General features: G+C 41.1%; 4 protein-coding genes across 5 annotated transcripts in view; 2 read left to right on the top strand and 2 right to left on the bottom strand.

The window, feature by feature from the left end:
- htr4 (5-hydroxytryptamine receptor 4) overlaps positions 1-1,548 on the top strand; it is a 113,591-nt gene extending 112,043 nt beyond the window's left edge. Inside the window, exon 7 of the mRNA XM_069169475.1 lies at positions 1-1,548. This exon is cut by the window's left edge and continues 4,192 nt beyond it. The gene's annotated coding sequence lies outside the window, so the exon portion shown is untranslated.
- A 19,267-nt stretch (positions 1,549-20,815) lies between these two features.
- Positions 20,816-26,589, bottom strand: slc26a2 (solute carrier family 26 member 2). The gene is made up of 5 exons (XM_069169452.1): positions 26,542-26,589; positions 24,983-25,613; positions 24,599-24,889; positions 23,745-24,193; positions 20,816-22,483 (listed from the first exon to the last, which is right to left on the bottom strand). Exons 2-5 carry the CDS (start codon positions 25,586-25,588, stop codon positions 21,676-21,678), a joined length of 2,154 nt encoding a protein of 717 aa, XP_069025553.1. The 5' UTR covers positions 25,589-25,613; positions 26,542-26,589; the 3' UTR covers positions 20,816-21,675.
- Positions 26,590-28,868: 2,279 nt separating this feature from the next.
- pde6a (phosphodiesterase 6A, cGMP-specific, rod, alpha) lies at positions 28,869-56,033 on the top strand. The gene is made up of 24 exons (XM_069169444.1): positions 28,869-28,943; positions 30,079-30,418; positions 31,039-31,180; positions 34,442-34,594; positions 35,308-35,397; positions 35,535-35,675; positions 36,509-36,583; positions 36,965-37,029; positions 37,675-37,741; positions 40,191-40,238; positions 42,104-42,253; positions 43,067-43,210; positions 44,039-44,104; positions 44,402-44,548; positions 45,474-45,581; positions 46,130-46,239; positions 47,481-47,568; positions 47,888-47,988; positions 48,552-48,659; positions 48,791-48,854; positions 52,276-52,350; positions 54,401-54,484; positions 54,613-54,781; positions 55,057-56,033. The coding sequence occupies exons 2-24, from the start codon at positions 30,090-30,092 to the stop codon at positions 55,098-55,100; spliced, it is 2,568 nt and encodes an 855-aa protein (XP_069025545.1). The 5' UTR covers positions 28,869-28,943; positions 30,079-30,089; the 3' UTR covers positions 55,101-56,033.
- A 6,652-nt stretch (positions 56,034-62,685) lies between these two features.
- ppargc1b (peroxisome proliferator-activated receptor gamma, coactivator 1 beta) overlaps positions 62,686-71,691 on the bottom strand; it is an 85,436-nt gene continuing 76,430 nt past the window's right edge. For both annotated transcript variants that reach the window (XM_069169411.1, XM_069169413.1), the window contains exons 8-12: positions 71,278-71,691; positions 70,725-70,782; positions 70,344-70,462; positions 69,331-69,458; positions 62,686-68,872 (exon numbers count right to left, since the gene is read on the bottom strand). The exon at positions 71,278-71,691 is cut by the window's right edge and continues 226 nt beyond it. In XM_069169411.1, coding sequence (XP_069025512.1) covers positions 68,781-68,872; positions 69,331-69,458; positions 70,344-70,462; positions 70,725-70,782; positions 71,278-71,691 — 811 coding nt within the window. In that variant the 3' untranslated portion in view covers positions 62,686-68,780. The remainder of the gene's footprint in view (positions 68,873-69,330; positions 69,459-70,343; positions 70,463-70,724; positions 70,783-71,277) is intronic.

Below are 71,691 nucleotides of genomic sequence, written 5' to 3'. Positions count from 1 at the left end.
TTGTGCACCGAGAAAAACACGCAACCGCAGGAGTTCTTCTGTGACTGCAGCCGTAGGATCGAATGTCCGAGCACCCAGCGGGACTGAAACGAACCTTCTTTCTCTGGAGGTTGTTGGGAGTTATTTTGGGATGTGTAGGAAACCACAACCTAAAGAGAAAAATGGAAGAGTCACTTAACAGAGAATGTGGGAGGCTCATTTCAAACTGGTAAATGTATTTAAGAGATAACTGTAATTTGGCTGATATGTCACAGCTGCAACTTGAAGTTTAGCTCATGTTGTCGTGCAGAAAAAGCCTTGATAGCAAAACAAAAAGCAAAAGGAAAAACTTCCCATTCTCTTTAACAACCACCAATAAAAAAAAAAAAAAAGGCAATGAACTAATCGGATAAAAAAAAAGAAAAAAAAAAAAAAAGGTGAAAACGTTTTGTTGTCCCTCCAAAACTACTGATGTGATTTTGGAAAGCCTGTCGGATAAAATCAAAACCTCTGGATAGTTGAGAGAAAGATGGAAAGCAGCTGCCACTAACACAAACAAACATATAGCATTTAAATCCTTTGCCAACCTCCGGACAGCTTCACCTTTGCAGAAATGAAGTGTTTCTGCGTGAAGCTGACGGAGATGCAGAACAGAAGATAATTAAGGCATTTAATGGTTGAAAGTTCAGTCTTTTCCTCTTTTCCTTCAGCAGAATCTGTAGCCTTTAAAGCCTCTAGCCTCCTAAACATCCCATAATATGTACCTTGACTTCATTTCCATTTTTCTTTTCTTTTATTCCTGCATTTAATGGTTCCGTATTTTTCCAAAAAAACTCCAGTAAGAGTTTTTCCATCATAATATACATATTTTTTTTACATGTAGGAGAGGTTTTTTTTTCAAATGCTGGATTATATACTTCATGTAACCTCACAGGTAATTCTTTGGTTCTGAAGTTCTCAGCGCAGCCTCTTTGCCTTTTTTGTTTGCAAAATGAAAATGCCCCTGAATATATTCTTGACGTCTTACCTGCCTTCTTAAACGTCCGTTGCAGAATTTCCCAGACGCAGCTACTGTCAAAGTCCTACAACACCATTTTTTTTAATTTTTTGGGCCATAAATATAAAATAAATGTGGTAAATTGTCCGGCTGGTACCTTCTGATTGAGACGATGTTGCTTGGATTTAAGGGATGAATATTGTTAGTCATACAAATGTGTTGCATAAAGTAGGATTTCTACAATAGCTGCTACTCATGAAACTTCCTGAGTTTTATTCTCTGTCACTCCTGCTCCGTATCTGTAAACCCTTTTTTAATTTATTTCTTTATTATTTTTTGCAGCTTACGGCATGAATGTGTATATAAAGAGAAAACAAAACTCCCACAAACTGTCCAAAGGAGACAAAAAAAAAACAACTTTTATAAAAACCCTTCAGTATTTATTTTGACAGAACAAAATGGGTATTTTCATGTATTAAAAGAACATAAAAAGCTTCTCTTTCAGGGAGCTGGAAATGTGTACGACTTTTTTCTGTTGCTATGTGACAGTTCTGATAAAGGCTAATTAAAGATTAAAGAGATGTTGATAAATCCTGGTGTTGGCTTCCTTTTTGACTTTGATAACGGCCGGGCGTCGGTTAGCCCGCTGATTAAAACTTCATCAAAGCGCTTACTTTCCTCGAACAAGCGAAGCCGAGCTCTCCCTTCAACTCGGTTTCCTCTTTTGTATGTGAAGCATTGATTACATGGAGGCACGCAGGAAGATGAAGTCGGCAGTTCAGGAAGAAAAACCCACGTCGAGATAAAGCACTTAAAGGACTTCATCTTAACGGAGATACTTTGACAAGGATGAATAAAAGAAGGAGCGTCACCAACCATCTCAGCTTTCTCCGAAAGGAAAGTCTCAATCATGACAATTTTTGGATTCACGATTTCAGCCACAACACTTTCCCTAAAATGTTTCACAATAAAAGCCTTGTTAAGAAATTAGGGGTTTCTGTCTTTTGAAATGCTAGTAGGGCTTTTAATTTGAAACAGATATAGGAAGGGTTGGAGTTTGTACTGAAACATAATGCAGTACTTTAACAGGGCCAACAGAAGCGGATCAAAAAGAGAGTTGACGTCGTAAATCTCTCTTGAGATGGTTGGATCTTCAAGCACCCAAAAAATGTAAACAAATTTCAACTGGATTAGGATAACTGTGGACATAATATTTCTTCACTTGCATGAACTGATTAGATGTTGGGGGTCAAAGGTTAAGGTCACTGTGACCTTGACATTCATCGCATTCTTCTCGTCGTGATTTCTCAGGAGCACCTTGAAGGGTTTTTCTTCAAATTTGGCACAAATGTTCACTTGGACCCAAAGATAGACTGATCAGATTTTGGTGGTCAACAGTCATTGAGACCTCACAAATCACGTTGTGGCAAGATTTCATACACTATGTATGACAACATTTGATATTAGAATATTAGACACAGTGTCTAATTGGATAAAATGATTAATTGATTGGATTGTATATACATAAGATCAAAGGTCAACTTCACCGGGACAAAACTCTTCCAGGCATTATTCTTCTTTGAAGCAACATCCATATTTGAAGTATCATCTGCTGTCATGGCAACAATTTTGTGTTCAATCAGAATCAGATTTATTGGCCAGTGTCCTCTAAAGTCTTAATTGTCCACAGTCTAGACAGACTCGGATGTAAACAGCAGCTTGACTGGTTGGTGGAGGCAGACAGACTTGGCAGCACTGTGGCTAGAAGGTTAAGGACCCAGTGGAAAAGTCCTTCAATGTAATCGGGTTCATCCTTTTCAGAATGTAATTGTGCAGCGGAGAGGATAAGGAAATAGGATTTTTTTTAATTTTAATGATATTTTTTAATCTATAATTCAAGCCAAAACCCTTTAATAACAGATCCGGACGGGTAAACAGGGAGTTAAAGTATCATAATGCATCACTGCCAAAATATTTAATTATTAAAAACTTCCTTTTAAAACTTTAATTCTGTTTGATCATCATCTCTGGCACCGATAAAAAAGAAAAGCTACAGAGTTTTGAAATATGCAAATATTCTTTGTCCCAATCTCACAACGTTCAGTTCAGTCTCCAGTCATGAAGAAGATTCAGTCAAATGCAAATTAGCTTCCGATCCTATAGTCTATATATGTCTTCATGCCGTTTCCCCCAAAACTCTTACTGTGGCACATACACAGTGTCCAAACTGCAAGTAAGTAGTTCTCTTCTTTTCAAATCTTAGCAAAACACCAGTTTGGAGTCTTTTCCCCGTTATGATACACAAGTAGTGTGCAGCACTACGGACTACTGATACTACTACTGGACTACTATTAAATATGACCGTCTATGTTATGTAATGAATCATATCTGTGTCACCTTTCATCGTCTCTCTTAAAAACAGTTTTTGACAGGTAATTTTTTTTTTTTTTTTTTTTTTTTTTTTTTTTTTTAAGTCAAAGTCCTTCTTGGCAGCATGTTAATGGAAACATATGATCCATAACTCACTTTTATGATTCAACTGTCTTCTTTCAGTGTTTCATCATTAATACTGATGAGGTTTGCACGTTTAAAATCAAAACAGATACTCTAAATTGATATTTTCCCTCTTGAGGCTTCTCGGAGCTGCTGTAAACACGTAGCCGACAGCTTTGTGAATTGAAAGCTTCCTGTTTGTCATTGACAGATGATGTGAGGCTTTAAACTGCAGCGGCGAGGAGCGAGAAACTGGGAAATCAAAAACAAATGGTCGACGTGTTCAAAATGTTTAAACATACACATTCTCATAGGGAGACGTGTGTGTGTGTACATGTACTGTTGAACGTGCATGTAAACATACGCACACACACTAATAATGAATAATGAATCACACTAGAATAATAACGACGTGTATATTACTCCCTCGTAGTTCTAACTTCAGCTTCAGTTTGACGGATCGGAGTTGAGCTTCGCTTTGCTTGTGTCAGCATGTTTTGGATCCAGCTCGGCCCGACTCTCTCCATCTCCACACGTCGTAATTTCTGCACAGCGTCGATAGAGACGGTCAGACCTGATAAATATCCTCGGAGAAACACACAAATCAACTTTTGTTGTTGTTAAACACGGCACAGAGGGCTCATGTTGAGGTTATCCCAGACATATGACGACAGATATAAAGTACATAACTGAAGATTTTTTAACCTTCTTATGAATCAAATATGATTATGGATTCTTTCGTCGCAGTGAACTTGAGTTTTGTTTAATTTTTTTTTACTTTTAATGTCAGTGGAAACCCGGCTTTATATTCAGCACACATCCCAGCAAACGGTTAATCTACACAGTATTGATTGTAACTGATGAAGAGATTAGAAGCCAGAATTTTGGCCTCGACCTCTGATGTGATGGAATCAATTAAGTCATTTATTTTTTTAAATGCATTTGCAGAATAACCTCAGGACATTGAAAGTGTCCACTCTGCAGTTTTTCACTCCTCTCCATCAGGTGGCGGTTGCAGTGGGTCCCCTTAAATAAAAGTTGCACAACAGTTGCACAACGGTTCTTAAAAGAATCCACAACTGATTAAAAAAAAATAGCAAAAACTGGACAAAAAAGATAAACATGCAATTCAAAATTTGGAAGTTTTAGTAGTGTGCATTGTTTCTCTTATGATGTGAAAAATCTCTTTCCACTATATTTTGTATTTAGCTTAAAAGAATGTGCAATTAAGTCAATCTCTGCCTTATCAAAATTCAGCATATACAAATGATATCAAAAAAGAAAACAATGCACTTCCAAGCCCAAATGCACAAACAAAAAGAAAATGAAGCCAGCCCTTTATTTAAACTGATGAATGTGATAAATGTAGGAAGATGACTGGGGGATTTCAGAGTCTGCTGCTCTCTAAGACATCTAAGATTTATAATATCATAATATGCAAGTACTTTACCACACTGTGATAAAAAATATGTTGGACATTGTCTGTTTCTTCCACCAAAAATCTGCAATACTTAACGTTTCAATTTGAAAATAGTCGGCAGTAATGAAATAAAACATTATTTTTTAAAAACTGATAGATTGATTTATTGATTTCATACGGTTGCTTTTTGTTTCTCAAAAATTCTAATTCTATTTTTTTTTTCTTAATATGTCTTTATTCCAGGGTTAAAAAAAAAAGTTTAAAGGGAAAGGGAAGTGAAAAGGGAAGAGTCATAGACCAAGAAAAGAAAAGAAGAGAAGAAATAGACAAGATGGGAACACAGAGGTTGCGAAGTTCCCAGAGCAGCCAGAGCACATTAATAAGTCAATTCAATTAGGAAGAGAAAATCCTCCCTGACGAGAGCTTAATGCGGTTACACGTTGAGGACAGCTCTCCGACCGTTGCCTGTCTGTGGGAGCGACAAGCTGCCAAGGAAACAGACATATGATGGCACAGGAGCCCCAAACTGAAGCTGAGCCACTGCAATCATCTCTCACAATGATTCCACATGTTGAGCATGAAAACTTACATTTGTAATATTGGGACTAAATCTTGTACAAAATGAGATCCTCACCCATAAATTCCTAAAAGCTTGATGTTTGTTTGCCCCTTAACTGACCCAGTATCACGACAAAGCGTGAAATAGACACGCCCGACCACTTCAGCAAAACGTGAGATAGCCACGCTTTGGGCTGTTAAAGCGTGACAGTTGCACGTTTTGTAACCGTGATCTTGTGACCAAGGTCCCTCAGCAGATGTTTTGAGGCTGAGTACAAAGGACTTTTTTGGGGTGGTATAAGGAGGACGAAGAGGTTTTGAATCCAGGACATCACAATGTAACTTTCATGCATAGACAGCCCGAAGCGTGGCTATCTCACGTTTTGCTGTAGTGTACGGGCGTGACTATTTCACGCTTTGCCGCGATTACCGGGTTACCTCAACTACAAAGCACATTTCCTTCCAAATCCAACCTATCGGAATTATTTTCACGTCCAAAGCATGTTTTCATATTCTAACGTTATACATAATGATGGACACATAATGATGGATGTCTGTAATACAGTTTGGCATGTTCAGCCACTTTCTTCAACCTCCTGCTGCAGTTTGCTGCATCGTGAAAATCACTTTTTAAAACTTGAATTATCTTGCTATCCATCAATCTTGCTTTCATGTAATTACATGAATTACAAACTTAATGCCGCTGCTGACTGATCTAGCTGAGAAATCATAATTGTAAAATGGACAGCAGATTTCTTGCTTCATCAAACATCCCAAACTCTCAAAAACAGCTTTGCGTGATGAAGCTGACAGCCTTAATGCGTTTTTGAACACCGTACATACACATACATCCATTACAACCTGTCGGCGCTTTGTTTCTACCTCTGTAATGTCTCCACAGGGAGTCTAATGACCTTTAACACAGTGACGGTCCGGATCAAGAGTTTAGACAATATCCTCCTCCAGGGAACGAGCCGGCGGAGCAGAAGAGGGAGAGAGGAAAGAAAGGCAGTTCAAGAAATGTTTTTTTTTTTTTTAACAAAGTATAAATTTCCTTCTAATTCTTTTTTTATTCGTTCAAACTATATTTTAGTTTCCTGAGGTTAAAGACCTTACAGTATCGCAGAGAGAAACCCTACAATTCTCACTTAAGAAATCAATTGGCGACAGTGGGGAGGAAAAATAACCAACAGGAAGAAACCTCCGACTGAACCGGACTCGGAGACGAGTGTCTGTCTGTCTTCGACCGGTCGGCCGAGACGACACACGATCAGACCGATCGAGTATAAACGGGACTAAATGATTATCTCTTCTGTCTGGGCCAGATATGACTGCTTATTCAACAAGATGAAATCAATTACACATGAAAATGTGATATTCATTCCCCAATTTATTCAGCTGCAATGAAGCGCAGGCGGCTGCACCGCGGATGTCCAATCTTCGGGGATTCATTAGACTTGCGGATGATTTGTCTGATTAGATTTTGTCTGAGAGGCGAAATGAAAATCTGAATTCATAACGTTGAGCGAGGAGTGCTGAGGTGGATTGTAGGTTTTGGACGAGTCAGTATGTGAAAAAAAAACAACACAGTTTGTTGTTTCTAGATCTTACAGGTTGGTTTGGTGCTATGTTTTGACTTCTAAGTGGGAAAGTTGGGAGTGACTATGTAAACTTGAATAAAAACCGGGTTTCCAGACTCAGTGAAGAAAACTGAAGCTGTGAACAGTCGTCTGGGAGAGGCCGGCTTCATCCGGCCAGTTTCAGCCCCCTCGTTTAAAGCACTCCAGCCCCCGTAGTGTAACATGTGGGCTAACAGCACAGGCACTCTAGCGTCACAGTCTCATCTAATCCATCAGACAGGCTGACAATGGGCCATTATTCTTTCATCTACGCCACCGTTTAATTTTCCAGCCCACCACATTAAATAGATTTTCATTCGCAATGTGTCCATTTGCAGCCCTCATGGTAATAGTTCAGGTTGGAGGAGGCAGGGAAAAGATTTATAATAGATATTAAAGAGTATAAAAACAAAGAAACAAGAGAATCCCTCTATTGTCTGAGATTTAAGGTCTGCGGGCTGAGATTTACACATGAGGGAAAATGAGGGAAAAGGAACTTTTTGACGTGTTGACAGCTCGAATATATATAAAAGAAATGGAAGAATACATTCACACATTTTTGTGACATTTCCTTTGCGTAAAGGTTCTCGAAGCTTCACAGTGAGTTGAAGGACATCAGGTCCAAGAACACAACGACTGTAGTTTGTTACCTCCGTGACGTCCAAAATGTAACGACGGTACAGAAAACTCACTGAAACACATTTTCCAAATGTTGTTTTTTTTAACACTAGCTGTTGCTCTTTTTTTTTTGACCAGCGAGTGTCAACAAAAGCTCCAGATCTCAACCCATCATTAGTAAAGTGTAAACTGTTGTCTATTTTTGTGTAAAAACTATTTCTCAGAGAAGTTTTTTAGAGAATACACCAAAAAAAATATCTTCATATGACAATTATTTATGTACTTTCATTCTCAGTTATACCTTTTATTACTTTATTTTTTTATTTTAAATATGACGATTGGGTTTTGTAGTTCACACTCTAAGCCGGTAGGTGGCGGTAGTACGCCTGAAATTCGCCAAATGCCAACGTGCCTGTTTTAAAAACAAATGAAGAAGAAGAGGAGGACAGGAAGTCACGAGGTTTTGCTTTAAGAATGTTTGACTGGTGATTGAAATGAATGTTTCACTGGTTCATGTTGGTTTAAAACACCTGCATGACAACATAAAACAGAAACGAGTGAGAAACTTAACAAACTATAGAATTTAGTAAAACTAAAAAAAAAAAAAGTAAGTTTCTGCCATTCAACAAAGAATTAATGTTCACTTTCATTTGAATTTTGATAACAATTAAAATGATCTACATGATTTGCAATCATTTCAGAGCTGAACATTTGCATTTTGCCTTTTGTACTCTGTTGATAACTAATTATTTCTATCAATCATTTTATCAATGTAACTTGAATTTCAAACCTCTTTCTCTCTGCAGGACTTCCAAAGTAAATGATTCTGTCTGGACTGCAGACGAAGATGAAACACAAGATTGTTCAAGGAAGGTTTTACAGCCACTCGCCTCGCTGAGACTTCATCAACTCCCGGTATGTTTTCCCAATTTTTTTTTTTTTTTTTATCACTACAGGACAGAAAAGGCAGATTTTATTCCCGTTACGCGAAACTCACACTGAGTGGACCAACATGTGACCGTAGTGTACGAACAATATTTGAAAATACTCTTGACAATATTTAAAAAGTTTAAAGTCTTGTGTTAAGTTCCATTAAATAACCTATGTTGTGATATAAATAAAGTTGAAGTGAATTGAATATCTGTTTGATATACATAATGTATGTATGATACCCTTCAGCATTTAATGGGAGTACATGCTTGCGCTTTATGTATGTTCACATGTACATGTGCATGTGTGTTTCTGCACGAGTGTGTAGCAGAATCAAAGTGAATATTTGGACCACAGCTTCTCAACAAAAAAAAAACAAACCAGAAGAAGAAGCCTTGTGAGCACCAGATAAACATTCATAGGATCAATAAAGCCACGAAGTGGAACGTGAAAGTTGATGGTAAATTATCACGCCGTCAGGTAAGCGTCTTCGGGGATCGATACGCGCTCGGTGCAGCCGGCGGTTCCGACAAACGGACTCATTGAAAATACATGAACTCTCCAAATCGTCTCCGCCGCCGTCGTCACTGTCCATTAAAGAGACGCCGCGGCGTTTTGAGTTTACAGAAACTCTCCCAGGGCAAAATAAAAATGCACCTCGCAGGAGTTGAGCGACGACACTGTATCTTACAAATCCAGCAAAATCACCCCGAACATAAAGCTGTGAATTCACAATAAACACGGAAGAAATAACTCCAAAAAAAGTAATAATAATATGAGGTAGATGTAAGTATATTGTAGAATGTTTAGACGAGAACGGTTGAAGACCTGCACGCTGTCACATCGTTAGAGATATAACAGTATGAAGAAATATTTATTCATTTCATCAAATAAAATAGGATTAATAAAACAGGCCGGGAGTTTATAGCTCAGCTGGTTGGAAAAGGAGCAGTTTACAGTTTGCACAGCTTTTCATAATGTTGAGTTCATCAGCTGGGATTCAGTTTCGTATCTTTCAAAGACTTCGTTTCTTCTTTTAATAATTTTGAATCTAAAATGTTTATTATTGAGGTTTCTATTTGATGATGGCGTGTTTATACATCCTCTCCACAGATTATACTTTTCAGAAAGACGGTGACAGTCTGACGTATAAAAGTGAGAGAAAGTGAGAGGAGGAAACCTGAAGAAATGAAAAAACTCAAGAGGAGAGAATCAGAACGAGTTAATTGAAACGTGACGACGAACAAGGCGAAGAAAAAGCATTTAATCCTCCACGAGACGTTAAAACGCGTTATTGTTTTCTTCATTTTTTCGGGACTCGTTTCTTCCCGTCGCCCCTCAAAACCACAGTGGAAAAGTTTGTTGAATGGTTCAAATTGTCTAATTACAAACGACCCGGGGCTCGTAAACACGACTAACTCGGGACTCTCAGAGCAGTTTGTTTACCGCGTTGGAGTTTCTGGTTACCTGACATCTCGCCAAATTAGAGGTTTTGGCAGTTTGTGCCCGAGTCTAAACAAATTCTGATTTCCGTCTCTCTGGCGTTTTGTTCATCCAGTTAACATATTAAAAAAGATTAAATAAAAATCAGTTCAGGAAATCCTGCTCAGATGTGAAGCATCTGAATGTCCGCGTCAGCGTTTTGAATCGTTGAGGAGACGTCACGCACTTTGGCGACGAAACGCTGGCTGAGCAGGAAGTCAAATTAACCGTCTGCACAAAAAACAAAAATCAAAAGTGAGACGAGTACTGTCACTGCTGCGTACGCCTAGATTGTGTATTTTAAAAGAAGAAAAGTCAAAGTGAGAGCAAAGCAATCTCGTTTTGGAAGAGAAGTCACATCTTGTTACTTTCTAAATGAAATCAGACGACTGTGACGGTTCAGTATTTTTATTGATTTGTCAGTTTGGATTTTGTCCCTTTAAACTTGCTTTGATAAGCGGGTTGGATATGTTTCTAGTTCCTGCTCCTTTGATTTGCTGTTGATAAAATGTTCAAAACATTGATGACATTATTTTTCCCGTCACAAATGAAAGGAACAGCAGTGGAAAAAAAAACAGTCACAACTCCACTGGAATGAGATCTGATGTATAATTGTCGGATGTTTGAGAAAAGCGAGCGATTTGTTGACTTCGACCAGATTTTGTCCAGACTTTGAGGTGAAGTTTGGTTTAATGTCGGGATCAGATGAGCCACAATTTGCTTGCCGTTACTCCTGACGCCTTGTTTTCTTGTCAGATTGTGTTATTTTTGGGCCGATATCTTTTCGTGTGACTGTCTACGCATGAGAAGCAGTCTGAGCTCACATCAGACCCGTCAGCCGTGTCTTGCTTTGCTCCTGGTTGAACGCAGTTGTTGTTTTTATTTTGAATCGATGCAGCTCTCTTGCAACAGGTTGATTGTGTGCTCGGGATCTCGCGTCTCACGTGACACCTGTGAAGGACTGGAACTGCTGCCGCCGAGCTGGTCTCAAAAAGACGTGTCTGTTTGATTGACAGGCCTGCGGTGCAGTCAGATTACAGCTATCCGCGGGCGGGACGTAGTATCGGCAGGTTTCCAGTCAGATCCACCGCTGGCTCCTCCCCCGGCTCGTCCAAATATGGTCACTTCCTGCTGGTGACGGACAGAATCCAAACTCGAGGCTTCGGCTATTTGAGTTTAAATGATGCATGTGTAATTATTTCAACACCTTCCTGTTATAACTTTTCAACTTTATATATGATATTTTTTGTTTTGTCTTATTGTTTCTGCCAAAGGAAAAGTATTTCGCTTACTTTCGTTCGTTTCGCTGAGGCTTTCTGCGGTTGAGGACTTGACAGTTGCTGCACAACACTACTTGACCACACTGTGTTTTTGTGTGTGTGTGTGTGTGTGTGTGTGTGTGTGTGTGTGTGTGTGTGTGTGTGTGTGTGTGTGTGTGTCTTTCCCCTCCTGGCAGAGGTATAATGGCTCTGTGGCATATATGTTTGACAGTGGGGGGGGAATAATGGGACATCCCAGCTGGGTGTTTGGGGGTAAATGTCTTCGTGTTGACGTTCCAGGTAATTGCTGTGTGCAGCTGTCATTGTTTCCGTCGGCCGCCTTGTCGTTCCTGCCGACAGGAGAAGACGTCTGCTGCCTCCCTTATTGTAAAGAAATGTGTTGGTGTGCTTTTCTGTGGCCTGACAGAATATGTGCTCATGATACTTTCTCCACTGGCTGCCTATGACCACTCATCAAATTCAAAATCTGTGTGCCTGTAGTGGTTTTTAGCTCCTGTCAACCTCGCCTTTAAAAAAAAAAAAAAAAAAAAAAATGTATTGCTGTTTCAATAGAAGAATATAAAAGTAATTAACCTCTGAACAGATAGTTTATTTATTTATTCCTGAGTTATTCTGATCAGCACCTGTTCAACTGCTTTTGTGACCTTGACTGTTCTCCTTCTTTTTTTTTTTTTTTTTACTATTCATTCATGTTTTACTTTCTAGTTTGTATGTTGAATTCAGTTTTGATTTTGAACACATCTGATACCAGCTCTGACATAATGATGGAGTGGGAACGTTATAGATTCAGACTGTGGAGCAAAAAAGATGGCAAAACTCTCAGGTCATCCTAAAGGCTTCCTCCTTAAGTGAAGTTCTGTCTATAATGGATGGGCTTTCACAACTCTTAGCAGATAAAAAAAGAAAAAGAAAAAGGGAAGTGCTCAGAAGTTTAGATTCATGCTGCTCCTCTGGCGTGAAAGCTATTCATCATTTTGAAGATGAAAATGAAATGGGACATCGCTGAAATGTTTACCGCCATGCTGAGACAGCAGAAAACCCGACGAAGGGGAGGAGAGAGAAACGGAAACACAAAAAAAAATATGGATCATTTCACTTTTTCAGCTTCTGCTAAAATATTTAAGGACCTTTTACTACTTTTCTCATTTCCGCTCTAAACTATTTATCGTTTTAAAGTTAAAAAGAGTTTTCTGGAGCAGCAGTTTTAATTGCGGCAACTTTTCCTGAGTTTTAAGAAATGAAAATATTGATTTCCGTTGCTTTTCTTGGTAAACGAGCTAGGGTTGTCGAGCTGACCAGCTTCTTTCTTCTTCATCTTTCTCTTGCTTGTCGGTTTTCTTTCTACCACCGTCCCTTTCTATCTACACATAAACGAAGAGGTGACGACACCACTGCTCTCTCATTACCTCTTATCTTCCTCCTCTCTTTCCTATTACCATTTGGTTCGAATAGCTATTACTAAGAGCAGCTTTTTTATTACGGCAAAACAGATTAACTTTCATGCACAAGAGAGCCGACACACAGTCAGCTCACCGTGGAAAACGTATCTATAGAAAACGCTGTGATGGCTCAGGAGACGTGACGCATGTTTTTTTAATGACCAGAATCATCAGAGAGTTTCTGTGGTGGGTCTTTCAAACCAAAAAATTCACTGCACTGCACAATGTTGTAACTCTATTCCCCATTAATGACCCAGTGTATGTAAAAAACAACAACAACGGGCATGATATATATATTATACCACTTGTGAAAGTGGGAGATGTTGTACAAAATAACCTCAACCATAATTTAAACTTGTCGATGGCAGTTAAAGTAAAATATATTTACGAGCAGAGCAGCCAGAGCCTCCTGGTTGTAGGCGACAAACTACGACTTTCATAGTAAAAAAAACAGATGAGTCACATCTCCATGGATACGGGAGGGACTTAAGAATCACTTTTAATGAACCAACGGGGCACGTCGTGTTTGCTGATCCTGTGCGCACAGTGAATAAAGTGAAGCCTCTTGAGCTCGACCCACCGGCATCGAGCGAGAGCCCAGCCCACACACACACACACACACACACACGCACACACACACACACACACACACACACACACACACACACACACACGCACACACACACACACACACACACACACACACACACACACACAGTTCACCACCAGAGGCTCTGATCACATATCAGCCAAATAATAATTGTCAGTTGGGCGGTGTGTGTGTGTGTGTGTGTGCGTGTGCGTGTGTGTGTGTGTGTGTTACACTTGTACGTGAGTGTAAGTGTGTCTGTATGTGCCCTCTGCCTCCTCCACACCATCTGCTGAGCAGCAGTGTCCCTTCCAGCTCCCCGTAGGCCACTTTAGCAAAGTCCGGTCAGGACTCGCCAATGACGCCGTGCAGAACGGACACTTCTCGGGTCGCTAGTGACTCGCTGGGAGATTTGTCTTCACTCATAAGTCTCGCCGTATGAATAATAGTGTGTTTGGCACATGAAGAGATACGAGGACTGTTTAACAGTCCTTCAGTTACAGCGCGTGGCTGTAGGATCTTTCGGTCGATAGTGGATAATAAAAGTTGAGCAAGTTTTACTCTTTTGTGCTGGATGTCAGGGAGATTAATGTCACTAATATTAATTATTATTATGGTGCTTCCTTTCTTTTCCCTCTGCTTTGTTTTACCTTCTATAATAATGTGGTGATGCCCTGTTTTTTTTTTTTTTTATTATTATTATTAATTTGGTTGAAGCATTTTAGGGTGACAAGTAATAAGAAGGTTTTGTGAGTCCAAAAGTTGTTTATCACTTTACTTTAGTTTTTCAGTCATCATAGATGAAACTCTCACGCAGAAGTGGGCAGGCAGGACATTTGGCTAACATGCTGCATTTATCTGCCATAGTCGTAGTAGTTTGTGAGTTTGTGACAGTTGTTGCCTCTTCCGTTTTACAACTTCTCCTTCGGTGAACCTTCGTAGCTCAAATTCTTAAAATATCGATAATAATCTCTTCAGGAAACAGCTGACGTCTTGAGATGCCCCTTTTTTTGCAGAATATTCTAAAACTGCATCTGCTTGAAAATATCAAGCTCTGATTACTTAATCTAATTTCCATCAGATGCATTCAGCTAAGGAATGATAATCAGCTGCTTTTCTACCCCTTTATAATACAGCAGAGGAGAATGTTGATTGCCAAGCCGACAGTATTGATCCACTTGAAGAATCAATATGTCTCCTGAGAAGCAGTTCCCTCTGTAACTGTAGATAATCCACGAATTTCCCCGAGAGCGTTTTTTTATTTTTGATTGAGACTACTTTATACCAAATTAGTAGTTCACAGTGCGATATGTGGATTATTCAGTCACAAGGACTTTTTCTGAGAAGACAGAAGACGACACAAGCTGCAGAATCATTTCATGAAAGTTTCATCACTAGTGGGATGGTGGCATTATATAATGCTTTTATTTTTTTCATCTTTATTCGCATATAGCTCCTGTAATGTATAATCTGTCTTTCCTTCTGGTGACTGAGCAGAAGCAGTGACTTTATTTCTACAACAGAAAAATAAAAATTTTAACCTGCTATTAATTAAATACTAAATAAGATATGAAAAATTGTGCTCCACGTGCTTTTTTTTATTCATCGTTACGTCACCGAATGCGGCTCATCGCTATCGACGCTGCAGCTGATCTGTCAGCCACATCTGACAAATAAATTGGATTTGAGAAAGAAAAGTTCTGCTGATCCCAGAGAGTGGAGATGACACTCTTTTATACAGGAAGCATAACGTGCCAGCTGAGTTCCTCTGCTGAACCTCAGTGAAATATAGAAACGTCCCTTCACAGTACATTGGGAACTAGACAACTTGAAACAATATCTCAGCAGACGACTCCATCTAAAAGCTTTTCTGTCCAGCTCTCTCCCTCCCTCCCTCCCTCTCTGCCTCCCTCCCTCCCTCCCTCGCTCCCTGCCTCCCTCCCTCCCTGCCTCCCTCCCTCGCTCCCTCCCTCGCTCCCTCGCTCCCTCCCTCCCTCCCTCCCTGCCTCCCTGCCTCCCTCGCTCCCTCCCTCCCTCCCTGCCTCCCTAGCTCCCTCCCTCCCTCCCTCCCTCGCTCCCTCCCTGCCTCCCTCCCTCGCTCCCTCCCTCCCTCCCTCACTCCCTCCCTCGCTCGCTCCCTCCCTCCCTCCCTCGCTCCCTCCCTCCCTGCCTCCCTCTCTGAGCCTCAGCAAGCAAAGCAAACAAAGAAAATGGAAGCGGTGTAAAGTTGTTGAATTCATGACTTGAAGCAGTTTTCATCCACAAAGTAAATAACAACAAATTGGAAATGTGCTCAGAAAGACAGAAGCGAGCAGGGTTTCATCCTGTTGACCAGACACCTGCTTCAGTTTCCTGTTGTTGGTAACGCTTCGTCTTCACTGTGACCTTCCTGAATTGCATTAAACCGACAGGCACCTAAAAACAGTGCGAACATTTTTTTTTTCCAAATCAAGACATTTTTCTGATTTATTTTTTTAAAGCAGTAGTTTGGATCACATTAGAATAGTTTCCGCTTCCCGTCCGCAGCCAGAAACACTCGTCTCTATTTTCAGTAGTTTCTCTTCCACGCGGGTTCGAGGAGGAAGGTCGGCTTGGGGATTGCCGACCACACACACACACACACACACACACACACACACACACACACACCTACCTTCCCCTGCTACGGGAGTTTTTCGTCGTGAACCAATCAACACAGGTGCCACTCCACTGTAAATGTAATTTGCGAGAAGCAACAAGCCGTGAAAGAGACTATAATCATCTCTGCTTTCTTCACCTCTGCAGACGACTGGGTCCCTTCCCCTCTCAGACAGACTTATTTTTTTTGGGGGGGGGGGGCGGGGGGGGGTTTACCTAATTAAGCTTTCAGGATGCTGCAGACAGAAGGCACTCAGCTAGAATTGACTCCAGAAAGTCTGCAGTTTATCCTCAACAAAACAAGATATTTCATTTATCGGGTGTTTTATTTTACACCCAGAGCTGCAAATCATGTGGCATCGTTTCTGTAGACCAGATAGGTTAGGTTAGGTTAGGTTAGGTTAGGTAGTTACTTTATTAATCCCCGAGGGGACATTTTTTCGCTACAGCAGCATACAGAAGCAATAAGATAATAATAGAACAATAGAAAAGCAATAAAATAGCAGTACAAAATATAAATATAAAATGCACAGTATATACAGTACAGTATATATCTATATATATTATATACAAACAACCAAGAAACACAGACGACAGTGTTATTGTTATGTGATGGATTTTGCCAGAGGTGAGTTATTGTACAGTCTTATTGCAGTAGAAAGAGCCTCATCTCTACTCTTAAATTGCTCTGTTTGCAGTATGACCCCCCCCCCCCCCTTTTTTTCTTTGGCCACGACCTTGACTAGACCTGAACTGATATCAGAGGAAGTCAGACTGCTGAATTCTGGTTTCTGGTAAATCCAGTTTATTTTTGAACAGCAGCTTAGTTTCATTTTTCTGTCAAATCAAAGTGCAAAAGATTTTAACTGATGGGACCTCCTGAGGGTTTGTACAAATTGGTTTAAAATAAGGTTCAGAGGAAAAGAAATCATATCAAAAACAAGATGGGGGGGGGGGAAGACATTTTAAAGTTGTAAATGACATCCACGTGTAAGATCATGTGGGACTGGTAGGAGATGTATTCTTTTCCAAAGCCACAAGTATTTAATTTTGAATGCTTTGTCAGAAAGTATTTATCTAAATTAAAATCAAACCTCATCCCAGTTTCAGAAAATGCCGCTTTATTCTTCCCCAACTTCTCCCCAGCTTCTTAGTCAACACTGCCCCCTGCTGGCAGAATGAAGTCACTGGCTTTTGTGGTGCACAGTGCAGAATATATACCAACACCAACCTAAACAAGTGTGAACATCCTGTGAACATGGTTGTTTGTAACACACATACAAAAAATACATATATTTATTTATGACACATTTGTTTCCGTCACTTATGTTAAATCACACTTTAAAATTGTGTATAAATAAAGTGCACATACAGCAAAGTATTTCAAAGCTCCCTTCTGAGATATATGAAAGGATAAAAAAATCAATTGTCTGCACAGATAGAATTAAATAGACACTCTTTTAACACGTGAAAACATAAATTCTTGCACACATTGATGTAAAAAAGTTCAAATACAACACTGTTGTTGTGAAAAATGGATGAGGTTAAAAAAAAAAAAAAAAAGGGGGAAGGAGATGAGAGCATCTCTTATCTCCTCCTCCAGTCAACAAAGACCCAGACTGGTTATCGACTGAAGCATCAGTACAGACGGGGCAGCCAGGGATCCTCATTCACCTTGAAACACACATCAATACTCTGTTTCCTTTGGCCGGCCGGGGGCCACTCTTCTCTGGGTGAAATGACAAAAACAATCAAAGAATACAAGAATAAAGACTAAACTTTAAATCAGTTGTAAAGTTTTTTTGACATTCGTCTGTAGAAGTAAAAGGTTTGAAGTTGAGAAAATATCACGTTCTGTTATTTATCTCCAAAGGTTAAAGGTCAGAGTTTAGATTTTTATTAGATTTCCACAAACTACTACTAAAGTACATTTTAAAAACCACGTTTTACCCTTCTTTATTTATTTATTTATTTTTAATATAATAAAGGATGCAGAATTTACAGACCAGGTTGGCTCATTATTTGACGAAAGAAAAGTTACAAAAGTCTCTTATTTTGTCTGGTTAATTTCTTGTTTGGAAAGTCTTTTTTCTTCAGACTCACGTATCGACTGGACCCTCAAAGGTCCTCGTTCACCTTGAAATGTGCTTCGGCTTTTATCTGCAATCTGTGTGTCTGTTGCTCTTTGTAATTTGTCTTGCTGGAAAAGTTTTAATGAGAGCCCAAATTTAACAAATGCAGTTCAGATTAAGCCTCTCGTGTCACTTTCAGGAAAGTCGACCTGCTGTTGCTAACATAGTTGCATAGCGACATTATTTGTAGTCCTCATTTATAAATGTTTAAAACGGAAAGTTCCTCGTGGTAAAAAACTAGTTTGTTTTGCAATTTCATTTAATTTGCTCTGTAACAAACAACATTATTGAGCTGCTAGTTTAATTACCTGACTTTTAAAACTTAATGAAAAAGACTAAACTTCGATCCGCCTGTCTGTTTTTTTTTTTCAATGAGAAGCTTTGTATGATCAAACTGTTTATATTGGAAACTAAAAACTTTAAGAAAAGGACAAATTATCAAAATAATTAAACATCACCAAAACAGAAACGCAAGAGTCGATCTTTGAATAGTTTTTCCATTTTATTAGTAAGGAACTCAAGTTTTATATTCATAATAGACGATGAAAGGACACCTGAACCGTTTCTAGGTAAACAAAGGTGATTTAAAAGGTGACGTAACCTCCCATTTATTGGACATTTTCTTAACATTTAGATAAAAAAAAACAACAGGATTTATTTCCCTGAAAGGACGTCAATGCATCGAGATAAGCAGTCAAGAGTTTGATCTGTGTTTTGTTTTTTTCTATGTTTGCTGTATTATGGATCTGTATAAAAAAAAACAGCTATAAAAATATATACCATAAATTTCAACACAGAACAGACTCCCATCCCATTAGTTTCAATTCATGTTTCATCTTCAGGTTTAAGTTTCAGAAACTAGTCGATTTATTTACTCTGTAAATACTCGACAAATCAAAAGCTTTACAGCTCAAATATACTTCAAACTGGGTTTTTACCTTAAATAAACACAATCGTTGGGATATATCGGCATTAAGAGCACAAAAATGACCTTAAAGCAACGATTTCAACAGCTTCATGTATGAATTTGTCGAGTTCAAACCCTCGGTTCATCTCGTACAAAAACCCCGGCATGAAATTCAACTTTACAGTCACATTTTCTTTGGGATGGGCTGTGCGGGTTTTTCCAGTTATGTCAGCATTTCTCTGGATTGTAGGAGCGGTTATTAAGGCGGGTTTGGTTCAAACGGTGGTGAAACACAAGTACAGGAAGTGCAAGTCTGACACATTTCACATTCAATTTCTTGCAAATAGTTTATGATGTAAAAATGAGTGTACACTGGGATCAGTCGGTTTCCGTTGCATTCATTTATATTTGTACCGATCAATGCCTGATATGTGTTTATAGACCTTCTGCTTTCATACAGTAAGATTCCCTTGACCCACAGAGTAAAAGAGAGCATTTCAAAAGTAAAAGAATAAAATACACTACTGAAATATATGTATTTAATATACGCAAATATATTACAATATTTATTTCCAATATTTGGATGACTAAATCTAGAAATGCACAAACCAGCAGGCAGTTTTCAGTATGAGTTGCTGTTGTGGTTTTACTTGATACTGTGAATCTGAAAGTCTCTATCACGTACGAGGATAAACTGCAGCAGAGGAAATGATAGTTATAGAAAAAAAGAGACCTGAACTATAAATAAACTTTGTGCATTTGGTTTCAAAAAGCAGCTATAATCTGAAAGCAGTTGCAAATAAATATTTGCCCATAGTAACATTTTTGGTTTTAAGAAAAAAAAATTGTAGTGTTTTCCCACCGCGAATAACTAGGTAGTTTAATGCGGCAAGTTTGGTTACAGCAACGATCATATATCCGTAACTAGCTGAGTTTATCACCAGCAGGAATCCCTTTTTGTTTTTGTCCTATGTTTTGAGAAAAAAACACTTAAAGTCAAATTTTTTGCCAGACTGTTCTCTACTTCTTCTTTTTTTTCTTTTTTTTTTTAAACAACCCGCGACATCTGACTGACATAATTACAACATTAAATTCAACAAAACAAACTCAAGGATGCCGTTTGATGTAAAACGTCACGCGGCATTCGAACAGTTTCTCTTTAACTCGAACTTCGCCCTCATTCATCGTCACCCTGCTGAAAACCTCGTATTTACCGAGCTGCAGTACGAGAGGCAGAAACTACGGTCGGTGACATCACCACCCTCAGCAAACATGGAGAGGACAAACTTTGCAAAGTAATACATCAAAGTGACACATTCAGTACTGGCTTTGGAAAAAAAAAATTTAAATAAAAAAGCTCCGTTGCCTTGAAATAAGAGCAGAGGAGATTGTTCTAAAAAAAAAAAAAAAAAAAAAAAAAAAAAAAAAAAAATCACATTATACTTTAAAACAAAAAAAGTTTCCTGTTTCTATCAAACTACAGACCAACAGCAGCCGCTGCTCACTGAAAGTGACTAATATTCATATGACTAATATTCATATGTCAAAGGACCTGATATGAAAACATTCATAGTATACACATGATGCTGCATATATATATATATATATATATATATATATATATATATATATATATATATGTATATGTGTGTATATACACACACACACACACACACACACACACACACACACACACACACACACACACACACCTACCTGTGCAAGTAAAGGCACTAATAAAGGCACTGCGGTGTAGATACAGTAAAACTTCAAACTGGAAAGTAGCTTTGAATTGGTGTTTGTCTGCCTGAGGCTTGTAATACACCCAACGGTCCACTAGAGGTCGCTGTGTCACGTTTTGCATTGTTGTTTTGGATGAATCTTTCAGTCTGTAAAAAAGTGACATGGCGTCCTTCAAAGAAATCTTTTCCGAACCGTAACCAAGTCGTTTTTTTCCAAAACCGAAGCTAAGCCTAAGGCACCTTGCTTTTCACGCCCAGGTGAGGCATGACAGTGTCCTCTAGTGGACTGAAGGGTGTACTACATGCTTTTAGACGTGATACCGGGTCGTTCACTGTTCATTTACTGCCTTGTGGTTTTGTAAACTGTCCCATCGTTATTACTGTAATAAGAGAAAACTGCATTGATTGGTTTGCTGTCAGTTCCACCAATGTTCAGGCACAAGTCTGGCTCCTTCTTACAAAATACATATTTTAAGAACAGCAGGTTGGATTTTGATCTTTTTTTTTTTTTTATCTTGACGTTTTTCGAAAACCCGTTGGCTGAGAACTCAAATTGAATTTCAGCAGAGTTACCGTCAAACCAGCATCTCTTAGCGACTGGTCACGAACCCGTTTGGGTGTCTCGTGTGCAAAACAGAGAAAATGTTATACGGATTGTAAAGTTTCACTTTGGACCAGAAGTTCCTTCGTTCCACTTCACAACTAAACTTAAACTTGCTGAAACCGTATTAAACAAGGAAGGACTTCAGCAACCGCTGTATCACAACAACATAGGCAACTATGGACTTTTGTTTTGTAATATGTGAGACTCCATACATGTAAACATACATATTTGGACAGATATATATTCTCTTTAGCGTTTGCCGTCATAATCTCCGTTGGAAGTACGAAGGCTTTGGACGGAGCGGACGGCGTCTGCGATGGTGAAGAATATCACGTCGTCCTCTCCTTTGTTGTCGGGGTGGTATCCCCCTCTTTCCAGAGTGTCCAGTACTGAGGTATTACACCGGGCCAGGACAACCTTGACCCCCAGTTCTTCATAATCTTTGCGGACCTCTTTCAGAGCGTTCACTCCGGCGGTGTCCAGAAACAAGATGGCGCTGCAGTCGATCACGATGCAGCGTAAGCTTTTGGAGGATTTGTGGTCGAGCATCAAGGTGACGGTCGCAGCATCGGCGACCTCGTTCTCTCTCTGCTCGGACTTCGTATTTGGGATCCCCGCGACGTCTTTTTGTCGTCCGTTCCTCTTGAACTTAATACGCTGTGCTTTCTCCTTCACGGGGTTGAGCCCCACACATTTGTAGAGCGATTTTTTGAACAAGCTCTGGTTGGCGTAGTAGATCGGAGCCTCGTATCTGAAAACAGACACTCCGGCCTGCGTCTGAAGGCCGCGGTAGGACGACAGGTCCTCGTAGTGCTCCCTGGTGGACGCCCGGCCCAGTTCCAGGACCTGGACCTGCTGGGTTCGGCCCAGGACGCAGAAGGCCGACACCAAAACCCCGACGAGGAGACCGAGCTCGGTGTTGACCAGCGCTGAGGTCGCCATGGTGACCAGCCAGATGGAGGCGTCGATGCGGTTGACGCGCCACATGCGGGGAATGTCGGTGAACTTTCGTAGAGCGCCTCGGAGGTTTACCACGATGATGACGGCTAAAACACATCTGCACGGGAGTGGGAAAGAGAAAAGGTGACGTGTCGTGTTCATGGAATAAAAGAAGCAGGTTACAAAGCTTTCATTTCATATTGACTGTTTGAAAAAATATATAAAGTTGAAGCGTTCGTTTGATTGTGCTCCAAAAAAAAAAGAAAAAAAAAGCATGACCTCTGTCAGCCGCAGGGATTTTAGATCAGCAGTGTGTGTAAGACTTTAATCGTGATGTTTTAAAGCAAAAGGATTAACGTTCAAATATTAAGAGGAACACGCAAAATCAGCTCAGTTGGATTAAAAAGCTCCAGAAAGACAAAAAGGACCAAAAGACAGAACATAATCTGGCCTCAGCGATGTGTCACATTACTGATGAAGAAATCCCGTATGATCAGCTGTGAATGATTTGGTGTGTGGGCCTTTTACATAGAAAACACCAGCATTAAAAGCAAATCTCTGCAATCCATAGTTGGTGGTTAAAGGCTCATGCACGACTCCAAACATCCCATCAAATGGGTGAAAAGTCACCTCAGTCATCTTTATTTAGTCATTTATTTTTGTTCTGGCCTCCTCCTTATTCCACGTAATATCAGACTTGAATATAAAGCCCCTCGACAAAGCTGTATTTTTGACTTTCCTTTGAACTACGCACGTCTACTGCAGGAAGAAAGTCAACATTATCCCTGAACTATAACCACAGTTTATCGGTATTTGTCTAAATCTAGCCTTGAAACATCTTTTCCTGGCAAACAAAGACCCACAAAGCAAATCATCCTATGAACTAAAACAACTCTCGTTTACTAAACTAACAGTATTTCAACATGTGAAACTTATTTAAAGGTTGAAGTGGACCAGATTTACTCAGAAGCTGTTGACTGTCATGATTGTTGGATTAAGTTGTGGTGACAATATATAAGTGTTTGTATTGTTGATCTCGTTGTCTGCTTTGTATTAAGCACAATTCAAAATAAAATAAAGAAGTTTAGCACTTTATAATTACTACATTGACATTTAAAAAAAAAAAAAAAAATCTTTAAATACATTTTTCCAATAAAATAACCAGGATGTATTATTGTTGGATGCTTTCCAACGAGTTCTCCTCAACATGCATTTCTCAGATTAGAGAAAATGAGGTGTAAACCTTCAGGATTCTCAGTTATCTATCAGTGAGAGCGTGAAGGTTGTAATTAACTTCTAATTAGGGTCTTAATTTGCAAGAAGAATGATTACGATCATCTTTTCAAATCAATTAGTGATTAATATTGCGGCGTGCTTACTTCTGAAGGGAATAGAAGAGCGGCGCGATGAGCAGCAGCACCAGCAGCAGGACGAGAGCGCTGACCAGCCCCGACACCTGCGTCTGGCAGCCCGTCGACTCCTTGACGAGGGTCTTGGTGAGAGCGGCGCTGGTGGTGAAGCAGCGGAAGAAGGACGGCAGGATGTTGCAGAAGCCGATGGCGTACATCTCCTGGTTGGCGTCCACCGCGTAGCCGTGCTTCTTGGCGAACATCTCCGACAGGGAGACGGTGATGGCGAACCCGACGACGGCGATGGAGAAGGCGTCGACGGCCACGTTGGGGATCAGGGACCACGAGGGCATCTGGGGGGGGAGGAAGCCGGTCGGGATGTCGCCGGCCACGTCCGACCCGTAATCGATGTTGAAGCGGCCGAAGTGAGAAGCGAGAGTCGCGATTATCACCACGAAGAGCTCGAAGGGGATCGGAGCCTGAAGGGGAAGGAAAACAGAAGAGAGTAAGTCGGACTAAAACAGAGAACAGGAATAATTCCATTACATAACGTGCACCATTGTAATAAAGCATCAATGGATAGTTTAGAAACACATTTTCTTATTCGTAGCTCCTTTAGTGGACTTAAACTTTAACGAAAGGCTTTTATCATAAATCAAAACGCATTGCTGGCAATCAAACCAATAGTTGATCATTTATTTCACTATGTGCTGAAGTCCTGGACCAGCTGATGTGGACATCCTGTCCTTAAAGGGGCAAAAAATACGTGTTTTTTTAAACCTGAGATCAGAGCTTCATCACACCGGTACTGATTGTAAACGGTCTGCAGTTTAAAAACTTCAAACACCGCTGCGATAATCTCATCTGCACTTTGCCTCCTTCACCTTCAGCTTGGCCTTGAAGCGATCGTTGAGCTCCTTCATCGGTAACAGTATCGCCAAAGACACCAAACTGGTGATGAGGTCACAGACGTTGGTGTGTCCCAGGTTGGTGAGCAGGCTGTACCAGGTCTTGAACAGGGAGAACCAGCCCTGGGGTCGGGGGATCCTCAGGCCCAGGAGGTACTTGAGCTGGGACGTGAGGATGGTGAGGGAGGCTCCCGTCGCGAAGCCGCTGAGGAGGGAGTCGGAGAGGTAGACGGACACGAAGCCGACCTGCAAAATGCCCATCAGCACCTGAGAGAAGGAGACGAGCCCAAGTTAAGGACTGTAACCGAGCTAAATCAGACACGTTTTTAATACTCAAATGAAGTGCCCCTGCAAACTTGCCTGGTAAACCCCAGCAGTAAAAGTAACTGTCGCTCCCACTGTGATTGCGTAGCAGCTCCTGTCGCATTCGAACCCGACGCTGCCGTTCCCGCCGCCAGCCGGCAGGATGCCGCTGTCGTTGCCGCCGCCGCCGCCCTCGGTGAGGTATCCTGCCAGAGCCAACTCTCTATCCACAACTTGGCCCACGAGCAGGCAGAGCACTCCGAAAATCCCCACCGAGATGTGCCTGGAGGAGCCCAGGACGGCGTAGATGATGGACGCGAAGAAAGAGGTGTACAGGCCGTATATGGGGTCCTGGCCGGCCAATAGGGAGTAGGCTATGGACTGGGGGACCAACAGGACTCCGACGATGAGTCCCGACATGACGTCGCCCAGGAGCCAGTCCCTCAGTTGATACCGTGGCAGCCATTTCAGAATCGGGACGAAGCCCAATATTTTGGATTTGACCTTCTCCGGGCTGCAGGAGCAGTGTTTTTTCAGCCGACGTGACGCGGCGGTTCGCCAGTTTCTTCCCGTCTCTCTCTCAACTCTTTCCAGGACGAGCGGCTGCTGGTCGGCCTCGGCTCCGTCCTTGGCGGCCGCACAGCAGTCGTCCCCGTGAGGCATGGGTTTTTTTTTTATAGCCCCTTATCTGTGGTGAAAGGGAGACATTTTTTATTTTTATTTATTTACACCAAAATCATCTTAAACAACAACTGATTGCAACCCTGCAAAAATACAGTGTGCGGCAGTTTAACCAAAAATCTGAAACAAGTAGCCTGTTCATGACAAATTATGATGCATATTTATACAAAAAAATATCCTTGCATTTGTTCATTTTAAATCTAAAGTACCACGTTGAAACTTAACTTGGGTTTTATTTGGGGATCCCAGTTTACTGCTGTTTAATTAACATGAAAGTGACTGTATTTAGATGATAAAGGTCTCATCCACTGTTAAAACTGACCTGAAACCTGAGAGATGCTGCTCAATCGGTTTGTTAATAACGCAGAAACAAAAACTTATGACCATTAAACTCAAGACGTTTCTTATCCTGCAAATGTGCCCCTAAAAAAAAAAAAAAAAAAAAAAAAAAGTGATTTCACCCACTGAAAATATGAGACAAACACTTAATTCGTGATATTTAAGGCACTTTCAAAACAATAATAAGATTGTAGTTAAGTTGAATTCCTCCGTACTCCCGTGCGGTGCCGGTAATCGGAACCGATCGTGCTTTACAGGGGATTATTAAAGCGGACAGAACCGGGAAGCATCACAAAAAGTCCGACGTGTACTAAACACGGAAACATCTCTGGAAGCTGCACGCGACTTTGTACAAGTTTTAAATGAATTAATTTCCACGCGCGTTGAACGAGCACAGCTGGCTGTGAATGGGCACCTTTGTAAAGCAGCTGTAAACGTGGAAACTTCAAGTCACCTGAAGAAAGCCAACTAACGTGTGACGGTTTGATATTCTGCCTCGATTCTGCTGTTCGGACGGGAACAACAACAACAACAACAACAACAACAAACACCGTTTTGAATTGTGTGATGCAAAAAAAAACAAAAAAACAACGGACCTGAGATCCGGTCGGTCGCGTTGACGAAGTTTTTCTGCGGAGTTTTTCCAGCAGTCGAGTTTCATTCCGCCTCAAATGAATTTCACGCGAGTCTCCGTGCGTGATGACGTGACGCTGCAGCGCGCGTACGTCACGTGACACGCCGAGACGGAGCTTGGGTTTTACGTCTCTGTGTACTTGTACGGTTTATTCTGAAGGAAGACATCCGGCAGCAAGAATAAGACAATGAATCTTTATTTCGTGACATCCGAGAACAAACTTTGTAGAACGGATCATACTTTATTATACCAGCAAAACAAAACACGTGAATTTGGTCATTTTAAGAAGTCAAGTCTAAACAGGGATTCATTTGGTTTTAAAGTCATTTAAATTTAAGATCTGAGTTTAAATATTTTAAAGAGAAAGTCCTAGTCACGTGTTTAAACTGACATTGAAACTAATTAAAATGCTCAATAACACAGAAGAGACCAAACTTTTACCTTTTAACCGAGATAAACTCAACATATATAAATCTGCAAATTTGGGGGAAAAAAAACAATACTGTATTCCCTGCTGAAAATATGAGACAATAAACTGATTGTGTGAATTAATTCTGTCACCACATCAGACTGGAAAACTATTATTACTCTGCAGACTCAATTATGGCAAAAGCACTTTTAACATTGAAATGAAGGAAATACAATATAATTAACAGGATTACTGTTAAATTAACATCTTCTGTTGTCAAAGAGAACTCATGTCTGTTTCCAGAAACACAATCTCTACACAAAGTCCCTGAACGCTGGGCCTAAAAACACAAAATCAAACAAAACTAAATCAAAAGTCATCCTCTCTGTCATCTGAGCCTAATAATCTTGAGAGCTGTCAGTCAGAAGTCGGATGAGCAAACAATCATCCAAACATGTAAAACTTACCCTGCAGAGCTTCATCCACGTTGGTGATGTTGATTCAGAAACAGTGATGGCTCTTTTTTTTTTCTTCGCAGCTCTCTGAGTAGACCCTCATCGATCGACGCTATAAAAGAGAAACCAGCTGCACATTTCTTTTCTTTTTGTTCACCGACGATGTGACTTCTGTTCTTGGTGTTTGTTATTCTCGGTCTCGGATTCCTCTGAACGGGTTGTCATCATGACTGATGATGTGGTTCATCACCAGAGGGAGGAGACACATGACCTGTGGGAAAAGCAAGCGAGTGTAATCCTGTATGTTGTTGCTTTGATATAACCGCCTATACTGAACCCCCAGTAAATAACAGGTACCTCGGGGAGTGTCGGGCTCAGAGTCGATGGGTCTTGATTTCTCAGTTTGAATTTTTTTTTACTGAGGTCAAGAGAGGATCAACTAAAAAAAAAAGAAGTCTGAACGACATCATTTATTGTTTTTTAACTGATAACTGCACAGTAACGAATCAAAGATATTAGAAAAAACATTTCTACAGTTTATTACTCTGCAGTTATCAGGCCTTGTAACATGACCTCGTCAATCTTGAACTCCTACTGTGTTATCAATTCAATAAAAAACGAGGTCCATTCTCCCCTATATTCAGGTAATGTACTTTATGTACCGCTTTTATGTGTCACGTGTACGTTGAGGTGCTCATGTTTACAAAGCACTTCTTTAGACGTTTTGTAATGTACCTAATGTCTGGAAATCTCCCCGAACTGAGCCAACAAACCAGTTTTTGTAATACGTAGAGAAATATATAAATATATGATAAAATGTAATTTATAATTCTCTTATCTGGGTTTATTTATGAAATATTGCAGTCTAATCTACCTTGTTTGACTGCTGACCTTCACTGAAATATCAGCCACACCTCTGAAGATAGTTCCTAATAAATCTATAGTTTAGAATTGACATGTTCATGAGGTATGTAAAAATAAAACCTTTTATTTGAATAGATTTTTAACACTTTCTTCTTTTCTGGTTTCAGAATTGAATTTGACTAACTTTGACGACTTCGTAGAAATTTATATCTAAAATATACATCCATGTCAAAAAAAAATGTCTCGATATCAGATACCTTGATAATTATTTTAGTTTGAGTTGTCTCCAAAAAAAAAAAACATGCAAAGAAGCGGTTGCTATATGGATAGTGAACAGAATATTTAGGTTCATGGGTAATAATAAGTAATAATTCATTTTGATGACTCTGCACAAGAGACCTCGGTGTTCGTGGCCGCTTCGTATTGAGACCTAGAAAGGAATCTGAGATAGTGTCATCAGACGTGGGAAGGTATTGTAATCCCAGTGTTGTAATTGGATGCAGGTTTATGTCCACACGTGACCATTTAAAACCATCCTGATAATCCCTTTTCTTTTCTCAGACATCTGCAGCTGAGTTGGTTTGCAGGACAGAGGGATTACACACGTTGCTGGAGACGATACAAAGACTTTAACAGGTAGAAGCATTTGCTTTTTTTTTTTTCTTTTTTTTTTTATAAGAAAATAAGCTGTCAGATATGTTGGAGACTGATACAGGTTGTGCAGTGTTCATTTTTTGTGTTTTTTTATATTTCTATGTGAGGTACCTTGGATATTGGGACAGTATAACGGTACCAACTGGTAGATGTTCAAAGGAAAAAGTGCTCAATCAACTCATACTTGTTCTGAAGTTTAATTCATTTCCAAAAACAAATAGGGACGGATGTAAGTGAGTTAAAACTGTTTGTTCTCAATATTATTCTAAAGTGACAGAATAATCGTAGATTTATTGGTTGCCAACAGTAAAATCACACGTCAGTACTGAAGCTAATAGTCAACGGACCAATCAGTGTTTCTTTAGACTTAAATGTTTTCTTTTAAAGTGCTAACATACATCTCTCAGTTACAGGATATGCTAAATAAAAGGTAATTAAAGTTGCGTTTAATTGACCATTTTTTTTAAAAGACAGGAGCTCCTCAGAGTGACTGGAGATCAAGGTTAGCAGGTTCCACTGTAAAATCACAGGTTATCAGTGGGTCATGTAGACTAACCTAAGTTGAATAAGGCTACTTATATCCTCATATGTCAGCATATTTTAGAGAAAGGACTCATTTCTAATGAGAAACGCACTGAATTAAGCGCAACTCTGCATCTCCGCTAATCTTTTTAGCTTATTGTTTTGGTTTAACGTCACATTTACTATATAGTTCACAGTCAGAAGTCCCACCAAACCAACACGCCACCTGTCACATGCAGCTGTTTTCAGCAAACAACGGATAAATGTAAAATACTCTGCGTGCCCAGCGGCTAACTACAAAAGTTAGCGATTATCTCGTGAAGAATATTTTACGTTCTGCTGTTAAAGAGTTTAGATGATGTTTGCACGAGTAGATCATCGAAACAGAGCTTAAAGAGCAAATACTGGACTTGAATTTGTTTGTTTTTCTTTAAGTAGCCATAAATGAATGTTTCTTTTAAACAATCAAGGTTCAATTAAGTAGAGTTTTTATTTCTGGCGGGTCACTTTATCCTACCAGACTTTTTTTTTTTTTTTTGAATTGTTAACCCAAACTTCTTCCTGCAATCAGTTTCACATCGTTCCTCGTCAGCAGCAGCAGCAGCCATGGTGGACGCAGCGGCAGCAGAGCAGTTCCTGGATGCCAACCCGCAGTTCGCCAAGCAGTACTACGACATCAACTTCCGGCCGAAGGTCATCTCCAACCTGCTGGACAACAACCGCAAGACGGCGCTGGACATCAGCAAGTTCCACGACCTGACGATGGTGGACGAGAGCGAGATCCTGTTCGACCTGGTGCGGGACATCCAGGACAACCTGCAGATGGAGAAGTCCGTCTTCAACCTCATGAAACACCTCAGCTTCATGATGAAGGCCGACTGCATGAGCCTCTTCATGTACCGGCAGAGGAACGGTGTGGCTGAGCTGGCAACCAGGTCAATATCTGTCATTTTCTTTTTAATTTCAGGTATTGACTTGCTTCTTGTTATTGGGGACTCCCTCTCTTAGGTAGAGGTGTTTTCTTATTTGTTACTGACCTTTTGTGTTTTTTCCAATCCAGCGGGGTTTTTCTCTTTTCAATTTGTTTTAAACGAGCTTAAACCTGGAAACATTTTTCATGGGTTTAATTTTGTTACCTTTATCCATTCAGCTCGAAAGCCACCACATCCTTCCAGTCTATTTGCACTCTTTTACCATCAGACTGCTTATTAATTCTATTTGCATTTTCTCTGCCTCGTCATTAATCGTCTAGATTCCTGCCACCTTGCCAGCGTGGGGCACTTTGGTTATAGAATATTTTCAGGCAAATCTTGAGGGAATCATTTCGAATGAACGCACACGGCTTCACATTCAGACAGATCCAGACAATCACAATCGGGAGGTTTAATTAAATTGGCTTTAGCTCCTCATTCCTTATCTTTATGTTGACGCAGTTACATATTTCCATGCCGTGTAGCCGCACGGTGCTACTGTCGGTAGCGATTTTCAGTGAATTATGGTTGCATTTTAGTTTTAAATTGAATTACAGTTTTGGTATCTTGATCTTTATTTACAGGTTATTTAATGTGCACAAAGATGCAGCGTTCGACGACTGCCTGGTGCAACCCGACAGTGAAATCGTGTACCCGTTGGATATGGGCATCGTGGGCCACGTGGCCACCAGCAAGAAGATGGCCAACGTTCCTAACGTGTCAGAGGTAGCAAACATAGTAGACAGTGTATTTTAGAATATTGCTTTTTAGGACACGCATGTCTTTTTTTATCTGGTTGCAATTTTGCTGTATATGGCAAGCATACATTTTAACCTGACAGGGCCTCCGATGAGACTACATCTCCGGTATCTTATTATTGATTTACAAAAAATATAAATATGCACGGGCATTGATCAAAATCTTCATTTCATGTAACAAAAAAACAAAACAACAAAAAAAAGAAGAAAAGAAACAAAAAAAAAAGATTCTTTTATTCCTGTTTTTTGTCTAGAGGAAAACGTGTTGCTCCGTTTCTGCCTGACCACCAGAGGGCGCCACGACACCACAGTGTCCTCCGCCACTAATTCCCTCGACCCAAAACCGGCTCAATCTCATTATAGCCAATGCCTTTGACATTTGAAAATAGACGACAAGCTTATTCTCATGTACGCATCATGCTACTGCAGGTCCACTACCTTCCACCTCCACATGCAGCCCCCCCACCCCCCACCCCCCTACCCCTTCATCTCCCCCCACCTCCCCTGCGCCAACTGTTATTGTGACATTTACACTTAATAAGGCAGGAGCCCACTCCACATAACTGACGGGTTACAAGCACTCCTCCTCGGTATCAGTTCAATCACAACCTTTCACGGGAGATTAGAAAGCTCAGCTGCTGATGTACGAACAAAACAGAGCCGGGTTGATTGTTCCCCTTTGTTTTTTTTGTTTGTTTGTTTTATCTCTGCCGGCCTGCCGCGCCTTCATCTTGAGCCACGGTGGAACAAACATTGTGCCGTTCAGAAAAAAAAAAAACCTTCAGCCTTCACAAACAACATGAAAGCATGGTGGGAAATGTGGCGACTGGAACACTCAAAGCCTCCAAACTTTCAGTTTCCCCCAGAGGCAGCAAAGGAGCAGCTAACGTTTCCATATAATTGGCTCGGCTTTAATGATGCTAATGCACAGAGGAAGGCCTTATTGTGATGCAGAGACTGGGAGTCTCTCTGCACGCTGTTTCCATCCCAGTACAATCTACTGCAGGCCTGTCAGCCAATCAGGCGTCTTGTACAGTCGGTAGAAGTTTATAAGGGAATTATACATTTACCAACAGCTGGCCTCGATTCTCCCTCGACATCCATCTCCCTCAAAGTGAATTTCAAAGTAACATAATTTACAGCGTTGCACTGGCTGTTATTTGAGGTGTGGTAACTCGAGGAGTGTGTGAGGAAGGCGGAGAAGGCTGCACACAAAGCGGGTTAATCTGTCCTGAATTAGAGCGATCCCAGATTACTCCCAGAGGTCACACAGGCCCTGAGCCTTTTTCACCCACTCAGCACTACAACACACCTTTAATCTATTCCGTTACGCTTTATTGTTCTGCTTACATCATTGCTTCCTGAAGCAGAAAACTTAATATGTCCGAAATATTGGCTAAATTAGCTGAGGAAGAAATTCCTGTATTGATGTGCGTGTCCAAAAAATGTATACTTTTAAACAGGAGCTGTAAAGTTTCAGTATTCAATATACATCTGATTTTTCTTCCGACATGTTCACTTAACTTTTTTTTTTTTTTCCAGCAAAACCCACCTGAAAGCGATAAATAAGAAAGTAGTCCATAAATGAAAATGTGAATTGTTTATATAGATTTTTGTACCAAAACATAACTCGTGAACAGATTATGCTTCGTAAGTAAACAGCTTCTGGGCAGAGGTTAAGGCAAAAATTTCCGCCGAGTTTAACAATCAGCCAGAGGACTTCTCTGGGCTTTAAGCGGGTCAAAAGTCGCCCAATAACAAGCTGTCAAACTGCCCAGATCTTTGGAATAGGTTCTTTTATAAGCTGCGTCAGGCTGCAGTTCGAAGCAGCTGCAGTAAGGTGCTGATCCAGGATCGCCCTCGCAGTGATTTTTTTTTTTTTTTTTCCCACACTATTACCACACCTCTAGATCTACATCTCTGATGTAGAGAGGACAAGTACAACTTAAGACATTAATAAATGCAAGTAAGGACATTCCAGTTTTGCTGATCAAATGACGATACTGGGAGATAAGAAGAATACCGGGATCTTTGCTTCATAGAATAACGTGTTGTTCTTCTTACTCTGCTACGTATACACAAAGGCTACGACACCAAGGAACTCCGTTTTTCTTGTAGATCCAGGATATGCATCTGCAGCTGAGTATGTTTCGACAGCGGTGCTGAGGTGTCGGAGGAGACGGAGGCTGAAAGTTGTAGATGATGTAAAAGTTTGGATTTTGAGGAGTTTTATTCCGAATCAGAAGGAATAGTAGAGAAGTAGTAATTTCTCCCTCATGCTTCTCTTCTGTGTAAAATCAAGCCATTTTGGTTCGTGAACGGCTGTTATGAAGCCTCGGTTCAGATTTTGGTCGTCGCCTTCTTGCCAGTTCAGACTGTTTTGAAGCAGGAAATGACCATATTTGGACGAGCTTGGGGTGGAGCGAGTGGTGGATCTGACTGATCTGATTGGAAAAACGAGGCTATTACGTCCCGCCCATTGATAGCGGAAACCTGACTGCACCACAGGCCTGTCAATCAAACAGACACGCCCACCAAAAACGTGTTAAAAAAAAGTTATTTTCCAATTAATGATGAGATTATTTTCAGATTGACATCCAGAAAACTAATAATAAGGAGTGAGTTTAGCTAGCAGAACCAAAATAACGCGTGGAAAAACTTTATTGACTGAGAATTTTATGAGAAGTTAAATGGGAGTCTGTGGAGGGTTTTTGGAGCCCACCTCTAGTGGCACTCGGTGGTATTGCAGCTGAAGACACTTCCGCATCGGCCTTATTTTTCAGACCCTAAAGCTACGTCCACTTTTATATTCAGTCTGTGGTGTAAATATCCAAATGATGTTCCTTTCCCAAGCTGCCCTGACTCATTGAGTCCTTACCAGCACCTTTGCTGGTGTGATTTTTGTTTCTTAACTTTACCAGACAAGAAAGAAAGATCCAAACAAAGACTACAGACTGTGTCATTCCCAGCTTTTTGTTCTGGACTTGGCAGTTAATGAGCTGCTCGCCCTCCCTTACACCCCCAGAGGACCACAGTTGATAACCTCTGCTGTACAGGAGGAGGAGAAGGTGGAGTGCAGCAGACACAGCATTGAGTTTGTTGTATAATGGAAAGCCTTCGCTCGCAGCACTTGCGGATAAGAGCGGTGTTTTCATCAGGGCCAAGTCCGGAAGGTCTGAAGAGTATAGTGATTAAATACAATAAAATGCTCTTTCTTTATTTTTCCTAGGAGCCTCATTTCAGTAACTTCGTTGACGAGCTGACCGAGTATGAGACCAAGAACCTCCTCGCCATCCCCATCATGAACGGTAAAGACATGGTGGCTGTCATGATGGCCATCAACAAGCTGGAGGGGTCGTGCTTCACTGCCAAGGATGAAGAGGTAACAGAATACTATCCGTCTGTCTGTACGCTTGGTTGCTCATGTAGTGCTACCTACATGAATGCAATGCCATTAGTTTGGACCAAAGTTGTATGTCCGACTGAAGATGCTCAACCACAATCAAACCACAAGAACCTTCTTCGCAGTGTGTGAAACAAGTAAAACAAAAAATGGATTCAAAACTTGGCAATAAAAGACATGTCCCGAGGCTTCTTCTTAAAAATGCCCTCAGAGGTGGAGTCTCTCAGATCTTTAGGCGGACTGTCCCAGAGGCAGTTATCTTCTCCGCAGCATACAATCCAAATACCACGAAAAAGTAAAGCTCACCTCTTCTCGTTTCAGTGTCTCGGACCAACATAACTTGTGGCAACTGCTTTAACATTTGGTGTGTTCCTCTATTCCTGCAGCGCAACACTTTTAACCTGTACATATATATGTATATATATATATATATATATGTTGCTGCATTGGCAGAATTACTACGCACTTCTCAAACTTATCCATAATTGGTACACTGTAAGAAGTTAGATTTTTAACCTGACATTGAATATCTGTCATCTGAAGTTTAACACCGACACTGATTAAAAAAAATTAATGGCATGAAAATATACAACAACATAAATGTCGATAAGGATCATCATCATCAGGCTTTGGCTGATATAACCGTGATGTGCTGAAAAGGTAATGACATGTATTTTTAATTTTTATTTCAGATCCTAAATAAATTCCTGAACTTCGGTAACCTGTTGCTGAGAGTTTTCCACCTGAGCTACCTGCACAACTGTGAGACCAGGAGGGGACAGGTGAGCACGGATCAGTTTTCTTTTAGCATCGCGGTAGTGTCGCAGATAACGAGCCTCGGATCTTTTATTTTACCAGATTTCTCGATTCAGCCCAGGAAGCTTAAACTGTAACTACTCGACTCTACTCTGTCGTTCAGGTGCTGCTGTGGTCGGCCAGCAAGGTGTTCGAGGAGCTGACGGACATCGAGAGGCAGTTCCACAAGGCCTTGTACACAGTCCGAGCTTTCCTCAACTGTGACCGTTACTCTGTGGGTCTGCTGGACATGACCAAGACCAAGGTGGGTTAACGTGGTTTTCACAAAACAGTCCGTATGACTGAGAAACAGCAAAAAAACAAACACAAAAAAAAAAACATGTAGTGTTTAATTTGAGTCTGAAGAAGCTTTATAGGACTGCAAGTTTCATAAAAACCCTAAAAACAAGACACAGAAAAATCAAACTTTTGCTTCTAACAATATACTTGTATAAATTTTGAGCTGTCTGCATTCATTGCTAATTTCTTATGCAGTGTTGTTTTTGTACTTCTGGATGTGATCCATGTCTGCCTGATCTTCTGGGAAGAGATATTTTCAGAGACTCCTTTGGGGTTTCTTCGTCTAATCTACTTGATTTCTCATCCCTTCTGCCGGTTAAAGACATTTTTTTTAAAAGCACCTCCTGATCAGTATCTTAGTGCCCCCCATGTATTCGTGAATTCCAACAACATTGTCATAAATACTACTTATTGGCTGTGGCTGTCACCTAATTACAAGCAGCTGCCAGTTGCTTCCGAAACACCTGCTATCGGAGAACAAGCACATGTTGTCTGCCTGACACAGATGGCTGTCTGGTAACAATACTCGGTTTCATGAATAACGCACGTAAGAGTAAACAAAACTAGTCGCTCAGCTTTGAGGGGAAACTTGTCGCTTTTCTGAAGACGGCATGAAAAAAATTAATTAAAAAAATGGCACACTTCCAGGAGGCTGCTGGAATTAGCATCAAACCTACAATATACATTAAGTGCATGTAAATAATGAAACAGAAGGAGCAGGTCGATGCTAAATCTTCTGGTTTTGTCTTTGTGTGTGTGTGTGTGTGTGTGTGTGTGTGTGTGTGTGTGTGTGTGTAGGAGTTCTTCGACTTGTGGCCCGTTCTGATGGGAGAAGTTCCACCCTACGACGGACCCAAAACTCCCGATGGCAGAGTGAGGAAATATTAATCAGGACTGCTGCTACAGACACAGTTACTGTCATCGTTATCATAATGTGGTGGTGCTGCAATCTTCACCGTCTTCATCTAAGAACGGATAAATCATCAGTAACACGCTCAAACTGTACAATGCGAATAAATATTGCAGTTTTATCAGCAGGTGGAATATTTTTCACAGTTTCACTCCACCACTGAGTAAAACCTTCAACTGGAGTTCAGATTCTTCTTCTTTTTTTTTCTTCTGTCAAACCTCTTTATAATTTAGAGGCTCCCATAACCAGAGATCTTCTGTAAGTGACCTGAGTTTGGGACCACTGAAGGGCAAAAACAGATTTTCACTCTGAATTTTTTATGTTTTTTTTTTTGTCTTCTCAAGGAAATTATCTTCTACAAAGGGATTGATTATATCCTCCACGGCAAAGAGGACATTAAAGTCGTACCGTAAGTCACACAAAAATGGTAGTTTAAAGATTACCCCCCGTGGAGCCTTTGACCACGAGTACTATTCCACTTGGTTTTTTTTTTATCTAGCAGCAGTAATGTGCTGAGAAAGTAAAGCAATGCACCCTCAGAGGCAGAGAAGAAGAATCCTGCAAGCGAGTAAACAATGCAGGTTAACTTGGAATAAATACAAAAAATGGGCTTTTTAAATGTTTTATAAATTAGCAATGCATTCAACATACCTTCAGGGATACACACAGGGCGTTCGGAGAGTGGTTATTAACGGTAATAAGGGACACACAGCTATTTAGGAAGCAACTAAGCCAAACATGATCTATATTTGACCTAATAAAAGGGTAAAATATAGATTCAGAGGCCAGGCATTGGCCTTCCAGCTTCATTTATGTATTTTCTATTCACCATGTACAAGGCTGTGACTTTCTAATCTCGGCTTTTCTTTGTAATTATCCAACATTGGTTGCCCTTGTGAAACATTAATAATCACCGTCCAAACATTTCACTGCAGAATCATCTCACCTGTGTAAATGTAAAGTTGTACATTATGTTAACACCGGATAGGGAGGTAACTTACATGGTTGTTTTGTGTGTACCCATCTTCCATCCTGTCACGTGTTCCTCCCCCAGGAGTCCTCCACCGGATCACTGGGCCCTGGTCAGCGGGTTACCCACCTACGTAGCAGAGACCGGGCTGGTCAGTACCTGTTTGCCTTTAAAGCTCAACATTATCTTCCTTTCGTCCTTTATTTGAAACAAGTTTCACAAGGCTACTTAAAGGAAGCAGAATATTTTTGCAATCCGAGTCGTGAATTCTGCATTTTTAAGTGCATCTCACTCAATAATATAATGTTTAGAAATATCGATCTGATTGGAAACTCTTAGATACTACGTCCCGCCCACCGATAACAGTAACCTGACTGCACCACATGCCTGTCAATCAAACAGACACGCCCCCACCCAAAAAAACAGGTCTTTTTGAAGCTTATTCTCAAATGAATGAGGGATTATTTTCAGATGGACCTCCAGAAAACTAATAAGTTAACAACACCGAGATAACTCGTGGAAAAAATGTATTGACTTTGAATTTGATGAGAGAAGTTGAATGGGAGTCTATGGAGGCTTTTTGGAGCCGATCTCTAGTGGCACTCGGTGGTATTGCAGCTTCAGGCACTTGCGCATCCGCCTCATTTTTCAGAGCTGGAAGCTACGAACACTTTTATATTCAGTCTGTGGTTGGGAATCATACCTGAGCTCCACAACTTTACACCCCAGCATGGTGTTAAAAAAAAAGTCATGAATAGGCATCAAAACTGAGCACCTTTAAGCCTCAGCAGCATATTTCATCATTCTTCTTCCTTAGTTTTGAGACTTGCTTGACGTTTTTGTCTCCCAGATTTCTTTTTTTCTTTTGTTATTGTGAGGAAATTGAACTCTCCGAGGCCTTAAATCAGCCCAGATGAGGGCAAAGACTATAATCAGATTTAAATTTGAGGCATCGAACAGTTTAATTTACATTCTAAACTTCCCGTGACTTCGGACAGTTTGTCAGGTCACACGGACACACGGTGACCGGTGAAGGTATCGAACATCATGTGACCTTTCTGCTCGGCCACCCTCGAGGCCAAACTGTGCATGAATTAATCAACAAATGAATAATGAATGAGTGGTCCAGTGAGCAGGCTGAATAAAAATGGTGTGAGCTCTGTTCAACACGGACGGAGGTTACACGTACAGTACATGCAGTCTGACAATAAGGAAGATGACTGACAGAACTTTCAGCAGGTTTACAGCATCAAACGCCTGCGATAGCATATTAGCGTTATCACCGATAGCCGCAACCTGACTGCACCACAGGCCTGTCAATCAAACAGACACGCCCCCAAAAACATCTCTTTGAAGCTGAATTTGTTGAGAAGTTGAATGAGAGTCTATGGAGGTTTTTTGGAGCCGACCTCTAGTGGCACTCGGTGGTATTGCAGCTTGAAGGCACTTCCGCATCGGCCTCGTTTTTCAAAGCCAGAAGCTACAAACACTTTTATACACATTCTGTGGCGCCAACGGGTCGTTTAGAGACATCACTGTGCTCTTAAACATCTGCAGTTTAAAGCAGCTTTTTTAGCAGCCAATTAGAAACATTATTTTAGCAGCTTATCTGCTAAAATCTTTGGTGTATTTAGTTAACGGACATTGGGTGACAAAATTAAGATTCTGTTTTTTGTATTTGATCATTGCAGTCATATCCGTTGCTTTGTGAAGGCTCATTTTTCAAATGACTAAGTTTGGCTGGAATCGACCAAAAACTCCTCACTGACTTTTAAGAGAACAACTTTTGCGTCTTGTCCACTTAACGCCGACGTCCTTTTAAAAAAAAAAAAAAAAACCTTTCTATTTCAAAGTGTCTTCGTCGGACGCTGCAGGTGGTCAGAGGAGCAGAACACCATTAGGCCTTATTACACAGTTGTCAGTGTGCACACCGTTGTGGAAATGAAAAGTGCTCAGCCACACGCTGCCATGATATATAATTGTAACTTCTACAGACATTGTAATTAATCACAGTGTGCTTTTCCCAAACCGCTGAGCCTGCTGTCGCTCGTCCGTCTATCCCTCCTCCTCCGTCTGTCCTCCTCCTGTCCCGTCCTTTTCATCCTCTTGGCCGCTTGTCATTTTTCAAGTCTACATCATCGCTCCTCCCTCATATTTTCCTCTTCTGCATCGTGTGCAAGGTGAAAACTTCATTTCATCACGCGGCCACGATTTCATAAATTGAGAGAAAAGAGACGACAGACTGACACTAATGGCTTTAGATACCAGAGGAAGGTGGGAGGTTTGGGGGGGCGAATGGATTCACTGTGGGGCGATGAAACTTTGTCAGCTCAAGACAATTACATATGAACATATGTGCCGTTTCAGCCAGAAAGCTGAAGGCGAAAGGAGCTTTGAGAACATAGTTGTCCTCCTCTTACCGTCCTTCTCTCTGCTTCAAATTTATTTCTGTCACGTCCACTTTTTACAGATTATTACTGGGGGTTCATTTTGGTTTTCAGACATTTATAAACATGCAAACCCCCCCCCCTCCTCACTTGTAAAAGTTCTCATCAGATCTCGTCAACTTCTTGATGCTTATTTTTCCCCTTTTTCCACAGATTTGTAACATCATGAATGCAGCTGAGGATGAAACCTTCCAGTTCCAGGTAAGATGGAAGTCATGGAATATCAGGGAATTTTGTTTGCGAGTTTAAATTTAAGTTGCCATTCATCAAAATGTAATATTTTCCACACACATAGCTGCAACGTTAGTTAGCTGGTATGTTAATGTGTAGAATAAGTTGTCAAATCAAAAAATGTAGCTTATTAGGTTGCGAGCTAATTATCGTTCTTGGTAGATAAATTCTTTCCCTCTGCAGCCAGTATTTAAACACGTATTTAATTTCTTTCAATACCGGATCAATCGGAGGGGCGTGTTTCAGCTTGTTTTAAACAGTAATGTGTCTGTTTCTTGTCGGACAGCGAAACCGCGGCATGTTTTTGAACATGAAATTTGACCTTGATTGTATATGCAGGAAAATGGAGGGGGAAAAAAAACGTACTAATTGTCAGCGGTAAGATAATGACATGCAAATATTTACATATATTCATCGGTCAGACAGTTTGTCTAAATTGAAGCACACGTGGTCATTTTTTTGCAGGAATGAATTCAGCGAACTCGTAGCTTCGTGTACGTCGACGTCCGGTCGTCGCTCGAGGGCTTCTGCGAGAGAAGTGGGCAGTTTGTGCTCATTATCTTTAATCACATTTTATTTTATTTTATGCAAAGTAATAGATGACATTAGCATTTGTGCTGTCAGATTACAGTAATTGCGACGTGTGAGCCTTCTTTTCACCGAGCCGAGAGTGCACAGGAAATAGGAAATAATGTAGGAAAAAAATTAACTCTGCGATATAACGGCCTCTCGTGTGCCATAACACACCTCCGGAGACCAATCATGGACAAATGAATAAATGATATGTCCCATATTCTAGTTTAAATGATTTTCCTGGAAGCCATAAAGCTCCCATTGTCTTTTTCCTTATCGTGGTCGTATTGTGATCCCGTGATAGCCTTCGTCGTCCCCCCGGCTCACACATCCATCGTGCTTCCGGTGCTGCTGACGACGAAGGACAAGTTTTATTCTCTTCACGCGGTTTGATCTGCTTCTGTTTGGTCCGAGAGTTATTTTGCGACGCGTTGGAAGTTTACCTCTGAAACCCAACGTCTGCTTCTGTCTGTCGGTTCCCCACTTTTCCCCGAGAAGCCTTTGAATCTCATGCAGTGTTGGTGGCGAAGAGGATTGTTGCAGTAAGATACTCTGAGGAAGAGCTTGAGGTCATAAACCCGTTGATATGTTTCCTTCTTCATCCTCAGTCTGTAGAAAGAAGTCTGTATTTTCCCCTCTTTTCTTTTTTTTATGATGTATATCTTTAAGTATGACATCGGTGCAACATGGTGTCTCTTAAAAAGGGTCTTTTTCTGTTTTTTGCACGCCTGATTTGTTTCTGTTTGTTTTCAGTCCCTTTATATCTTTGTGTTTTTTGTTGTTGAAGATTTTAGATCACTAAAACTTGACACGGTGTTAGCGAGACGTCTTTCAGTAAGAAGCACAGAGTCCAATACTTCTGTCAACATACCACGTCTTTTGTTTCCTTTATTTTGTTCTCTTACACTCTTGAAGCTAATTTAAGCACATCCTGTTCCCCTTTTTTATTTTTATTTTTTTCCTTTTTGAAACATTTTCTCTCTCCGTGATGAAGCTGAAGAGCAGCAGCAGCTTTCTGTACATCCATTTTAAAAAGTGAGACGACTGCAGCTGCTGCAGTGAGTTCAGATTTCAGGTGGAGTGAGCAGGTGAATTATTGATCGCTTTCACATCTCTGAATGTAGAAGCTCACATTCCTGTAACAGTGAAAATGATATAAAAAAGAAAAAAAAGAAAAGGGATCTTTATCGTCAACGTTTCATCTCAAAGCAACCGGACAGATGAGGCCTGTTGTCGCTGATCATCGTGTGTTGTGCGTACAGAAAGAGCCGCTGGACGAGTCCGGCTGGACCATTAAGAACGTCCTGTCTTTGCCAATCGTCAACAAGAAGGAAGAGATAGTGGGCGTGGCCACTTTCTATAACAGGAAGGACGGGAAACCCTTTGATGAACAGGACGAAACCCTGATGGAGGTACGGGCTCTGTGTGTGTGTGTGTGTGTGTGTGTGTGTGTGTGTGTGTGTGTCAGCACTGAGTCATTGGTTTATAAATACACTACAGGCTATTCGGAGCGTCTGCATTATTTATCAGCCAGCCTGCAGGCTTTTTTTTTTTTTTTTTTACTTTACTGATGTTTGTCTGCCTGCCTCACTGACCAGAAGTCAGTCAAGACACAAAACATGAGCAGTTCGATCCTCAGCTGGTCTCTCACATCAAAGACAATTCAAGAATGAACCATCATTCGTTTGTTTTTCATCAATTTGATATGTCTAAAAAGGGCTTTCTGATTAAATGTTCCTGAAGTAAGTTTGTATTTTTAAGATTTAACAAATAGTGTAACTTTTTGCCGAAAGAAACTACTGGTGTAAAATCAATATATTTACCAGGTACAGTTTAGCGATACTTGAACTTTTACAGATGAAGCAAATGTGTACAGTTTCTCTGGTGTATTGCAAAGGGAGATTTCGCCACTAAATCGAATTTAAACTTTTACATGAAAAAAATTTATGATGTAAAGTTTCACCTCAATGTTGCAAATATAAAAATGGTCAGCAAAAGGTCAATAATAGTTTTGATATTTTCTTTGTGATGGATTTGCTGAAGTCAAGATTTTGAACTTGAAGTGATGTCACCTGGTTTTGGACTAAAAGCTTTTTCAACTTTGAATGACACCAGTATGACGGGATTATAACTCTCTCTGATTTTTCTCTTTCTCTTTCTCTCTCTCTCTCACACACACACACACACACACACACACACACACACACACACACACCTGTGGGTAGTCCCTGACCCAGTTCCTGGGCTGGTCGGTCCTGAACACGGACACCTACGACAAGATGAACAAGCTGGAGAACAGGAAGGACATCTTCCAGGACATGGTGATGTACCACATCAAGTGTCGCAAGGACGAAATCCAGAACGTTCTGGTGAGTTAGTTGTTCACAAAAAACATCGAGTGAAAGGATAAAGAACATTTTTTAATTGAAATGTCAATGACTTTTTATATGGTATATATATTATATCATAAAATGCTCCAAACATTTTCAAGGATTTTAGTTTTTTTTCCACATAACTTGAGGCATTGAAATATTTCTGAAAGGGACACAATTTATTTATTTGATTTGATTTATTTGTCTTCTTGAATGTCTATACAAGTTTAAAACTGGCTTTAATACCAACATCAGGCATGTATCATATTCAACATGAATAAAAGTCATAAATATTGTGGGATGTTACGCTAAAAGAGCTGTGTTTGGTTTGAAGCCGGGAACTTGTACTGAAGTTACTACTCTCTAGATTTGTTCATTGGAAAATAATTTCAGTTTTATAATTAAAATGTTGCCAAAGTAACATCTTGAATGGAACATTTTTGACAGGTTTTTGTTTATTTGGGATCTCGAAGTGTTTTGTTGAAATTCAATAAAAAAAAAACAAAAAAACATTCAATGCTCCAAGGATGAGATGAAACCTTGCAGAATTATCACCTTCATCTTTTTGGGATATTTTGTGCGAAAACAGAACAAAAGCAGTCAGTTTGCAACCAGAGGGTTGATGTGGAAGATAAAAGCAGGAGGTGAGCATCATCTATAAGCTGAAATAAGCTGTCAGATTTTCCATGAGGTGATTTGTCAGCGGACAGTGAGAGAACAAAAGCAGCGAGAGATGACCTGCTGTGACCTCAGATCAGGAGGCGCTTGATTGATGCTAAACCGTTTTCATCCAAGGTGAGTGCTGATGATGTGTGTTTCTTCCAGAACACCAGAGAGAGGTGGGGGAAGGAGCCGGACCAGTGCGAGGAGGACGAGCTTCAGGAGATTCTGGTAAAACGACAAAAACACCCAGCTTCCTGCTCGTAGAAACGCGAAAAACGTGAAATGAGAACAAATTTCTTGAAATCCCAAAACTCTCTTTTCACACATTTCTACTCTGAAACATGATTCTGCAAAGGAGGAAAGTTAGTTATGAATTTCTGCATGTTGTCTTATTTTTTTTCTATTTGAATTCCTGTCATAATAATACAAATGGCAAGATTCACCCAGAGATCCACATCGAGCTAAATTGATTGCATAAAACCTGTTTTTATGATCTGATATATCCGCGTCCATTTTCATCAACAGTCCGAGGTGTTGCCGGACACGAAGAAGTCAGAGATCTTGGAGTTTCACTTCTACGACTTTTGGCACACTGAGCTGGAGCTGGTGAAGTGCGGCGTCAAGATGTACTACGAACTGAAAGTGGTGGATAAGTTTCACATTCCCAGAGAGGTCAGTGCTCGTGTTTTTTTATTTTATGAATTTAAATTAGTTGGGCAGCACGGTGTTCAGATATTTCTCACATTTGTAAGATGAACTTCCAAGACAGACTTCTTTCAAAGGCTGCAAAGTCAAAATAATTAAATGAATGATTTAAGTCGGAAGCTCGGTGTTTGAATAAAATCAGTTTTAATGCATGAAATTATCACATCTTATGAAAAACGCATGCAACGTAACATAAAATAATCAAACTATTCCTTCTTATGTCCAATAAAGAAGCTAAAATTAATTATTTTTTATTGTTAATAACAAGCTTCCTGCGAATCATTAATCTGGATGAGAACTTAAAGAATGAGGAGAGATCATGTCACAATATGATAAAAATAAATTCATATTAAAAAAATAATCAGTGGGAGTGAATGAAAAGTGTTGGTGTGGCGTTGGCTGATTAAGCTGAACACGCAGTGAACACGTCGTTGCCAGTCAGCAGGATTTGAGAAAAATGCAACTCCTGTTTTTTTTTAGCTGCTGCCGTATACATAAATACATAACAATGGTACAATACTACATAATAATTACATATCTCTTTACTTTGGCCTTTAATCGAGCTACTCCTGAAGCACAAGCCTACACTTTGCATGAACTGCACTTTTAAAAATGCTCTGTTCTATATTTTAACTCGATTCTTTGTTTTGTCTTGTGTTTAATTTACGCATTTGATTTCTTTTCTGTTTTTCAATGTTCTTTTATATCTTTGTTTTATCTGAATGTCATTTTCCTGTCGTAAAGCACTTAAATAGATGCTTCTTTTTCTTTTATTAAGTTATTATTATTAACTCAGCATTGGTTGTTATTGTGTGTGTGTGTGTGTGTGTGTGTGTGTGTGTGTGTGTGTGTGTGTGTGTGTGTGTGTTCTCTCTCTCTCTCTCTCCTGCAGGTCTTGGTGAGGTTCATTTACTCCCTCAGTAAAGGCTACAGGAAGATCACCTACCATAACTGGAGACACGGATTCAACGTTGGACAAACCATGTTCACCCTGCTGATGGTAACTGACACACACACACACACACACACACACACACACACACACACACACACACACACACACACAGATAAACTGACTCCCTCATCAATCCCTCTCCTCCTCCTCTCTCCATCACACCCACGCTTTCATCACTCTCATGCGAACCGTTCCTCCTCGTTTCTCTGATTCAAGGTGATAAACGTCCTCTCTCTCTCTCTCTCTCTCTCTCTCTCTCTCTTCCCCTTTTTTTTTTATTCTCCTCCCTCCTCCTCCTCCTCCTCCTCCTCCCACTCCCCCTCCTCCCTCCCGTATCAACATCTGGAGTGTACTGTACAGGTGATCATGCGTGTCGCGGTGGTGTTTGTTGTTTAAGCGCTGAAAATAACGGAGTGTTTCTGAGTCAGTGTTGCCTGAGCTGGTCATTAATAAGAAAACCAGCGAGCGTCGTTGTTGTTTGTGTTGCCGTGAAACCCCGATCCAGCTTTATTTTCTGTGCTGCTTTTATATATATATATATATATATATATATATATATATATATATATATATATATATATGTGTTTCCTCAGACAGGTGATCTGAAGCGTTACTACACCGACCTGGAGTGTATGGCCATGGTGACCGCCGGCCTCTGTCATGATATCGACCACAGAGGAACCAACAACCTCTACCAGTTGAAGTGAGAGCCGCAGGGGGGGAGGGAGGGAGGTGGGGGAGGTGGAAGCCTAATATTGATTGTTGTTGTTTGGGGGGAAATAACTTTATAAATAACTCTGAAATCTTGACCTTCGCAGAGAACGAGTGATTTCAGTTCCATATACAGAAAAAAACAAAACAAAACCTCATCTTGACTTCACAGCAGGTGTTAACTTATGCATTTGTTTGTTTTGTATTTACACTTTTATTGATATTTATTCATGGTGGTTGTTTAAGGGGTGTAGTCTTAAATATTTATCGATAAAATACGCCCCTAGAATTCATTGGCCTGCAAATATATAGCATCAGTGTGAAGCTCTAATCGGAAGTTGTTTTTTTTTTTTATCGTGGAAGGATGTGAAAGTGTTTCTGCTACAGGTGGGCGGGGCATACTGTCCTCGTGTTCCAAATATGGGCACTTCCTGCTCCAAACCGCTCCGAAATAGCAAGATGGCGCCGACCAAAATCTGAATCTTCATAACGGCCGTTCACAAAACCAACAGGTGACGTCACCGCTGGTTGAAACAAAGACGCATGCAACCATCTGGTAGTTGTTCAAATGTTAATTTGAGACCCAATCACTAGATGCTGTAAATATACCGAACAAAATAAAAAACTAAATCTCGAAGTCTGAAGTCCAATTAAACTATCGACTGAATATAAAACTGATACGAAGTCGTATCAATCAAGTTGGAAAACGATGGTGATTTATTACGGTTCCATTCATTACTTTGAGCTGCTGTGACCTCATTTTCTTAACGAACATCAGCGACATTCATTGAAACTTTGGAAACATCAGACTGTTGTCTGATTGTCGGACCGTTCAATCAACTCAAAAGTGACAGCCGTCACTCCTCTCGTGTGCGGACGAGCTGACCTCAGCTTCTTTAGGTGAAGCCGACGTCACACACACACACACACACACACACACACACACACACACACACACACACACTCTCGAGAACATCAATGAGTTGATATTGACCAGATCCACCTCCAGCTGTGTCGCTCCACCTGCTGATGGATGAGCTAATGAGAGCCGCCATTAGCCGTGGACACAGCAGGCCAGGCCCACCCTGTGTTTTACATGCATGATTTATCACAGTGGAACCTCCCATCATGCTGCGTGTGTGTGTGTCTGTACATATATGTGTGTGTGTGTGTGTGTGTGTGTGTGTGTGTGTGTGTGTGTGTGTGTGTGTGTGTGTGTGTTTCCGTTTCCAGGTCTGCTAATCCTCTGGCGAAGCTTCACGGCTCCTCCATCTTGGAAAGACACCATCTGGACACTGGCAAGACTTTACTGAGAGATGAGGTGTGCTGCAGTGCACACAAACACAAACACAAACACACACACATGCACACACACACACACACACACACACACACACACAAACACAAACACACACACATGCACACACACACACACTGAGTACATACATGCATACTTGGTTGGGTGCACCTGATGCAAAGCCTCAAACAAAGCCTTATTTGAGTGTCTGTCAGTCCGTATGTGTCGTAAAGATCAGAAAGAAGTGGATTAAAGGTCCAATTTCAAACACCAGAACCTCCTCCGCCTCTTCATTCTCCCTGTTTGAACTTTTGTTTTTGTCCTTCCTCTTTGTTGCTTCTAGACGTTGAACATTTATCAGAATCTGAACCGCCGCCAGCACGACCTCGTCATCCACCTCATGGACATCGCCATCATCGCCACCGACCTGGCTCTCTACTTCAAGTCAGTAACGACAGCACGAATACGGAGCAGCGCTTTGATGCAACATCTCCTGAATGAATTTTATATATATATATATATATATATATATATATATATATAGGCATCCAAATTCTCATTGACTGTCCTGTTCACAGCATTAAATTATTATTTCCTGTTTTTTTTATAAACTTATAAGCTTGTTTTTTAACACAAGGGACATAAGGCAGTTTATTCTCATTGTAAAAAAATGCAACGAAATGAAGTTGGCAACTCATCAGTTCAGCAGCAATGAACAAGGTAAAAGATATTAAATAAAACAACTAAGATAAAACAAGACATCACCATGGCATGAACAATACACGTAGAAACAAGTGTAATAAATAGATAAAAGCTGCAAGGCAAATGTTAAATTATATTATTATTATTATATATTAAATTGAGTAAAAGCAACTCACTCAATATCTGTGCAGAGAGGAACAATCCTTTGCTTCGTCTCTGCTTTTATAATCAGGGAATTAATCGAGTCTTTCCGGCCACCGAACAACAAATTCCAGGTTTTACAGTACGATCGTGTTTCTGTGCAGGAAGAGGACGATGTTCCAGAAGATCGTGGACCAGTCCAAGACCTACGAGAACTGGAACGACTGGACCAAGTACATGATGCTGGAGACCACGCGCAAAGAGATTGTCATGTAGGCACGCACACACACACACACACACACACACACACACACACACACACACACACACACAAACAAATGCAGGTTCCAGCAGGTTTACTGCATCCGGACACAGATCTCAGTCCTGCTGCTGTGTCTTCCAGGGCCATGATGATGACCGCCTGTGACCTGTCGGCCATCGCCAAACCGTGGGAGATCCAGAGCAAGGTTGGTGATGGTCATAGTAAAAAAAAAAAGAAGTGTGACTGACATCCAGCCGTCGGCGGTAATAAGACACTCGTGACGCGGGCTCTGGGAGAAGAAGCTCTCCGGGACAAGAAGCTCTCCGGGACAAGAAGCTCTCCGAGAGAAGAAGCTCTCCGGGACAAGAAGCTCTCCGGGAGAAGAAGCTCTCCGGGAGTAGAAGCTCTCCGGGACAAGAAGCTCTCCGAGAGAAGAAGCTCTCCGGGACAAGAAGCTCTCCGGGACAAGAAGCTCTCCGGGACAAGAAGCTCTCCGGGAGAAGAAGCTCTCCGGGAGAAGAAGCTCTCCGGGACAAGAAGCTCTCCGGGACAAGAAGCTCTCCGGGACAAGAAGCTCTCCGAGAAGCCGGAGCCGGTGATAAATCAGACAGAGAATGACATTTTGTCAGCACTGCCATTTTTCTCAGCGGCATTCAGCAGCGCTTTCCTGACGGTGTCATGCATCAAAAGGCGACCTGCTGCTTTTCATTCCCCTCATCACCGCCTGGCCGCCGCGAGAGTTTGTATTTCAGTAAAGTATGTAATATACGACATTGCCGTCGGAGCCCCGTAACACGCCGGCGTATCAGCGTGAACAGCGAGCGTATCTGAGGCTGTTAGACAGCCGGTGCCGCGGCCTCGTTTCTTACCTTTATTTGTCTGCAATTGACTGTGAACATATGCTGCTTCTCAGCAACACCTGCTTCATATTCTCAGACACGCATAAAGCTGAGGACTAATAGCCGGTGCGTCAACATTGCAGCCACAATAAAAAGTGACTGGAGTTATAAGGTGGTGATGGTGGAGGAGGTGGTGGTGGTGGGGGGGGGGGGGCAGGTAGTCGATTCTCTGCCGGTGAAGCATCTGCTGACAGTATTCAAAAGTAAAGATGATAATCTGCACAAGTTTATTGAACCACCTTCTCCGGAGGACTTTCCAAAATAAAGCTGATCTGGGAGATAATTAAGATGAAAAGCAGCTGGAAAAGGACACAAAGCACACTTTGTTTTTGTCTTCGTGTCCTCCGGCTCTTTGTGTGAGTTAGAAAGTGTTCAAATTAGATAATAAACCCCCCCAAAAAAGTTTGCTTGTTTGCCTGAACTGGTCCTTAAACTTATTTAAACTCTTACTCAAACTGTAATAAGGCGTCACAAGTAGACATAGTTTCCAATCTGCAGGGTCACAAGTTAAAAAAGGTTCGAGAAAATTACGAGATATTTTAAAAACCCAAACAACGGCGCCTAATCCAAAAGTATCATTAATGGTTTTTGATTCATTTAGTTGACTCTTCATTTTCAAAGTGAAGAAACAGCCTTACTTTTATTTACAATATCAATACTTTACAACACTTTTTTCCCCCCGTCAAAGCTTTTGGATCCAAAAAAAACCTTCTGCACATCTCTCGTGGTTTTGGTTTTTTAACGATTGTCCGTAAAGCTTTCTACGTTTCTCTACTTTGTGTTCGTGAAGAGATCGATTTCTGTATTTAGTTTTCCAATTTTGAGTTCAGAAGCATGTTTGTGTACTGCTAGAAGTGTTGTGGGAGCAGCAGCACAAGTACAAATGTTTTGGTGGCAACATCATCAGGCCGATTTCATATAGAAAGATGGTGCATCTCTTTTTTTATTTTATTTTACAGCTTTCAGGTGTTTAAATGGGTTCTTCTCAGTTAATTTGGGGATTTTGAGCCTTTTTCCTCACAGACGGAAGCTCCCATCATCTACTACAGCTGTATGTCAGAGGTGCACGACATCAGACTGTAATTCAGCCGCTGACTCGCGACTACATTGTGAGCAAAAATGCAAACTGACACCGATCGTGGTCAAACTTTAAATTACCACCGTGTCACATGATGTTCTCACAAACTTCAGTGGATTAAAAAAAAAGAACGTTTCTTCTTCGCCTCCCGCACGACACAGCTGCAGCCAATTAGGATATCCCACTTTATTTATTTTTCTTCTGGTTTAATCTCACCCCTGCGAGCTCCACTGTACATCACACACACACACACACACACACACACACACACACACACACACACACACACACACACACACACACTCACTTTCACACATTCAGTGTATTTATCTGCTGACCTCCTGCGAGTTGTGCTCCATAATAGTTCGATGACTAACTCTTTCCTTCATAGATGAACCCCCCCTCCCCTCCCCTCCACCCCCCCTCCACCCCTCCAGGATATAGTTGTCACATATTATAGTTTGCAAACCTCCAAACTCCAGATTTGGTGATGCTCACAAGCAAAATGTACAAAACAATTGAATTAAACCAGACTGAATCTCTGTTAGCGTGAAAATTATGTCAGTTATGGCTCTTTTCTTTGATTTTAGGTTGATAAAACTGTCACGTTCCTACATAAACATAAACAATCTTCTTTAAGAACAGATAAACTCGCTCAGACTGATGATGGACGACAGCTCGGTTACCGAGAGACAAAAGCTTGAGCTGCTCGGCTCTTAATAAGATAATCGGCCGACATTTTTACTGCTGATATGCTATACCTTTCACTGCTTCCCACGCGCAGGCAGAATATCCTTCTGCAGGCTCCACCGTCCTCGTGGCGATTGCCCCCCCCCTCCCCCATCCACCCACCGCCCCCATCCCCTCCCCCCAAAACTGGCTCGATGACTCAGTCTGATCTAAAAGAAGGTTTTTCTATACTGAATAGAGAATTTACATATTATTCATCAGATCTCCCGTTGCTCCCTTTTATTTATAAGACAAAAACGGGCTTTTCATCTCATCGGGACACGAAAGCCTTCAAAGTGCCTCGTGATCGGCGAATAAGACTCTCGTTTTATTGGACAATGTGAACGCTTTACAGGATGATTTTTAACAAGATGTTACAGAAGGCTTTTTACTGTTTGTCAAAATACTCCTTAAAATCAACTCCATGGAAATCATACAGAAGACATTTTATTACTACCCGCGTGAAAAAAAAACCTAATCCGATGGGATGTTAAATCCACATTTAAAACACTGGAATCCAAAAGCTGGTCCAACAGTTTGTTTGTTCCAATTCAGGATTAACAGACCGATGAATGGAGGATTTATTTTTTTCTAAACATGAAAGAAAGTATCAAAAACATAAAGACAAAATAAATACAGTACCCAGCAAGGCATTTGGCCACGCCCACTCACGACACCAATAAGGGAGACATGCACCACCAACTTTCATGAGTTTTGGAGTATCATGAAGCCGCCAAAAATACAGTTGTTTACTGAGAATAATAATAACTAATAATATTAAACCAATCAAATGACATAACAGGTGGAATTAAAGGTCCATTTTTTTTTCCATTTTAAAGATCCATTTTCATTTTCTCTTTGTTCTTAAATGTGAATATTTGCTGCATTTGACGTGACACAACTTTAATTCCTCCCTCTAGGTGGCGCTTTCTGTAGCTGCAGAGTTCTGGGAGCAGGGAGACCTGGAGAGGACCGTCCTGGAGCAAAATCCCATCGTAAGCATGGGGGGGAGGGGAGAAAAGTCTGGACGGGAGGCTGGAAAACTTTTATTTCTCACTTTTGACCTCAATATTATTGCTCATTTCCAAAAGCTTGATGCTGTTATGGTCCCCTATTAACCTGATGCTTATGAATAAAACAAGAAATACAATAGGGTCAAATAAACTTTAATCCAAAACATTAGCTTCACAAATAGAAGTCTGATATTTGAAATTGTACACTATTAAATCTAAATATAAGATGCAGAAAAGTGCAATAAGGTAATTATAATGCTGTTTTGTTTTCCGAGTTCTCTTTGAGATACTTTTCCACATTCGCAAAATTTCAGCAGTAAAACTAATAGTTACATGCAAATTTGAAACAACCTTAATACACGAGAAGGCAGGTTTTGACCTTGATTTTATTTTTTATTTTTTTTTCTTGTTTGACGGCTCAAAAAAACTTCTAAGTGGACTTTTGACCTTTTTAGATTATTTTGTCGCAAAAACACTTTAAGAGTCTGCAGAGGACCGAAAATAATGTTCACCTTAAACTTCAACATCATAATGTTTTCTGAGGTTTAGTGATGAAATCTGTCTTCCTTAAATGAGCCGGTACGATTAGATGCGTTTCCACGACTATAATCTGGAAAAAAGTGAACATTATCCAATCGGTTGAAATGATTATGCAAATCTAAACTCCTGCTTAAGCTGCTACATCAATCTTTTCAATTAATTTGGATTTTAAAATGTAATTTTGTCTTCCTGTGTTTAATTCTTTTTCACCTACATCCATTGAGGGTTTTCTTCTTTTCCAAAAGCTGAAGTTAGAGTTGGAGGAGAAAGAGAGGATTTGGTGGGTGGACAGGAATCATAGGAATTAGGGGCAGGACGAGTGTCCTTCTGGGGGGCACCAATTTAGGACGGAGAGCGGGAAGGACGGGGATGAGAGACGAGACACACACAAAAAAAAAAATACATTTTCATAACGCAGTTGGGAGACGAAATGAAAAGAGCGATTTAGCTTCCCTGTGGCGACCGTGTCGAGCGGCGCTGGAGCCATTATGTGGAGCAGCGATACAGAGAGAGCGGTCGCCGCGGCCCCGAACCCGGCCGACCGTCCCCTCTGCTCGCTCCGCTTCGTTCCCTCTCGTGTCCTTGAGGACGCTCGGAAGAGCGAGAAGCACCGTCCTACACACTCTCACCTCTCGCTGCTCTGAATTTAATAGCATGTGTGTGTGTGTCAGCAGGAGAGAAACTTTTCATTTTGATCCGTTTGTGTTGGGTTTTTTTTTTCCCAGCAGTGGGTTGCATGACTCACTCTGGTCTGGCAGGACTTTTGCAGAGGCTGAGACACTTGAGCAGTTTTATCAGGAGATGTAGGTGGGCAATTTCACCGGCAATTACAGCCAGCGGGGAAACTGTTTCGCTGGGTTTTTATTGTCCACTAACACAAACATCTGTTTGGGAAAGGAATTCAGTGTCAAGCGGAGCTCGAATGTGGCTGCTAATGTGAAACTAATTACTATAAACTAGTTCCAATACAGGGTGGAAAGTTTTTGTACTTTTTATTTCAAAGGAGGTCTCTCACTCTTTGCCGCTTTTAGAAAACGGTTTGGCTTTCAAGCTTCTGATTGGATGCTTCAAACCATTTAATTTCCTTCGGGTCAAAAAGGTTAGTGAGGATGGAGAACTCTTGTTCTTTTTGATTGTGCTGTAAGTTTACTAAAAAAAATGCCTAAATCAGGGAAGATACTTTCAAACAGGTGCTGAGTCAGCTTCAGAGCAGCATCCCTGGAACTGGCAGAGCTTTGACTGCCTTGCTTTTACAATTTCAGTTTTCCCTTCAGGTTGTCTTCTTGAATTTCTGCCCACAAGCAAGAAACCATCTGAGAGTTTAATCAGGCTGGTTAACTGGATTTTTAATCAATTCCTCTGTTGCCCAAAACACAAATTCAGTATAATAAAAAAAAATAAAAAAAATCGGCAGCCTTAAAACACGAAATCAAAATGCGTTTCAATGTCCAGAAGAGTGTTTTGACCCACTTCTCCCGTCTCTTCCTTTCAGCCCATGATGGACAGAAACAAATCCGAAGAGCTGCCGAAGCTGCAGTGCGGTTTCATCGACTTCGTCTGCGCGTTCGTGTACAAGGTCAGACATCAACACCACTCAAAACGCCCACGAGGGATTCCCTTTCATTGACCAGAAGGCCTGATGCGATCTGATTTGGTGTCGACCCCCCCCCCCCCCCCCCGCTTCCCCTCCCGACCCCCCAACAGGAGTTCAGCCGCTTCCACGTGGAGATCACCCCGATGCTGGACCGCCTGCTGAACAACAGGAAGGAGTGGAACGCCCTGAAGGAGGAGCACGACGCCAAAGTGGGCGCCCTCGACGCCGCCAAGAAAGCCAAGGAGGAGGCGGCCCAGAACGCCACGGCGGCCAAACAAGGTAGGAGGCCGTCGAGTCCCGCGAACACAAACACGACTTCACTTCTCGTTTTCGTGCGGGACGTGAAGGCAGAATGAGCCCGAACAGCTGGTGTCTCTCAAATTAGAGACAAACTGGTTTAGAAATTAAAAACATATTCATATTCTCTTTCTTTATGGTTTTGCTTTGAATTAAAAAAATAACTTCTTTCCTTTCTTCTTTCTTTTTTTCCCTTTTCCCTCCTTCCTTCCTTCCTTCCTTCCTTCCTTCCTTCCTTCCTTCCTTCCCTCCTGCAGCGAATGCAGCCCAGTCACAGTCAAAGACGTGCGTTCTCAGCTAGAGATGCTTCCCACTTTTCTTTCTACCCGAGTTCGGTCTACGACTGGATTTTTACCATCTTTGGTGTGAATTTTTGAAATCCTACGTGAAAAGTCCAGTTTGCCGAGAGGTCATTTCTCGCTTTAAATACTCATCTGCTGCAGCTGCAATTATTTAAAATGAACTTCTTCGACTTTGATCAACTTTCTCCTGTTCTGTTTTCCTGCTGCGCTGCTTCTTCCTTTGACATCGTGTTTCTCGTTAGCCGGACTTCACGACTTTTGGAGAATCGCCAACATTTAGGATTTGTCAGATGAGTCGGTTACCAACGCAGACAGAGACTCGTTTGTTTGAAAAATCTAAGACAGAAAAGCGTGAAAGAGGCCTTTTCAATACACCAACAAATCAATACATTACAATGGAAGCCTCTGAAAATGGATTATAATGCGGTTTTGGCATTACCTGAAACCAGGCCGGGTTCAGCTGTTCCTTTAGGACCATAAATAATAACATCCCGAGTCCGTGAATCAAATGTCAACAGTTGTTTTGTATTATTTACACGTCTCGTGACATTTGCCGTGCTGACAACTTTGTCCCGCTCGTTTGTCTACATGCCGTCCAACAGTCAGAATTATTAACACGTACAAAGTTTGTATTTCATAATGAAGAAATGAGAAATTTGCTTTTAAGTCCCTTTGCAGAGTTTAGTAAAGATTCATCGCTGTTTTCATACCGACAAACCGAGATGTGTTTGGTCTTGTTAAGTGTGCTGTCGTGTCCGTGGCTTCGTTTTTAGCTGTTACCTTCAGTGAAAAATACACCGTCTTTATGGTAGTTTTCAGATGTCCTCATTCATTTTCTGCAGAGTTTTATTCTTCTGTATGGAGAACAATGTTTGTGTATTTCAGCATTAAACTCTCGTGTTTGTGGATTTTTGATTAAAGCGTTTCTACGGCGTATTTGATTTCTTCTGTCAGCGTTTCATTTCACACTCTTTTCAACCACGAGGATGTACAACAAGAATGATTGACAGCAGCGAGAGAGCCGGCTAAGTGTTGCGCCAAAGTTAATTCGACAAAATAATGAATCCCAATGATTGTTTGCATAAATTTTATCCAAATGGAAAAAAAAAAAAGGCAAAATCTAAATCTGTCCTCCCCAATTCGCAAATGTCTATTAATTAATGAAGACGCTTTTGATTTGCATCAAATGTTTTTTCCGTTAATGATAAAAATATGAAAATGATTACTGAACACGATAAAACTAATCAGATTAAAACAGATATGATATGAACTGAAATCAAATCTCAACATTGATCCTGTGTTTCTGTGTAGCAGCTGTAGAAAAGTACGAAGTTTTATAACCACCGTGTGGTTTTTCTTTACAGTTCAACATCTGCATATGTAATGGAGATGAAACATCTGGAAACTAGGTGACAGTAAATCGGTGAATGCGCGTGCGTAGGTGAGAATTGTCTGCAGTAACAATGCAGGAAACATAACTTACACAACAGCTGACGCGGTATAAAAACATCTGCCAGCTGTGCTGTGTGTGTGTGCGTGCGTGCGTGTGCGTGTGTGTGTGTGTGTGTGTGTGTGTGTGTTGGTTAATTCGCCCACCTAGAGCCCTACATAATACTGTTACCAAACACAACATGACGCCAGAGCTGCATGATGAAAACTGATTGCCATTGGAGGCTCCACGGGGTAGGGAGGTGGGGGGGGAGGGGGGGGGGCAGCGCATGAGCTAAATTCAACACCCCTCCCTCTTTCCCTCCCTCACCACCCCCTCCCTCTCTCCCTCCCTCCCACGCCGTGGATTGATAATAATAGCTCGGCTACGTAATCTAAGGAGTGTGTCGTCATCGCCGCGTGACGTAAATCCCCATGACGTAAAAGGAGTACGCCGGGAGCTCAAAGGATTGCCGTATACGGTGGTGATGATCAGCGGAGCTTGCAAAGCCGGGCTCTGACGCAGGGACGACCCGTGACTGCAGAGACAGAGACAGAGACGGAGATGGGTGGAGATGGGTGGAGATGGGTGGAGGGGGAGCAGCGGCTGCAGTACACCCAGCGAGCCTCACAGGCGCGAGGAGCTTTCGCCTCGTTCTCCTCGCAGCCTTCGTGGGGGCAGTCGTGACTGCAGAGCTCGCCAGCCTCGCGTTAGGGATGCAGGACTATTTATAGGACGTGTATGCACGGAGCACGCTGCAGTTTCTAAGCAGAGAGGAGTCACTTGACTGCTTCTCGCTGCAGCAATGCACTTCCTGTAATTTGAGCATGATTTGCAGAATTATGTAACAGAACAAAAAAAAAACCCGCTGACGGTAGAAAGCTGCTGTAGCAGGTAGTGATGAGACAACTGATACCATCACAGCTGCAACCAATAATCATTCATACGATTCATTTTTGTGGTAACTACTCATATTCTTCCCTTTTTGTTTCCTCTTATATTGTTTTAGGCCATTAGATTAAACTCATTCCACAGCGTATAATATGTCATATATTAATATATTAATTCTGTAACTCATTATTGATAAACATGCATGCCTACATTACTGAAATTAAACCCGATATGTTTTGTATTGTTGGACACTTTAGGATCTCTAAAATCCAATTATGTACATTTTAAATGGAGTGCACAAAATTGGTTAGCTGTTAATTTATCATTTCATGTATGAAATACATATATATATATAAACAGAAACATCCGTCATCAGTCTAATGTTTTACTGGTAACACTTTGCCGTCATGAATTCATGCATTAATACTTCATGAAATCATCATGAGTTCAAAGTCTTTTATTGATGATCTCGTGCATTAAAACACATTAATTGAAGGTGAGTACAACATCAATGATCATCATTTATTAAGTCTTGATTATGATGAATTCTTTGCGACCAAGATTTGGACCACTTAGTATTTCCACTTCAGTCGAGGGGCCACAAACACGATGACGTCATGAGAAGCTGACGTACTGAAGACGGCAGCGTTTGGATTTCAACAACATTCACGAGCTGTGCTGTGATTGGCCAGTTTTTGTGTTCATCCACTTGCTGCCGTGAAGATCAAATGTTCACCACAAACATGATGAACTTGTGAGTAACGACTGCTTCGTTCACGATGATGCCGCGATGTCCTCTTTGCTGCACAATCTACAATTTTTGGAAAGAATTAATTATGAAAAAAAAAAATCCTAGTTATTGATGATGTACTCACCTTTAATTAATATGTTGTTCATGCATGAGATCATGAATGAAATACTTTGAACTTCCTGATGATTTAATGCATTCATGTATGCATGAAACCTTTATAATTCATTCACCCTTAAGTAAAGTGTTACCGATTTATCTTAATTAATCTGATGACCTCGCCCATAGAAAATGAATTATTCATAATGATCTGAAACAAAGAGTAATGTGCGTGTAAAATCAGAGTCAATAAAGCTGCTGTATATCAACAGTTGGATTAATGAGTTAATCACTTCAGCTTTAGATTCTCCACGGTAACTCTTAATGTGCCGAGAATTTCCCCTGTTGAGATTTCCTCTGCCGTCAAAGACAAAGATATTTGACGTCCACCTCTTGTCGTCGGGTCTTTTCTCACCTTTTTCTTAATATGTGCAGAAAAACGAAGCCAAATCGTTTGAGTCGCAGCAGGTGTGACTGTGTGTGGCTGCCTGGATCAACACGTCTCCTGAGGACAGTTAAGAAGCTTATCCAACAACTCGAGCAATATGAAGGGATCTCTGCAGAAAACCAACCGTGTCACAAACTGCAAGGCGTCGAATTCTCCTGCATCTGTTCGGCGATATAACGCCGAACGCTGCTGTTCCATGGATCAGTCGTTACTCACCTCGGGGGCGGGGAAAGATTAAAAAAACAAAAAAAACCGAGTGCCTACAAATACATATTGATCTTTAAACCAGGTTCGGGTTTGATATCTCAAGAGATTTGGGATAAAAAAAAAAAAAAAAAAAAAGTGCAGCAAAGGTCTTTGGGATGTCATGGAAAGTTGAGTTCATCTGTCTAAAACAACATGAAACAAATAGTTCAGCTGGACCTGATTACAAATGGAGGACCATGTATGAAGAGAGTTTAACTCCAGTTGATCCCCAAATATAAAAATGAAGCCTCACTTTTCATGCACGTGTCAGCTTGTTTGGTTCAGTAAATGTTCCCCCTCGTTCCCATAATCAAGACTCCTCAGTTTCGTTTTGAATTAAAGCCTCCGGCTCCATAGACTCCCATTCAACCTCTCTCATCAAATCCAAAGTGAATAAAATGTGTCCATCAGTTATCTCGGTGTTGTTAGCTAAAGTCACTCCTTCTTATTAGTTTTCTGGAGGTCCATCTGAAAATAATCCCTCATTAATTGGGAAATTTGCTTCAAAAAGATGTGATTTTGGGGGGGCGTGTCTCTTTGATTGACAGGCCTGTGGTGCAGTCAGGTTTCCACCAGAGGTGGGCGGGGCGTAGCATCCTCTGGTTTCTAATCAAATCAAATCCACCAAGTCCAATCGCATCGTAGCTTAATTGAGCTATTTTCAGAATCAACCCGGGAGGACCGTGACAGATGAAGTTGTGAGGTTGACGGTCGGCAGTAGTAGCGTCTCCCTTCCTCGCGGCCCCGTTATAGTTAAGATGAAGCTCGGGGGGGGGAATGACACTGTGTGCCTAACAACTGCACTGCAGTGCACAGCAGCAGCTCTGTTTGCTGCAGTCACGACTGCCCCTCAGAAACAACCAAACAGAGGACAGCAGGACAGGAAACAGCTGACAGGATGATTTCTAATCGTCTGCTTTCTCCTCTGGCGCTGGGCTGCACAATTAATCAGTTAAAAAAAGAAAATAAAAAGAGAAAGGTGAATACTTTAAAAATGGCTATTTAACCAAATTGATTCTGTTATATTGACAAGTGTTTCTTGTCTTTAGTGTGCCCCTCATTACTTGTACAAATACTACTTGTGTCCTGGGCTTAGATGGTTGGGTGTGTTGCTGTGACCCATTTGGTCTATCTTTATTACTTTCTCAGTAGTAATTCGAGCACACTGTCAGGGAGCAGCAGGCTCTGCCAGGGTTGTTCCTCGTCAGTGGTTCTGTTTGAGATATCCGCCGACAGGGCGTACGCTTTTTCAATATCTCACGGCTGTATCTCTGCTTTTCCCAAAAGAGGGCATTTCTGTCGGCTTCATCGGACTGCGACGCCAGGTCGCACGCCGTAAAAAATGTGAAGCGGTGAGAATGAGAGTCGGTTTCCATCTGATTCCCGTGCTGCGGTGGATCGTGCAGACTGCAGGATTTCAAGTGTTCAAAACTCTCGTGGTCAGACTGCGGTCCAACTCTCACTTTGTGCTCACGGGCTCCGGGAGCCGAGCGGAACAAATACGATTTCAGATGCAAGAAGCTGAAGAGTTTTGCAGAGTCAGAAGTTTGGTGGTTGTAGAGCGGCGGTGAAATTTAAAGCATCTATTTTTACATTCGTTTTTTGTTGTTTTCTACTAAAGAAAAAGCGACTTGCTGGAGAAGAAAGTCAAATATTCTGCGGTTAAAAAACAACAGGTGTTTCTCTTCGAAGGTGGTGGAGACGAAACCGGACAAAATATTACATGCATCAAGTTGTGAATCCAGCGGGATGCCCATCCTGCTGTACGTGTAAATAAGTTGTTTTTAAGTGACTCGCTTTCGTGAAAGAAAAGTCAGACAGCATGTCGTCCGAAATGTGAAAAAAAAAGTCAAACTATAGCATGTCGTGTGAGATGTGAAAAAAGTTGTGACTGAAAATTTTTGACTTTTTAAAAAAATTTTGGGACGAAAAAAAGTCATACTATAGTATGACTTTTTGAACGACATACTATGGTGTGACTTTTTCTTCATATTTTAGACGACACACTGTAGTCTTAAGTGTTTTAACATTTTTGGGCCGAAAAACCCGTCATACTACCGTGGCTTTTTGGTGATTTTTTTTTGGATGAAAAATACGGAAAAAAGTCATACATGCATATATATGCATGTCGTCCGAAATATGGAAAACAGTCAAACTATAGCACGTCGTCCAAAATGTGAAAAAAAAAGTCATTCTACAGCATGTATATATATGTACATTTATCACAGTCACATTGGGGGCAAAATGTAATTTTTAACTCCCCAATGTCAATGTCATGGTTACGCCGTTATCTTTATCCTCAGTGCTTTCCTTCTCCCCATCCATTTTGCTCCGTACCAGGGTGAATGCACCTGATATTCAGCCTTATATATCTTCTCTCCTCATGGTCTCCGGGCTTTGTGCAACACAAGTGTTCCTATGTGATTTTGCTGGTGTGGTCCTGTCAGGACACTGGAGACCAGTGCGGCATCGCTGGTACAGTGATGTTTACAGACATCGTCGGTGCACTCACTGACATGTGAATCACAGTCTAGCCAGGCGGAAAATTGCCAGCAGACTTTTAATAGGGTGTTGTTTAACCACGGGAAGACTGGAAAGAGGGAGCGTCCATTCATGTGTGTGTTTGTGTGCAGAGCATGCTGCTTTGTGAAGATGAACCTCTCCACTGCATCGATAGGCTGCAGTCATACAGTACATGCAGCCCCACCCGTACACAAACAGACACGAGGCAACATCATTTTTAAGAAGTAATTTTTTTTGCAACAGCAATTGCTAACAACATTTGTCAGCAAAAGACTTCCTTATAAAAAAAACTAAAAAAAACATAATGAGTAAGATTTTTGCTGTCCAAAGCAGACAGAAGGACATTCAGTGTGGTGGGAGGACACAGGGAAACAACCAACTGTAGAGTTTCATATTTAGCTCTTCAGTCTGTCAAAAGTGTCTTTGTAAAAATGCATCAAGTTTTGATAAATTGGCATTTGATGCAGGACTTCTGACCTTAAAAACTAATATTCCAGTCTGTAATAACTCATCACCCAGGAGTATTTCAACTCAACAAAGGGAGAATTTCAAGGCAGAAGTAGACATGAGTGAAATGTCAGAGAGGAAAGAAGCTCAGTGCATCACGAGGTCCCCCAGCAGCCTCGTTCTATAACATCTATAAGGGATGGTTCACGGCATCTAAACATAAGTTTTATCAAAAAGGAAAGTTCGAAGCTGGGAGCCTGAAAACTGAAAGCTCCGCCTCCCATTCTACGTTTGGAAACGCAGGCCAGCGATCTGGTTCCAGAAGATCTCTGAGATAAGATGGAGTCTCGTCATTAACAGTGATTTATTCTCAAAAGTTTTACCTTGCTCTCAAAAATAATTTTCTTCCAGTTAATTTTTCACCTGTCATGTGGCCCTAATGCTCCATCATAGAGAACCACAGACAGAAGACGGAAGTTATCCAAAAGACACTGTAATCCATTGTTGGCCTTGGTCTTTTCATGGGATTTGTCAAGAGTCTAAATATTCTTTAGAACTACAAAATGAAGTATGTCGGACCCATTTTCATCCAGATAATTAAAAAGGTTCAAAAGCAGAGATTAAAAAAAAAAAGCCAAAATGTCCCTGAAGCTTCTTTTTGATATTTTTGGAAATGGTGAGCTGATATCACTGATCATAATCTTTACAGTTTAATTCTTCCTTGTTCAAAAATCACCCTGTGCGCTGAAATAATGTTGTTCATTAGGATTTTATTTTTTGGAGGCAAATCAATGAATATATGTACTTTATACAGTATATGAGGAGCACATCTCTACAGTTTCATAATGTAAACAATCTCTGAAGAGAAATGTATTCAGTTTAAAAGGAAGCCATAGTCTTCTGTTTTAAACTATTTACATGAATTAAAATATAATTTATAACATCAGATACTTCCGCTTCTATGAAACTAGATTTTAACAATTCAAAAATACTGAAATGCCTTTGTCTCCACATTCTCAAGACATATGAAATCACACAAAACAGAGAAAAAAAACACCATTTAAAGACATCCAAACTAAGTGGCATATAAATAAAAAAAAAAAAAAAAAAAGAAGAAACGCAAAGTAAAACCAACATATGTAAAAATATAAAATCTCACTAGCAGTATTCACCTTTTTTGTTTTACCAAAAACTAAGTTAAAAAAGAAAAAAAAAAATCATTTATGTGAATTTGATAGTCATTAGATGTAAATAGACAAAGAAATCAATAGTAATGAAAAACAACAAAAACAATGTATGCCCTTTTTATGCCAAAGTACTTTCTTCCACCAAAAAACAAACAAAAAAACAGCCACTCACGTTTAGCAGATTTCGACAGTTTACAGTCCCTACTAAGTGCGTATTTGACATCACTGTTGCCATCAAGTTTAACAGATTACCCATTAGTTTCTGTGTATAGTACAAACTGTTGATGTTGAAATGTGACACAGCCACTTACAGATCAAACACGGAAGTGAAATCTGAGGCCAGAATCAGGCCGGTATTGCAAAGCACTCCTCTCCCCGGTCGGGGCTAATTTGATGATGTAGCTAGCTGACAGATACATTGTTTTTTTTTTTTTTTTCCCCAAACTGAGGAAACAGTAAGTGACATAAAAACAAATACGTGTTGTTGTTTTTTTTTTGTTGTTGTTTTGTTTTTTTAAGTGGGCCATGGCATCGGAAACACGACATCTATAAAACTGAATCTGACGAGGTCGTCGAAAACGTCACGTTTTTCCGTGAGCCGTCGTGAGCCATGCTCTTTATTGATGAAGTTTCTTTTTTCTTTTTTTTTTGGTCAACTTGCCTATCAAGTTTAATGGTTTTCTTGCCATTTTCCATTTTTCTGAAATGAAGAGTGGAAAGAAAGGTATTGCATTCTGACGAGGGTAATTCCCTTTGGAAGTTGTTTTTTTTTTATACTTTTTTTTTTTATTATTATTTGGATTCGTTGTCCATTGACCTAGGACCTAGACCAAGCGGACAGCGATATTATCATGTTGAAATGTGTCAACGTGTTCTCAAAACACTGAGGAGAATGATCAACATCAAAGTTTTCTATAAGAAAGTATATAATCATCTAGATATCTACACAAACACACAAATATATATTCATATATATGTATATACCTTTTTATAATATGGCTATTGAAAAAAGTTTTAATTACATCAGTAATTATTTAATAATAAACCACATTGGATTGGAAAGGAGTTTAAACAGTAATAATAAAAGCTAGTGGTAGCTTCGTTTTCCCCCCAATTGATTTTTAAGGCTCGCCATGATGAAAAATGGGGTCATTTTGATGTAATTCACCTCTAGAACAATAGAGGTGCCCTCGCAGGCACAGCGGCAGCCACTGTAAAAATCCAAGCACATACTGCAGCCTCAAGGTTTCCTCAAACTAGTTCCAGCCTGAATTTTGCATTTCACGTCCTTCACACACACACACACACAAAAATATCCTAAAAAACGGCAGGCCAAACAGGAGAAGGGAAAAACAGTTGGGATTTGTTAACTGAAAGCAGTTACATATTTGGTTGGTCAGTGAGAAAAATAAAATTGGAAAAACGGTTCACGTGGATTTGAAGGCAAATTTTTACCTCCAATTTTAATTTTTTTTTGGAAAGACGCAGCAGTGAAACTGGGATTTCTACAGTGACAACCTCGACTGTATCAACTAATCCGATATTCAGCGGGGTCAAACCAGCAACGACTTTCTTTTGTTTTTTTTCCTTTCCTCCCTCCCACATTCCTTTACCAGAGTTGTACGAGTATAGTTATTGGCTGTTACTGTACTTGAAGTGTTGAAAGCAACTATGATCTGAACGAACCTGTGCACCATCAAAATGTGGTAATAACATAGTTACAACAGCTTTCAATGAGAAAAAAACACATGGTGACGATATTTCACTACTTGGGACGTTATTTGTGCAAGAGTATATTCGTACAACTTGTTTTGTATGTGTTTACAACTGACCACATTCCTCCTGTAGATTGTTTTTATGTTGTTGTTTTTTTAAACAGAAGTCTACATACAGTAGCCTATTGAATTCGCAGCTCAAAGATTGCCCGTGTTATAGCTCAACAACCAACCATACACTGTACATTATTACCTCAGTTTTTCAGAAAGGCTGTCTTAAGATTATTATGTATTGCATCTCAAATTGCTCTTTAAGAAAACAGGAAAAAAAAAAAAAATCAACATTAGTCATTTTATAAACAGCAAAGAAATCGAACCTTCTAGTGTGATAGTCGAAAGGGATACTTGGATCTTTTTTGTCTTTCCTTTTCTACAGTGTTGGACTTTGTGTGAAGTCATTTCAACATCATTTTTTTCCCTTCATTTCCTCCCTGGACTGAACAAACATGAACTCATTGGAAAAAAAAAAAAAAAATCAACCTGGCAATCTCCTGTCTGATTAGCAATCAACTGTGACCTGCCACCTTTAAAAAAAAAAAAAAAAAACTAAACAAAAAAACACACATTTTATGTTTACAATGAGGCATAGTGCTATATACACATTATATATTCATATATTATATTTTCTTTTTTAATATGTAAACCAGCACATTCTCTCACTTTTTAGTAGTATACATACTAAGCACAAATACTCCTTCAGTTGTTCGCAATTAGTTTTGTTTCAATTTTTCTTTTTTTTTCGACACCTATTTTTTTTCTCAATCAGTATGTATAGCACTAAATTATTTTCGTTAGTTTTGGACATCAGTGAGCCCGGAGAATCCTTCCAAGCCACTTCACTCATTTTAGTTTTAAACACTGAATAAGGCGCCTTTGTACTTAGTGTGCGTTCCTAATAAAGTCAAAGGAGAATCAAGTGATGTAAACATTCAATTTTTTGTGTGTGTTACCAAGGAGTTGATTAGATAGAGAAAGGACGAGGATAGGGAAAGCGGGGGCGTTGCCGGGGGTTTGGGGAAGACCTGGAAACGAGGCCTTGAACCCACAAAGAGACAGAAGAGAGTTAGAGATAGAGAAAGAGTCGGCCTGCATTTTATTGAAATTCCTAAGCAAGGAGAGGAAGACCAGGGAAAGTAGGAGGGCTGGCGTGTCCCTGAAAGAAAAACTTGAAAACGAGTGCACCAAGCGCACTCAGGGACCAACCAACCGTCAAGCCACTGTTCAACCCCTCACTGACCCGCAAGCGTCAGCAGCGTCCAACTCAAACACGAGACGAAGACGAAACACTCAGTTACACGAGGACACACGGTCGAGACTCCAAGAAACGGACACGCTAAAAACCGTTATGAGCCAAGCGAAGGAAAGAGTTAGAGAAAGAGAGATTATCCTCCTCCCCCTCCCCCGCAAGGGGCTCAGTGGTAGAAGGAGTCATAGTATAAAAAATCAAAATAAAAAAATCAAACACCAAAACTACCCACAACTGCCCATCAGTTGAGAAAACCCTCACACAGAGAACATTTCCGACATAAAACAAAACAGATCAACAGGAGGGAGGGGGAGAGCATCCAGTAGAACAAAGAACTGAAACGACAGAGGGAGCGGGGATGGATGAATGTGAGGTAGAGATGCTGATCTGATACAGTACCTCCGAGACGAGAAATCAGATTCTCAGCCGATTGCTCTTTTTGTTACTTTTCAGCCGATCCCTCGCTCGTTCCCTGGCTGTGTTATCGGCGGCGGTTTGGTGCCACCAGATTGGCAGGCTTGGAGGCTCTCTCCCTTTTCACGACGTGTTGCTACTGGCTGCACCAGGTGTGTTAATTACAGGCGCTACCCAAGACTGCACTTCAAGCCAATACCGGTCTCGTGCAGTCAACCGGGATGACTTAGCAAGCCTACGTTTAAAGCACCAAAAAGCTCCACAATCTTTGGGCAAGCAGAAATGGGGAAAACGTGATGATTACATTCAGATTCTTGAATACATTCCATTTGAACCTTCAGATTCTTCTACCTCTAGCTATGGCCGTGTCCCAGGGGTAGATTACGCAGAGAAAATTGGTTTCGTTGCCTTTTTGCACTTTTAAAAACCCTCTGTCGAGCAATGCCAACAACAAAAACAAAAACAAAAAAGTCACCAAAAGATAATTCCAAGAAAAATTAATTGAAGATTGGACTGGAAGTAATGGATTCATACAAAGTATGACATGAAAGCGCCAGTGGCGACCATCGTTATTTCCCCCATTTTAGTCCTGCTTGCTGCAGTCCAAATGTAAACAGTAACCGTTGCATTGGCTGTGGCATTCGGGGGGAGGGAGGGGGGCGGGGGGGATTAGGTTCTAGCCGCTATTGGACGCATGTTCAGAAGGACCCTATCGAAGATACACAAAGACTTTCTAGATTTGGGAAAAATTTACTTGAAATTAACGGATGAAGCAAATCCTCGCTTAACATTTGTCAGCGGTTCTGATTCTGAAATGTTCAATGAGGAAGTGAGTAAGACTACGACTCCGGGGATGGACGCTCGGCCATCACTGAACCAAAGCAAGAAGGTGTCAAAGCTTGGGCAACTACGTCGATGATACAAAAATAGTGTTCACTGACCCTTTTTTGGACAGCCCAGCACCGAAGTTCAACTGACGCTGACCCGTCACAAACCCATATTTTTAACACCAGCCCAAATCCTAGAATTTCTTTTAACTGAGGCACTAAATATTTCCGAGGTGCTTTTTGAAACTTAGTTGCACTTAAAACTTATTTTTTGACCCATTTCAGCCACATTATTGGAAGTTGGGTATCCAAAGAAAGTGCAACTCAACAGGTGTCCAATTTGAACTCATTCTGAAGCTAATTTGCAGGAAATTGAGATTATTATTTTTTTTTTTTTCTGTAACTTTTTTAACAGATGGTAAACAATGTCGAAAACGGGGAAATCTTTCCCAAATCTTCGATGGGGTCTTTAGTGTGTGAAGCGCCTATCAAACAGAGCCTGTAGCAGCCAGTAGCAGAGGCCAAAATAGTCAGCATGGCAGAGTTCGAGATAAGAGTTAGAAGAGGGGAAAGTGGAGGACAGTAGAGACGTTTACCTCCTTACAGTGCATAGATCAAATCAAGGAAGCACTACAATTACTAAAAAGAAAAAAAACATAATTTTTTTCTTCATTTTAGATTTGTAAACTTTATCAGTCATCAAATGATTACGTTAAATGGTTTTTTTTTGTTATATTCTTTGTCCATAACACACACACACACACAATAGATTTTAAAATTTTATAACATCCACAATTTTTTGCTAAAAGAAAGCAGGGTTCATTTTTTTTTTTCTGGTTATACGACCACACAAGCGAACACAGCTTGCGGGTTCACCACTCGTGACCGGAAAGAAGGAGGGTTTTCTTATATATATTTTTTTTTCTTACAAAACAAACAGAACAAAGAACACGCACACGCAGGAACACACACCACGACGACCAACGCAACGCAGGGATAGCAAGGATTTGCTACAGGTCTCTCATGCCCGCTCTTCCAAGGCAGGGCGATGATGTCACCAACACAGACAGGAAGCAGCTTTGTTGTTACTGTTGTTGTTGTTGTTGTTCAGTGGAGAACTGTATCAGTATTGTTTGCAGTTGTTGTACCATTGTTGTTTAAAATCCTATCTCCTCCGTTGTCTCTTGACCCTTTCGGACTCCCAGTGGCTTCCTCGTTTTTAAGCAGTATCCTCCGGTGAAAGAAACTTAAAAAACAAAGTCCTTATTGTTACTTTATTCCAATGGTAAAAATGTAAACATTTTGCGAGGTTGCCTTGCATGGAGGTACTGAGAGGCCCGTCTGAGGGCAGAGCCGTGTTGTCAGAGGGGTGTTGCTGCAGTTTACTAGTGCTGTACTGTCAGCGGTGCAGGGATTTCTGGGCCTCCTTCAGCAGAGTGTCAAAGTCCAGCGCATCGTACTTGCTCTTGACGGGACCCGGACCCGCCTCGTCTGAAAACAAGAGGTAGAAACGAGGCCGTGGTCAAGCGAGTCAAATCTGTCGTAGTAGAAAGCAATCCACTTATAAAGGGAGTATATTTTATTCAAAAATCACGGCACCTTTAAGATGAACTGTGGTTCAACCAAACAAAAAGTTAAACTAAGAGTGAATTTTTTACATTCTGCCGTGCCGCTTTCTGGTACAACTTTTGGTACAAACACTCTGGTATAAATTTTTCTAGCGTGTAGTTTTTTTGTGGGTTTTTTTTCGACAATATTTTGTTCTTTTTGTTGGAAATCTTCAGACAAATTTGTTCGTGTTTAATACAAGCTGCAAAAAACAAGGCTCGAGGCAAATTGGCAAAAGAAAAAAAGTTATCTTCTGTTGACACCAGCGGCTGTGGGAGTACTTTTGTACCAGCTGATCCACCGGTAACCATGCCAATGTGCGTGTGCGTGTGTTTCATTACCAAGGTCTATGTAGCGTTTCCTTGTCAGCCTCCGTAGGCCTGCGGGTGCATTTTGGAAAACAGTGTCCCGTTCTCTGCAGTGCCTCTGAACCGTCGACTGACGAATCTTTATCACCCCGCAGCGCTCCCTGCAACCACACACACACACACACACACACACACACACACACACACACACACACACACACACACACACACACACACACACACACACACACACACACACACACACACACACACACACACACACACGCATTTTGCTTGGTAACACTTTGCTTTTGAGGAAATGGAAGAAGGTTCAAAATGGCACCAGAAGTATTTCACCGCTATCGGTTTTAAAAGAACGAATGAAAAAATAAGCGAAGAGGACAAAAATAAAAATGTGCCGACTGCATCACAATCAGAATCCACCTCACACTCCAAATGTTTGGGTTTGTCTGCAACCAAAAGGAGGGCACCCTTATTAAATTCAACGTTTTAAAGTCATATTTAATTAGTCCCCATGGGGAAGTTTATCCTGTGTAATTGAGCCATTCGGACTATTTGGGAGCAGTGGCCGGCATCGGGGCGAAGCCCAGGGACCAACTCCTGTTCTGAGGTCAGTGCTTTGGTCAAGGACAATTATGAGAGCGGAGTAATTCCTCATTTTATTTTCCTTTTTGGTATGTACTGAACCAGAGCTGCTGAAAGAAACCTACAAAAAAAAAAAAAAGTTAAAACAGAAAGGCTGAAATTTGAGAAAAATCTGGATAAATTCCATCAACAAATATTGACTTTTTATTTTCTCCTCAACTTTTGTTGTACTTATTTCATCTGAACAATATTCCCCCAATAAACTTCTGATCAATCTGATTGTAAAGGGTGCATTTTAAACTGTCTGCAAACACACACACACACACACACACACACACACACACACACACACACACAAACACACACACACACACACACACACACACACACACACACACACTTCTCTCCTCTCTCTTCAGAATCCGGATCAGGACACTCACTCGTTGCAGATGATGACTTTGCAGTCCTCCGCTTTGCCGAAAACCTGGAAGCGTTTCCTCAGCATGTTCTGGGTCACGCTGTTCGGCAGGTTGTGGATGTAAAACACCTGGCAGTTGTCCTGGCAACAGGGAAACCATGGCAACAGTCAGGACAAAAAGGACAATGCAGAATACTGATATACCATATGTAGGGAAGGGTGAGCGCAGAGCGGCGGCATCCTGAGGTTCAACGCTTCACACGGTCCCCGTGTTGGATTACGTGATTACACGATTGTTCGGATGATGTCGTTATTTAAAGGGTCTCAAGGAGCTTTTCTTTCAACGGTTAAAGCTAAAAGTTTCAGTAATTCATTAGCACAGAGCAGGAGTGGTCCTCCGTACCTCGTCAGACTTGGCTTTGTTCCTCTGCTTGTCGTCAGGACAGATCTCCGAGTTCTCACTAAAGGAGGACGAGGAAGTGGAGGGGGAAAGAGAGAGAGAGAGAGAGAGAGAGAGAGAGGATAGTAATTGAGATAAGGACGGACACAAGGTGAAACTGAAATGTCAAGACATGAAGAAACAGGTGAACTGCGGCAAAAAAAAAAAAAGAAAAAAAAAAAGTGGGCCTCCTCCTGACTGCAGTGAGACATCTGTTCTCTGTCGCTACGTTTCCTCTCGTCTTTGTCCTCCATGTACAGAACTGATATGACCACTTTATTCTATGTAAGACAGCCGAGTCTTCAACCATCAGTCATGCTTGAGTGCTCAGACGCGGGGTTTTTTGTGTGTGTTTTTTTTACAGCTACAACAGAGTAGAATCAAGCTGTTATTGAGTTTATAAATATCTCAAATGTAAGAATGAGAAGTCTCAATCCTTCTGACGCTCTACATTTCACCGTGTAATCTCCTCGGCCCGCATCTTCCCACCACTCCTTCCCCCCCCCCTTCCTCTCACCTGGAGTCTGTCTTGCCGGAGGGGGAGTCGGGACACAGGTGGAGGATCGGTGAGGGCGAGCGGGACGCCGCCGAGCGCTCCGCCTCTTCTTCGGAAACGGGCGGCGTGGCGGCCGCCGACTGGCAGTCTGACGGAGGCGAACACGAGATCACCACGGTCGTCTGCAGCTCCTGCGGCTCGGCGGCGTGGGACATCGCCAGCCTCTCCTCGTTCTCCCCGCCCTTCGCCTCCGGTACCTGATCGTCGGCCGCTTTGGGCGCCGGGGCCCGAACTCCGTCGCCTCCGTTGCCGTGCGCCTGCAACATGGCGCCGAGGATCGCGGCGCTGCGCTTGCGGCTCTCGCCGAGGCTCAGCGCGCAGTAGTCGTGGTCGCCGAAGCTGCGGTGGGTGTCGCTGTCGCCCGCCTGGCCCATG

This window comes from Embiotoca jacksoni, unplaced genomic scaffold (assembly GCF_022577435.1).
Source record: "Embiotoca jacksoni isolate LCO1_2020_lvr unplaced genomic scaffold, fEmbJac1.0.p SCAF_45, whole genome shotgun sequence".
Taxonomy (NCBI): domain Eukaryota; kingdom Metazoa; phylum Chordata; class Actinopteri; family Embiotocidae; genus Embiotoca; species Embiotoca jacksoni.
The sequence above is the reverse complement of the archived record's forward strand: the minus strand, read 5'-3'. Positions and strand labels throughout refer to the sequence as shown.

What these genes read in the sequence shown, in the direction of transcription:
- slc26a2 (XM_069169452.1), bottom strand. Translation starts at nt 25,588, where the DNA reads ATGCCTCACGGGGACGACTGCTGTGCGGCCGCCAAGGACGGAGCCGAG. An exon ending in TTACTGCTGGGGTTTACCAG is followed by an intron (nt 24,890 to 24,982) that starts GCAAGTTTGCAG and finishes TCCTTCTCTCAG; the next exon opens with GTGCTGATGGGCATTTTGCA. An exon ending in GCTTCAAGGCCAAGCTGAAG is followed by an intron (nt 24,194 to 24,598) that starts GTGAAGGAGGCA and finishes CTTCCCCTTCAG; the next exon opens with GCTCCGATCCCCTTCGAGCT.
- pde6a (XM_069169444.1), top strand. Translation starts at nt 30,090, where the DNA reads ATGGTGGACGCAGCGGCAGCAGAGCAGTTCCTGGATGCCAACCCGCAG. An exon ending in ACGTAGCAGAGACCGGGCTG is followed by an intron (nt 37,742 to 40,190) that starts GTCAGTACCTGT and finishes CTTTTTCCACAG; the next exon opens with ATTTGTAACATCATGAATGC. An exon ending in TCCTGGAGCAAAATCCCATC is followed by an intron (nt 52,351 to 54,400) that starts GTAAGCATGGGG and finishes TCTTCCTTTCAG; the next exon opens with CCCATGATGGACAGAAACAA.